The sequence below is a fragment of the Hevea brasiliensis genome, chromosome 17 (genome assembly GCF_030052815.1).
Source record: "Hevea brasiliensis isolate MT/VB/25A 57/8 chromosome 17, ASM3005281v1, whole genome shotgun sequence".
Lineage (NCBI taxonomy): Eukaryota > Viridiplantae > Streptophyta > Magnoliopsida > Malpighiales > Euphorbiaceae > Hevea > Hevea brasiliensis.
The window spans coordinates 3,391,170-3,460,603 of record NC_079509.1 but is presented as its reverse complement, the minus strand read 5'-3'; the positions used below and the strand labels follow the sequence as shown (position 1 = coordinate 3,460,603).

The 69,434-nt window shown below is 34.2% G+C and overlaps 9 protein-coding genes, 1 non-coding gene and 1 pseudogene across 21 annotated transcripts in view; 5 read left to right on the top strand and 6 right to left on the bottom strand.

Moving 5' to 3' along the window:
• Positions 1-3,373, bottom strand: part of LOC110644088 (ABC transporter C family member 10) — a 6,832-nt gene extending 3,459 nt beyond the window's left edge. Inside the window, exons 1-3 of the mRNA XM_021796711.2 lie at positions 3,113-3,373; positions 425-2,523; positions 1-233 (exon numbers count right to left, since the gene is read on the bottom strand). The exon at positions 1-233 is cut by the window's left edge and continues 88 nt beyond it. Coding sequence (XP_021652403.2) covers positions 1-233; positions 425-2,485 — 2,294 coding nt within the window. The 5' untranslated portion in view covers positions 2,486-2,523; positions 3,113-3,373. The remainder of the gene's footprint in view (positions 234-424; positions 2,524-3,112) is intronic.
• Positions 3,374-11,419: 8,046 nt separating this feature from the next.
• Positions 11,420-15,923, top strand: LOC110644098 (hydroxyproline O-galactosyltransferase HPGT1). Its single transcript, XM_021796720.2, has 12 exons — positions 11,420-11,757; positions 11,950-12,013; positions 12,290-12,339; positions 12,427-12,620; positions 13,355-13,418; positions 13,544-13,616; positions 13,927-14,050; positions 14,482-14,569; positions 14,685-14,735; positions 14,964-15,035; positions 15,125-15,237; positions 15,442-15,923. The coding sequence occupies exons 1-12, from the start codon at positions 11,648-11,650 to the stop codon at positions 15,462-15,464; spliced, it is 1,026 nt and encodes a 341-aa protein (XP_021652412.2). The 5' UTR covers positions 11,420-11,647; the 3' UTR covers positions 15,465-15,923.
• Positions 15,924-16,053: 130 nt separating this feature from the next.
• LOC110644105 (uncharacterized) lies at positions 16,054-18,527 on the bottom strand. 2 transcript variants are annotated; one of them, XM_021796726.2, is made up of 5 exons: positions 18,176-18,527; positions 17,750-17,802; positions 16,920-17,084; positions 16,472-16,573; positions 16,054-16,379 (listed from the first exon to the last, which is right to left on the bottom strand). In XM_021796726.2, the coding sequence occupies exons 1-5, from the start codon at positions 18,384-18,386 to the stop codon at positions 16,245-16,247; spliced, it is 666 nt and encodes a 221-aa protein (XP_021652418.2). In that variant the 5' UTR covers positions 18,387-18,527; the 3' UTR covers positions 16,054-16,244. The 2 variants fall into 2 exon arrangements, with proteins under 2 accessions (XP_021652418.2, XP_021652417.2); XM_021796725.2 differs by having other exon boundaries at positions 17,750-17,811; positions 18,176-18,519.
• A 290-nt stretch (positions 18,528-18,817) lies between these two features.
• On the bottom strand, positions 18,818-20,874 carry LOC131175482 (uncharacterized; annotated as a pseudogene).
• Positions 20,875-22,217: 1,343 nt separating this feature from the next.
• On the bottom strand, positions 22,218-22,289 carry TRNAM-CAU (transfer RNA methionine (anticodon CAU)). Its single transcript has one exon. It is a non-coding gene; the product is annotated as a tRNA-Met (tRNA).
• Positions 22,290-23,672: 1,383 nt separating this feature from the next.
• On the top strand, positions 23,673-27,271 carry LOC110637506 (probable inactive receptor kinase At4g23740). 6 transcript variants are annotated; one of them, XM_058139917.1, is made up of 4 exons: positions 23,673-24,375; positions 24,762-25,171; positions 25,244-26,083; positions 26,332-27,271. In XM_058139917.1, the coding sequence occupies exons 2-4, from the start codon at positions 24,853-24,855 to the stop codon at positions 26,988-26,990; spliced, it is 1,818 nt and encodes a 605-aa protein (XP_057995900.1). In that variant the 5' UTR covers positions 23,673-24,375; positions 24,762-24,852; the 3' UTR covers positions 26,991-27,271. The 6 variants fall into 6 exon arrangements, with proteins under 6 accessions (XP_057995900.1, XP_021643328.2, XP_021643329.2 ...); XM_021787636.2 differs by having other exon boundaries at positions 24,762-26,083; XM_021787637.2 differs by having other exon boundaries at positions 23,673-24,379; positions 24,762-26,083.
• Positions 27,272-27,943: 672 nt separating this feature from the next.
• LOC110637507 (uncharacterized) lies at positions 27,944-34,676 on the bottom strand. Of its 5 annotated transcripts, none has more exons than XR_009145677.1 (4): positions 34,250-34,396; positions 29,314-29,405; positions 28,419-28,477; positions 27,944-28,249 (listed from the first exon to the last, which is right to left on the bottom strand). XR_009145677.1 is itself a non-coding variant. In XM_021787640.2 (4 exons), the coding sequence occupies exons 1-4, from the start codon at positions 34,524-34,526 to the stop codon at positions 28,119-28,121; spliced, it is 720 nt and encodes a 239-aa protein (XP_021643332.2). In that variant the 5' UTR covers positions 34,527-34,676; the 3' UTR covers positions 27,944-28,118. The 5 variants fall into 5 exon arrangements, 2 of the variants coding, with proteins under 2 accessions (XP_021643332.2, XP_021643333.2); XR_009145679.1 differs by having other exon boundaries at positions 27,944-28,183; positions 28,419-28,460; XM_021787640.2 differs by lacking the exon at positions 29,314-29,405 and adding an exon at positions 28,995-29,313 and having other exon boundaries at positions 27,944-28,183; positions 34,250-34,676.
• Positions 34,677-39,856: 5,180 nt separating this feature from the next.
• Positions 39,857-42,886, top strand: LOC110637514 (ubiquitin-conjugating enzyme E2 10). 2 transcript variants are annotated; one of them, XM_021787653.2, is made up of 6 exons: positions 39,857-40,021; positions 40,142-40,219; positions 40,769-40,896; positions 41,576-41,680; positions 42,143-42,296; positions 42,582-42,886. In XM_021787653.2, exons 2-5 carry the CDS (start codon positions 40,150-40,152, stop codon positions 42,284-42,286), a joined length of 447 nt encoding a protein of 148 aa, XP_021643345.1. In that variant the 5' UTR covers positions 39,857-40,021; positions 40,142-40,149; the 3' UTR covers positions 42,287-42,296; positions 42,582-42,886. The 2 variants fall into 2 exon arrangements, with proteins under 2 accessions (XP_021643345.1, XP_021643346.1); XM_021787654.2 differs by having other exon boundaries at positions 39,866-40,021; positions 40,139-40,219.
• Positions 42,887-48,148: 5,262 nt separating this feature from the next.
• LOC110637492 (ethylene-responsive transcription factor CRF4) lies at positions 48,149-50,047 on the top strand. The gene has a single exon (XM_021787614.2). It carries the CDS (start codon positions 48,811-48,813, stop codon positions 49,876-49,878), a length of 1,068 nt encoding a protein of 355 aa, XP_021643306.2. The 5' UTR covers positions 48,149-48,810; the 3' UTR covers positions 49,879-50,047.
• Positions 50,048-56,994: 6,947 nt separating this feature from the next.
• Positions 56,995-59,253, bottom strand: LOC110637489 (plastid division protein PDV1). The gene is made up of 2 exons (XM_021787613.2): positions 58,804-59,253; positions 56,995-57,842 (listed from the first exon to the last, which is right to left on the bottom strand). The coding sequence occupies exons 1-2, from the start codon at positions 59,182-59,184 to the stop codon at positions 57,327-57,329; spliced, it is 897 nt and encodes a 298-aa protein (XP_021643305.2). The 5' UTR covers positions 59,185-59,253; the 3' UTR covers positions 56,995-57,326.
• Positions 59,254-59,755: 502 nt separating this feature from the next.
• On the top strand, positions 59,756-61,682 carry LOC110637520 (low affinity inorganic phosphate transporter 4-like). The gene has a single exon (XM_021787660.2). The coding sequence runs from the start codon at positions 59,934-59,936 to the stop codon at positions 61,533-61,535; it is 1,602 nt and encodes a 533-aa protein (XP_021643352.2). The 5' UTR covers positions 59,756-59,933; the 3' UTR covers positions 61,536-61,682.
• The last annotated feature ends 7,752 nt before the right edge of the window (positions 61,683-69,434 follow it).

Here is a 69,434-nt window from a genome sequence, read left to right as displayed (position 1 = left end):
GCAAGTTGAATTCGCTGCTTTTGACCACCACTCAGATTCACTCCTCTTTCCCCTATTTCTGTATGATCACCATATGGAAGCAACTCAAGATCCTTTACCAATGAACATCTCTCAAGTGTGTCTTGGTATCGTTGGCTATCCAAGGCAGAGCCAAATAAAATGTTCTCTTGTATTGTCCCAGTCTGAATCCAAGCTGTTTGAGAAACATAGGCAATCCTCCCACTAACCTGAATCTGTACGTCATGAACATCGGAATAAGATCATTAATCAGTAAAGAACTGTCATTTTAGCTCAACAAAGAGGTGCATTCAGAAAAAATATACGCTTTATAAAGCACAAAATACTAACGATTGGAAGAATATAGCAATATACGTTGAGTTATATTTGGTAATACAGGAGAAAGGAAAAGGCCAGTAATGCTTACAGTTCCCTGAGTTACTGGAACTTCTCCAAGAATTGCTGCTAAAAGTGTTGATTTGCCTGAGCCAACTTCTCCACACACAGCCACCTTTTCACCAGGTCTAATCCCCAGATTTACATATCTGAGTGTGGGCTTTGCTGACTTCTCTTCCCATGAAAAATTGGCTCCCTTAATAGAAATGGCATGGTTCTCCATTGTTCGTTTTTGCTTTTGCCTTTGCCGAACATTTCCACTCTGCAATTCTGGTGCCTCAAGAAATTTAACAATACGTGAAAAGGCTACATTTGCTTGAATGACCACTCCAATAACATCAGGAATTGATCTAATAGGATCTTGAACAAGCCGTAAAGTTGCCACAAAAGTGAAAACATTATTAGCATGTAGAGGAATTTTGAGGAAATAGCAAGCACCAAAGGTAGCAGCAGAGACCAAAACTGGGGAGGACCAAAAGAGAAACCCATTATAAGCTTTTCGCAATTGAACTGCTGACAACCATTTATACTCCACTTTCCTTAGATTTTCTATAACATTCTTGAAATGGGTTTCCCAGGCATATAATTTCAACACCTTCATGTTAACAAGAGACTCGGTACAAGCCCTCAATCTCTCATCTTGTGCCACCATAAGCTTAGACTGAAATTTATGCTGTAACTTAGCAAGTGGAGTGTTGCATAGGACAGTGATTATAATAACCACTAAGGCTGCAATTGTTGCTAGCCCTACTGCATTGAAGAGAATGACAAGAGAAAAGCAGAGTTGGAGGCTTGTAGTCCATGTCTGATGAAACCAAAAGGGGAACTCACCAATTCTATAAGCATCTACGGTAACATAGTTCATTATCTCGCCACCAGAGTGCATCAATCTACCAGCATTCGACAACCTTAACTGCTTCTTATAGACTGCAGCTGTGAGCAAAGACCTTACTTTCAAACCAATAAGCCTGGACCTAAAATACCACTGCCTTTGTGATAAGGACTCCAAGTTCTTTGAAATGAAAAGTGTTAATGCCAATATATAGCCTTCGTATTTAAAACTTGCTTTGCCTTCGGCAACCAAAATGAAGGCATTAAGAAGCAAAGGACCTGCTGACAAAGTAATTATCTTTAGCAAAGCAAAGAACCCAGAGATTAGAATCTCTTTCCAGTGGCATAATATGATTGTCCACAAGAGTGAGGGTTGAGAGAATGGTTCAGCTTGTTTTTGCTTGTTCAATTGCTCCAGGAACAGCAAATAACAGCTTTCTGCTCGATCTGTTTCGCGCAACTTGGGTATATCCTCATCCACAAGAGTTTTCTCTCTACCCTTTTTCATCAGCGGATTCAACCACCAAAATGACATGCTACTGAAGAAACTTGCTTTAGCAAACAGAGTAACTGGGACAACAAAATCAGTTTTACTAATGCCACTAGCCTCATCACCAGTTAAAGGAGCATAAAAGCCAGGTTCACTTTCATCAGTTTCTTCCTCCTTACAGCCCTTGTAAACACAGAACAGCAATAATATTGCTCCTGGAAAGGACAGAACATCTAAAGCTCCCTTGATTGATATTCCTTTGCCTAAAATGGCAGCACACAGGGATAAAGCACATACAATTCCAGCAAACAAGAATGCAAGAACAGATAGTAGCCGCGATGGCGTCCTCGGAAGATGTTTCCCTCGAAGGCTTATGGTTAAACCCACAGAAATCCATGTGATCCCCTGAAACAACACTAGTAACCATCCGTTCAAGGGTAAGGCAGTATAGGTTTTCCTCAACTTCTCTTCTAAAATCCATATGCTCAAACACAAGTACACCAACCCAAGACACCCATTGAAGATGGCAGAGCCAATCTGCAAACGTGAAAATGCTCGAAATCTAGGTAGGATTTGACAAGTTTTGGAGGATAATGATTTTTGTATCAAGTTAAATAAGAGCATGAAAAGAAGCAAGAAATCGAGACAAATGATGAAGATGTGGTTGACACAAGATGGTTGGCTTAAAAACACAAAAAAAGAACCATCTGGCTTTCCACCACTCTCTGAACTTCCAGATTCACCACAAAACATCTTCCATAAGTTCTTCATAATTTTTTTTTCCCTCTATCTTTGCTGCTCATCAAAATCTGAACAAGACAAAACAATTGTTCATAATACAAGAAAGCTCATCCATTACTCTCAAAAGCATCGAACAGACAATTTATCTCAACCTCTGAGAGGTGACCACAAAATACAGCAAAAAAATCCCAGAAAACTGATTGGAAGCATCACAAAGATGACGATAATAATAACAATTGGCACGGGCTAAAGCAAGAAAAAAGATCAATTAAAAAAGTTTGATGATACATATCAAAAAAAGAATAAAAAGGAATAAACCTATCAAAAAAACAAAAAACTAATAAAATGAAAGGTATTAAAATTGCTTTTGAGAAAATATGTTAGAAGAACCTTCCCTGGAATCACAAGAAAGAAGAAAAAGTTGAAGAAAAGTAGACAAATGCAGTTGAAGCAAATAAAAGCTTTCGTGTATATGTAGCGACACGAAATTTGCAAACACAGATAACGAAAAAGTTGATATGAACTTGAAGGTTCATCAAATACCTTATCTGGCCAAAAGTCACTCAGAATGAAACTCAACAAGTAAAACAAATAATCAAGTACAACATATTATTTTAATTTTTAACCCCAAAACAAACGGAGTGAAAGATGACTAACCTGAAAAATGCACGAAACTCGAAATCTTCAGGAACCCAACACGTTGTTGCGGTAACCAATGACTGTCAACGCAAAGCTTGATTTGTATTTTGTTTTGTCATGTGTGAAAATGAATTAAAAGGGTCAATTTCGTTTCTTGATCATTAAAGTTTAGCAAGTTTCCATATTGTATGAGGCTGTGTTGAGACAGCGAAAGATCACGAATCGACGAGGGAGACGACGAAAGGAGAGGGAAAAGCCGAGAGAGAAGGGCAAGGAGGCAAGAAATCATATAAGAGACGTGGCGGGTGTATGGATCTCTTCTCTCTTGCATTGTATGTCGTCATGGCTCACGTATCCTCTCCAAGGTGCCGACGTGTGTTACCACTACATACGTGGATAAACTCTCCTCTACTGCAAAAAATATATAAAAATAATAATAAAAAAAAAATAAAAATAAAAAATAAACGGAGCACCTATTACATCATCGTAAGAATCAAAGTTCCACACTTCTACTTGTTCTTCCACTCTCGAGTGAAAATGATGGTCTGTTTTTTAATTCTCAATAGAATTTAAATTCAAAATTGCACGCTATATTTAAAATATTTTCAATTTTTTTTTATTATGAAAATTTATAAATCTTTACTTATGATACTTTATTATAAAACTTATTAATTATTATTTAATTATTAAATTTTTTATTAAACAAAATATGTATATAAAAAATTTCTAAAATATTTCAGCTGCATTATAATAGTAAATCTAATACTGATAAATTATTATTTACTCGATAAAATATAAAGAGCGTGGTTATATATATATATATATATATATATATATATATATATATATATATATAGGAGGAAAAAAGCATGTGTTTCGGAAATAGTAAATAATTTTTCATATATACATACCTTTTAGCGACTAATTTAATAACCATTCTTAAATTCTCAAAGTTCATTGAAATTCATATTTGAAAGAGTATCATAAAAATTTTATTATTAAATCCTTAATCAATTGTCAATCTGGCAATTGATCTTTTTACATCCCTTAAAAAGTAGGCTCAAATGTTTTTAAAAAAATATAAAATTTTATGAATTTTTTTAAATTATACTATTTTTTTCAATTTTGATATAATTTAAAATTTTAATATTAGTTGTGATCCGAATCCCAAATTAAGTAAAGTTAAAATTGATATAATGAAATTAATATAACGGTTAACGTAGTAAAAATTATTAATGTAATATGAACTTTAATTTATTTTATTATGTTATTATTAGTATAGCAATTGGCATAACCAAAAATATTATCATTTTATATATTGTTATTAAAGTAGCGTAACTTTAATAATAAAAAAAAAGTCAAAATTTTTCTTTTTTTTTTAAATATTATCAATTTCATATGCTTGTTTCATCTATAATTAGTTAATTAATTTTGATCTAATTTAGTAAAAATTAATATTTTATTACTTAATACAATTATAAATATGAATATTTATATTACATAGTATAATAAAGTGAGTGGAGGAATATTTTTAATTTCAAATAAATAAAACTCTCTCTATTTTTATAAATAAAATTTATAAATACCGTTTAAAAATTTTGAAGGGAGAGGGGATTTTTTTTTTCATATACTAGGTAATATAAATATAATAATAAAATATTAATTTTGATCAAATTATATTAAATTTAGTCAATTGACTATAAATGAAATAAACTTATATATCACAACCCGATTGTTAGGCTAAATCCATACTAAGACTTGAGTTAACAAAACTCATAGTAAGGTTAACTGCTTCTAAACCACACATAAAAACCATTAAGGTAGTCCGATTTTAAGAAAATAAATGGACAGAGTTCGATCATAAATTGAATTATTCAATAGGAAGTATTAACTCACCCGACATGTAAACAAATAATATCAATAATATGGGAAGCTCAGCTTAGCCTCACAATCCTCAAATCACATAAATCAACACTTAGGAGCTCAGCTCTCTCCATCATCAATAATGAATATTCATACAATCTCACATAATTAATATTACAACTCCATAACTAAGTTATTATAACCCAAATAAAAATACAACTATTGATCTATGCGAAGTTATCGATTTAAATAAAATACAATAAAAATAAATCAAAATATTTTATGTTTTCAACTTGCGGGGAAAGAAAGCAACTTAATCATAAATAAAGCCACCTGTCACATGAGAAAAAATAGTTGAACGGGGGTAAGCATTCGACTTAGAGAGTAAGATATTGATTTTAAATATAATTTCTATAACTATCTAAATCTAATATATTCATATTTATGAAATGCAACACGTTCATATAGTTCAAACAATTCAATTAATATTCGCACAAAAGATAATTTGGAATACGCAAGCATCCATGTATCACATTAATACATAGATGGGAGCTAATCCCCTATACTTGCTAGCGATGTCAACCAAAATTGGATTTTCGGCTAATAATCCAAGTGTGGGGGCCAGCGAGATCAACTCAAAGCTGTGCTCACGTAAGGATCAAGTCTTAGCGAGTCAAGCTCTAGCCGTGACTACTCGTCCTGCTCATATCTATATTCACACCATACTCACGCCAACATATACACAGAGCTCAAAGTTATCTTAAAACGATATCTACAAACAAATTCAATAACATATGCAGCAAATGAGCGGGCCAAGCATTTAACTATATAATTGAATGCATAAACGTATCTTGAATATAAATTAATAATATTAAAATTACAAATAAAATCAATATCAAACTCACAGATTATCCAAGTGTTACTGGGGTGGCTGAGAAGAAGAGGAAGATTGACTCGGATCACCTAAATAATTATATTCAATAAATTTATTAATAATAAATCAAAACAAAGAACTATATAGTCAAAAATACTCTAAATTTATGCCGAAAATTTAACAGAGTTTCTTCTATACTTAGGATTTACCCAACCTGCAAAACAACTCAACTAACAGTTCTCAATCCAAAAGGCCTCAAGCCACAACACAATAACAACACAATTCCTCTCTTTGGCCTGCAAAACCAGTCAATTCTCACATAAAATAATTATTTAAAAATTTGAGACATTACGTCATAGAATTAGTTATAATTATTAAAAAAATTAAAATGTTTTGTATTTTTTATTATTAAAGTTACGCCAACAATAATATATAAAACATCAATAATTTTGCCACGCTACTACTTATAAAGTATGGAAGGAAATTAAATTTAATTTTGAAGCAGTGAATACTTTGGATAAATAAAACTATAAGAAATTTTAAAAATAACTATAAAAATTACTCACCACTGAATTTTGTTTGTAATTTACCAATGATTTAAATATGTTTTTACTGAAGAAAAAAAGAAATAAAATTTAAACCAAATTATATCGACGAAATTACCGACTAATTACCAACGAACAATTTACTAACGATGCAATTTCGCACATAAAAGTGGCACTTAATATTGGCAACATTAACGATTAATTTGTATTTTATCTGTAATATTAAAAAGAAAATTCAAAAACTTGATAAATTTTAACTACGAAAATTTTTCATTGGTAATTACCAATGAACTCATTTTTTTAGGTAATTTTAAGAAGAAAATAAAAAATAAAATTTTAAAATAAATTACCTATAAAAAATTTTCATCAGTAATTACTAACGAACCGTATTTAGTTGGTAATATTAAGAAAAAATAGAAAAATTTAAAATAAATAATATACAAAAAATTTTCATTGGTAATTACCAATAAATTCATTTTTTATAGGTAATTTTAAGAATAAAATAAAAAATAAAATTTTAAAATTAATTACCTATGAAAATTTTTTATCTGTAATTACCAAAAAACTGCATTTTGTCTGTAATATTAAGAAAAAAAATAAAAAAAAATAAAAATAAATTACCTACAAAAATATTTCGTTGGTAATTGTCCACAAACTTGTTATTTATAATTAATATTAAGAATAAAATAAAAAATAAAATTTTAAAATAAATTACCTATAAAAATTTTTTATCGGTAATTATCAATTAACGCTATTTAATTGGTGATATTAAAAAAATTTAAAAAAAGCTTAATAACTTTTATCGATAATTATTAACAAATCATATTTAGTCAATAATATTAAAAAGAAAAAAAATAAAATAAATTACCTATCAAAATTTTTCATTGGTAATTACCATTAAACTTGTTTTTGGTAGATAATATTAATAAGAAAATAAAATTTTTAAAATAAATTATTTAAAAAATTTTCGTCAATAATTATCAAAGAACTTACTTTTTTAGGTAATATTAAGAAGAAAATAAAAAATAAAATTTTAAATTAAATTACTTACGAAAATTTTTCATCGGCAATTACCAATGAATCTTATTTAATTGGTAATATTAAAAAAATAAAATAAATTACTTATAAAAATTTTTCATTCGTAATTACCAATTAACTTATTTTTAGTCAATAAAAATTTTAAAATAAATTACCTATAAAAAATTTTTATTTGTAATTATCAACGAACCATTTTTAATTAGTAATATTAAGAAGAAAATAGAAAAAAAAATTATAAAGGCTTAAAAAATTTTAACTACGAAAATATTTTATTGATAATTACCAACAAATATTAATTTCGTCGAAAATTTATTAGTAAATCACAAAAAATATAAAATTCTCATGTCGTTTGTGAATAAATAAAAAATGTGTTAGTTTCTTAATAAAAGGAAAGTCACTTCCTAATCTATGGCAATTGTGATATAGATAATATGTGAGGCTTACTTTGAGCCCCATAAGTTATTTTTTTAAAGTTATTTAAATCTTAAAAAAATAAAAAATAATTTTACATTTAAATTAAAATAATTAATGAATAATATTTAATTTAAAAAAAATAATAACAATTTTAAAAAGGAAAAATAAATTTAAAAATAAATTAAATGAAAATTTTAAATTAAATTAAATTTAAAAGTTGAATTAAATTAAAATAAAATAAAATAAAAATATAGAATAAAAATTAGCTGCGAAAAGTTATCATTAATAATTACCTACGACAACTTATTGTCATCGATAATTACCTATGATAATTCATTATCGTCAATAATTGCTAATAAAAAGTATTGTCGGTAAATAGTTAGTAATTTTTCAACGTACAATCCCCTACGAAATTACCTATAAAAAAAAATCATAATTTACCTGGGAAATAATTTATTTTTAAATTTAGCGATAATATTTTTTTCATCAATAAAAATTATCTAAGCTAGAGTTTATGGATTAAAAAATTTAATCGATAATTTATCGATAATCCTAATTATTAACAAAATATAAGCATGTTTAGTAGATAATTTTCGTAACTATTTTTTTAATTTATTGTAATGTAAGGTGAAACCTACTTATTGACATTCATTCACTTAAAAATTAAAATTCATGTCACGTTAATAATATTGATTAAAAATTAAAAATTAAGATTAACACATGTATTGTTATAATATTTATTATTCAATAATAATAATAATAAATTATTATTATTTAAAATAAAAAATAACTTAATTTTAACTTAATTAACTAATTATTAATTATTATAATAATTTTCTTCAATATTATTATATTAATATTTAATTTTGTCTAAAATTCTCATTCTTAAGATACACATATCGTAATCTATGAAATGTCCTAAATTTATTAGGAAATTAAATTAATATAATAAATAAATAAATGTTAAAAAAATCATAAACGTAAACACTTCTTTTTTTACACGTGAATAATATAAATGCAAAATTTCTTGAAATTTAATTCAGAAAATGGCTTAATTGGGCATTACCATTTAAAAAATATTTTTCAAATTTTGTTTGAAATAAAAATATGAATGGCATGTTATTTTAAAATTAGATTTCTAATCTTTAAAATGAGATATGGTTCATAATTCTTGAATTTTATTTAATAGGTTTAATAATTTTTAAATTAAATTAAATGTTTTTATTAGTAATTAAGTCCAATATGCCCCATTTTAAATCTTTAGTTTGAATCACATCCTAAAATAAAAAATAAAAAAAAACTCAATAATCATTTATAACTATTGAGTTGCACTGTAGTCCTTTCAAGACTACATAATTTTCAACTCATTAAATATATTTGATAATTTATGATAAAAAAAATTATAATAATTTAATAATAAAAATTAATTATTTATCAAAATAAATTCAACAGTTAATAAGATTAAACAATTTTTAATTTTAAAATATATCAAAAATCTTAAAAAATAACTTTTTTTACCAAAATAAAAATTAATTACTTCCTTCGTTTAAGAAGACAAGTCATCCTTATTTCGTGAGTGAGAGAATATTAATTTCTCAACTGACATCAAATTTATTAGTGAAATTTTAATATAATACATTAGATCAGAAATAAAAATGAACCACATAATTTTAATAGAATTTTTATTTTTATATAACTTAAATATATGTATTCTTTATAATCAATGTAAAATCTCAAAGAATTAGTCAACTAAGCATGGCCTAGAGCAATCAGAGCACAATTTGTAACCATAGTGATAAAAGTTCCGTCTCCAATGCCAAAACAAATTCTCACTGATTAATTACAAAACTACTTAACGGTGTGCATTTGTAATCCTGCAATAAGGATAGATTTCCCTTTTTTTTTTTTTTTTTAATTAATCACTTGACATCATGATTTGCACCTGTAAATTGGATTAATACACGTTGAGGACCAATTTGACGTTCAGATAAAACCTTTTCATAAAAGATATTAGAAGTTTTTGTTTGGATGCTACTGAAGGAATCAAATTATTGATAATGCACTGATTGATGGTATGGTAATTGTGTGGTTTCCGATCAACGAAGGGTACCGAAAGAAATGACACTGAGATGCTGATGATGATGGTGTAGGAGAAGTGGAGCCCTTCAATTATTTGAATAAATGACAGAGCAGAGTTTGGTTTGGAATTCTCACTTCCAGCATCAGAAACCAGTCGGAAGGTCTTCTGCCCAATACCCATTATTAACTCTTACTTGTGAGTTGCTCATCAGTCATTAGATTTAGATCTACACTCCCATTTCATTTAAATGAATGGAATTTAATTGAATATTAATTATATATATATTATATATTGAATTTTTACTAATTATATTTCACGAATTTAATTTTATATAAAAATGAGTAGAACTAAATGTCTAGACTAAAATGTATAAAATATCACATGTTCTGGAATATAAATAATTAAAATTAAATTTAAAAAATTTGTTGATAATAATATTAAAATAACAATATATATATATATATATATATATATTTTTTTTTGTCTTGATTGTCATTAAAAATAGTAACGGTAAATGTTTGGTGTGTCAAGTGCTGAGTGATGAGCGAATGAGGAATAATTGTAAAACATGTCGGCCACCAAACCAGACAGAGCAGTAGAACATAGAATCAGGTGTCATTTCGGACTAACGAGTGGATGGTAAATAGCTGTATGATGTATTGTTTAATTATTCCTCAATAAGAGCGAGTAGACCTTTTGTCTGCTTCTAAATTGCTGAAAATGACCTTTTACAGCCAATGGGTTCACTAGTCCTGCTAAAAGATTAGCATTTGATATGGTGTCTCCGTACACTTTTCTCCATCATTTTATTTATAATTATTTATTATTTTAAAAATATTAAAATTTACCTTAGCACATCTCATCTCTCTGTTAATTAAATAAAATAAAAAATAATTTAATTAAATTAAAGTAGAAATATATCAAGTATCTTAAATAGTTATAGATGGTAATTAAAATATAAATTTATTTTAATATAAATTTATATAAATAATTAAATTATTTTATATATTAAAATAATTAATTATTTTAATATTATAATCTAATCATTTATATTTTCTCATTGAATTTTATAAATTTTCCAAAGAATTTTCAACTTATTAACTTGGGTTTCTTTCGACCTGGGCCTTGTGTGTGTTTAGGACTAGCTTCTTCTTTGGACCTGTTGTTCTGTAATTGGGCTATTTTGTTGGGTTTGACTCTGTAAGTACTGGACTCATAAATTCAAAAACAATACAATTTATTAATTAAAATTATGTTGGGTTATACAATTTAAAAGGATTTAAAGTTTTAAATTCTCATATTACTTTTTTGGTAATAATTTTATCATACCATTTAAATTATTATTATTATTATTATTATTATTTCTCCTTTAAAACCGTTGATTTTATTTCCCTGTTTGATATAAATGAGTTGGATATTTATTTAAATTTTAAAATTTATTTGATATTATCAACGCAAAAAAGGAAGAAAAAACTATTGAAAAAAAAATACAGAAAAAAAAAGTAATTAATATGGGCGGTGTCGTTTAAGGACGAAGAGCCCAAATAGACCAATACAAGAACTGCATCGACTTTGCAATGCCAGCGACTCACCCACTTCTCTTCTCTATCTGTCTCTGCTCTCTTCAGCCATAAGAATTTTTAATCCAAATCAAAGTCTGGGTTTTGTTTAACCGATTTTGATAGTCCCGTTGAATCCATTGGGAAGGGATTGAAGATCTAGTGGTAAAGAGTTAAAAGATGCATACCAGAGGTAGTCAAGGATCGAATAGCAGAGTGTATGGATCAAGAATATCAACTTTATTGTTCTCAATGTTCGCTACTTTCGCTTCCATTTATGTCGCTGGCAGGTTATTTGCTTCTCTAAGTTATCACATGCTCGCTTTTTTTTTTTATGGGAATTATTTTTCCTCTTCTTTTGGTCCTAAACAATGTTGGATCCGGTCTTTTTTTGCCCCTTTAATCGTGTTGATGGTTTAACTAGTTTGGGATTAAGGCTTAGTTGTTGTTGTAATCGTGTTGATGGTTTGATGTGGGAATAGGTTATGGCAAGATTCGGAGAACAGGGTTTATTTGATTAAAGAGCTCGACAGGATAACTGGACAGGTGGGTGTTCAATTTTTGTTTTTATATATGGCTATGTGGTTTTTCGTTTGAGTTGGAATTTTACTTACCATGTGGGTTTCTTTCTAGTGTTAAATTATAAGGAAAAATCAGTTTATCATGTTCACCTGTGATATAGACTAATACAATTTTGGGTACGATATGGAAAAATACTCAAGCTGGATGCTTAATAATCTCTCATGTTTCGTTGCTTGTTTATTTTGTTTAGCTGAGCTACATTCATAAAAATGACCATGTGAACTGGTTTTTAAATTTTAGGGACAATCCGCTATATCTGTGGATGATACATTGAAAATAATAGCCTGCAGGTAATGTAATTATTGGTATTTTCGCATTAATGAACAATTCCTACCTTTTCTTTTTCATGATTTATTGATGTGATGGCTTCTTCTTAGGGAGCAACAGAAAAAGTTATCAGCCCTTGAGATGGAATTGGCTACAGCTAAACAGGAGGGTTTTACTTCAAACTTCTTGTCACAGAATGATGGGACAAATTCAAAGAAAAGACATCTAGTAGTGATAGGAATACTGACAAGGTTTGGCAGAATGAACAATAGGAATGCAATCCGTAAAGCATGGATGGGAACTGGTAGGGTACCAAATATTCCTATAATTTCATTCTTCTTAGTTCCTTGAATGTCTGTTTGTTTTAGGTTGAAATAACAAATTCATCATTCCATTTACTTGATGACATTATTCTTTGAAGTACCCAGATTGCCATTTACTTGATGACATCATTCTTTAAGTACTCAGATTGCCTAACATATTAAGGTGGATCACTATATGTGCATTATTTTGGAAGCATCTAAATGGTGATAAAAGTAGTCCTTTCCTTGGTATAGTGATTAGGGGTACATTACCGAATACGGATTCTTCCAGAAATGGACCAAATGGTGCACAAAGTTTGAAAAGTACTGCATTTATAGATGATGTGGGCTACATCTGGCAGCAAAAGGGGAAGCTTCAGTAGTGAGAACTTAAAAACTGATTCACAAGGAACTGATAGATGCCCCCATAAGAATTAAAGCTTAGCATACTCTCTGGAAAGTAATTGCTCAGATGCCTTTACTCATAGTAAAAAAACGTGCATTAAATATTGTCATTGAATTATTCAATTGATCTTTGTCTTGTTGAAACTAGTAGTTTCTTTGCTTTGATATACCAACCTGAATGTCATGCATTTGTTGCACTTCATTCTCGTTAATTTAATTTATTTTGTGTGCCTAATTCTTTGTATGGAGCATGCAGTGTTCTAGAAGTAAGCAGTTTTCTCTTTTTGTGTATTGTTTTTGGAGGATCAAAGCCAACCCTTCATCCTTTCAGGTATAACCTTGAAGAAAATGGAGAATGAGAAAGGCATAGTTTCACGTTTTGTCATTGGAAGAAGGTAACTAAGCTTGCTTGTGCACTTGATGCATTATTGTTGTCATTTTGATATGTGCTTCTTCTATTATCATTCTTCTTTTGTGGTTTGTGCTCAAAGTATTGACAGTTGACCTTGTTCTCATGCAGTGCAAATCGTGGGGACAATTTGGACAGGGAAATTGACAATGAAAATAAGCATGCTAATGACTTCTTAATTCTCGTATGTTCATAAATCAGTAATGATTTCGAAAAAAATAACATTAGCTATTTCTATTTTTTGTCCTTGCTAATTTTACAAATCCTATGGATAGTACTTTTGAATTAATGGCAATGATGGAGCATTGAAGGCCTGTTACAGGGTGCCAAATCACACTTGTAGGTGAATTATTAAACAGAGAAAGCGAGATATAAAATATGATTAAAAAAATAAATAAAAGACAGAGAAGCATAAAGTGGAAAGTGGGATGTGGAAGCAACCTTTTATTATAAAAGCTCGATTATGTGCTCATTATAGACCTCTTTGTTAACAGGATAACCATGTGGAGGCAAATGAGGGATTTCCAAATAAGGCTAAACTATTTTTTGCTCATGCTGTGGATAAATGGGATGCTGAGTTCTATGCTAAAGTCAATGACAATATATATGTTAATATTGGTTAGTATCATTGTTGGATTATTTGCAGTCTTCACTGTTGGCAAGCTTGCCAAATTATACTAGTTCTTTTCTTATCGGGTTCATTTGGAATAAGTAACTTGTGAAGAAAAAAATGCAGAAGTATTCTCACACAATCATGCATGAATTCTATTTCTTTTAAAATGATTTTTTTTTTAAATTAAAAAGAATTGAATTCTTTTGGTCCAAACATGAGAATTAGTCAAAAATAAATAAATTGAATTGAATTCTTACAAAGTTCTCCATTCCAAACAAGGGGATTGAGATATTAGGGATTTTAATTAGGGCTCCTGCTTAGCAGTACTAATATATTCTTTAGTCCTTTGGACCTTGTAAATTTAGGAAAACTTTTTTGACATTAATGTGGATGTGAGTATGCCTTCTCATCATTATCGATTTCTTTTTCTTTGCAGATGCTCTTGGAGCTACACTGGCAACTCAATTGGACAAGCCTCGTGTTTATATTGGTTGTATGAAATCAGGCGCAGTTTTCTCTGAACTGTGAGTTTCTCCTATGAAAAATCCTAAAAATAAATTTCTAGGAAGATAGATTTGGATATGAAATTGAATATCTTTTACTTTATTTTTCTCATACTTGTCTGATGGAATTTGGCAGTAGTCATAAATGGTATGAACCAGATTGGTGGAAGTTTGGAGATAAGAAATCGTAAGTTAATAGCAGACCAATTTAATTTTCTACTGATATAATATTATTTGTTTATGTCATGTGTTTTGATAATCATAAATTGCACATGATAAAGCTAAAACATTTAGGAAGACGAAGGTTTTCTGTTCTTTGTTCTTTTTTAGGTTCTAATATTCTTTCCCTCGTGAATCACAATCATCTTTTTAAATGGAAAATTAGTGGTTTTTTTTTTTTTTTTTTACTGAACAGGTACTTTCGCCATGCTTCAGGTGAGATGTATGTCATATCACGAGCTTTAGCTAAATTTGTATCCATAAACAGGTAAATTCTTCACTCATCTGGTGTGTCAGTTTCATAACTTATGATACTTATGTTTTGAAGTTCTAAGTACTGATTTGCGGAGTGTTCAGATCTCTTCTTCGAACCTATGCACATGATGATGTGAGTGCTGGATCCTGGTTTATTGGGCTTGACGTCAAACATGTAGATGAAGGGAGGCTTTGCTGCTCATCTTGGTCATCAGGTTTGTTTCTTTTCTTTTTCTTCTTCTGCACGCATGCAGACTCATTGTTACACACAATGTGGCGTTTCTGAGGTCAGAAGCCCAATAGGATGCATCATGCCTTCAAAGAATTATAGGTGACCGTATTTCAGGATAAATAAAAGCCCATTTATTGAATTTCACTGACCAGTTGATGAGGTAGTTGACCATTTTTCCCCCTTTCAGGAGCTATTTGTGCAGGTGTTTGATTTGATTTGCTTCCAGTTTCTGAGAATCAAATAGAAAATATACTGTGATTACTCTTAAAATGGTGGGAATTTGCTGATGTTTCATCAAAGAATGTGCTACTATCATTTAGAAAATTGGTTAACCACAAAGGAGATTTGAGAATCTACACAAACTGGAGGCAGGCATGTTTTATCAAATCATACATCGACCCGACATGGTGCGACTGTTCATGTGATATAACATATATGTTAATTCTTTCATTTGTGGGAATAGAGCTTGACATCTGATTCTCGAGTGAGTGAGTCCCCTCAGTTGTAAGAGATTATTAATATCCTGTGAAGCAATTATGTGATGGCATCTTACAATTTCTACCTGTTGTGAGTGTACCGCCAAATGTATGTAGATAGGACCTGTTTCTCCCTCTTTGGCATTTCGACTACTGAGATGATCATTTAAGAAGGCATTTGTTTTCTTGTCAAGGGAATTGAATGCTAAACAATGATTTTTTTTTCCCCAGCATTTTGGTAATTGAACCTGTGATGTCGCTAAAGCTAAAATGCAAAATATTGAAAACGAGAGCAGCCCATACAAAGTTGTCCGTATCAACCATTGTTGCACCAAAACAGAAATAACTGATGCATAAATTTTGGGGGGATGTTTACAATTAAAGTAATATTACATGTAAGCAAAATGTAAATGCAAGCCTGTTCCACATAATTTTACAATGAGAATAAAACCAGACTACACTCGTATAGTATATACCACCACTTTGACAATTCAGCCATGCGCTTCCAATATGTTCAGGATGAGGTGTTAAGAAAACGTGCCAATGCCTTTTGTGTGTCATTGTCATACATGAGTAAAGCTTCAACTACATTGCTCGTTTCAAATCCCATTTCTCTTAAAAGGTTGTAGCCATTGACAAATTCTTGAACCTTTAAGTAAAAGGATATAAAGGCATTAATCAATGTGCAGAAACAATAAAGCTTTCTATTGACCTCAAAACAATAAAGCTTAAAGAGAATACCTTAGTTGGATTGTCCCCATAGTTAGCAACAGCATGAGGAACAGCTTCACAGTTGAGTCCTGATGAAATGTATTTTCTCACTACAGGGTCTACAGCTGAACCCTGCATTTGCATTTGGCAAAATATTGTTCATTTCAGAACTCACTGGTTGAAAGATAAGAGTTATGAACTGATCATGCGTAAAGATTTGTTTCCTTAAAAACAAGAAATCAGTCAATAATCAGCTATGGTTATAAAAACATGACAGCAATTACATAAAATCAAGAAGTTCTCGAGTGATTGGTCTCATCACATAACAAAGCACCCAAAGATGCATGCTTGGATGACATGCCATCACCCAAAACCGGAGCCTAAAAATGCTCCCAATGTGTTTCATCCCCAATCCCGATCTTCATCCTCATAGTAACTTTATACAAACCAACCAAATTGAAAAACACAAACAACATACCAATGAGGAAGTTGATTCTGTTGTTTTAGATGGAAGATTTTCCAGCCCAAACTTGCTCCAGTTCAGGCTTTCCTTCTCTGCTTCAGCTAAAATTTTTCGCTCAAGCTCAAAATCAAAATGGAAGCTGCTCCGTGGAATATCTCCCACTTGTGGTGACAACTGAGGCTACAACAAGAGCAATTATAGATAGCTGAAATCAGGTTGGGCAAAATACCATATAACTAAAGACCAAGTGACCCAAAAAAGCCTACTTGACCATGTACTCAGCTATCATAACAACAAAAATATGCGGCCAACAAATCCAACAGAAAATAAGTTCAATTTTATTATTGAAATTGAGTCCCAAAAACGATAAAAAGAATTAGAGAGATTACTATAATATTATCATCCCTATGTATACAAGATGGTAATAGGATCACATCTCAACTTTGTGAAACAGTAAGAGGCAGACGACAGAGGGATCAAAAAAAGCAAAGTAGGGCTAACAAAAGAGGGAACTGCAGCATTGTATGTATGCACTATATATCTGAAAACACAAACGCACAACACATACACAACCATACAACCTTTTTGTTAATTTTCCACCTTGACATCACTCGGACCATAAAAATTAGAAAACTTATGAGAAATAAAAATAAGTAGTGAGGCATGCATAGAGTAGGTTATCTATGCCTAGACCACAATCCACATACCCACAAAAGACTAATGACAAATGGTTGGTGCAAAGCATGACAAATTAATAATCATAACAGCTTAAAGCTAAATGCTCATATTACCAGAAAATTCTTTGAAATTGAAAAAAAATATATATGCAAAGAATCAAATCATACCGGAGGAGTGATCCGATACTCTGGCTTTACAGCAACTCGAATGCCTAATCCTGCTGCAAACGCTATGCACTTAATCACTCATTCGATTTTAGCCAAATTAAAAAGTTAAACAAACATGCCATTGCCAACCATCTTTTGAAAAACAAATAGCCGTAAACCCTCTAGTAATCGCTGTGATCTCAATCAAAGAAAAAGCTAATTAACACATAATTATCCTTTCATCAATCGATGATTTGTTCTTTAAGTTCGGGAAATTTCCTTTTTGAGCATATGTAAGTTGAAAATTCAAACAAAAATTGAAACATAAAATGAAAAAACAAAAAAAACACAGCGTTTAGGTTCGATAATTCAAATGACCAAGGCTGACTCCGAGCATTCTGCAGCAATGTATAGAGAAAATATAAGAACTAGTTTAGATCGACTTACAAGAAGAGTGCGAAGGAGCGGAAGTTTGGTGATATGAGGAGTGGCGGCCAGCAGGAGGCACTGCCGTGTGGCCCTGTTGACCGATTCTCGGATACAGAGACTGTCCGTACATAGGGTGGCTAGACGGCGCCGATGACGAAGAAGAAGCCCTGTAGATAGGAATTTGTTTATCGTACGGTGAGGCCGCCCTGTTCCTAAAATCGTAATCCATAGATTTTGCAATAAGGGAAGAATAGCGAACGGAAAGGAAGGTAGAAAGAAAGGAAACTTGTTCGTGACAGTTTCTGTTTGGGAGAAGAACGCGTTTGGGCTTAACAACAAGGCCAGCGGATTGAATTTTCCTTATCTGGACCAAATTTATATCTCATTCACCAAAAAAAAAATTTTTTTTCTCAAAAAGAAAAAAAAATGCAATATTTATCCAGTATGATTAGTCTTGTTATAGTCCCTTTCTTATCCATCAAGATTCGATCATATCAATCATTATGAGATAATTATTTATTTTAAATATATTAAATAAAAAAAATACACCTTTAAAATATTATAAAATGTAATTTAATTTTAGCGTGCATAAATTAACTTAAAAATACTTTAATGTATATTATTATTATTATTATTATTAATGTTGCAATATTTTAAGTTTTATTTTACACGAACAAAATAATTTTCATAGTGAATTTGCCAAAATGCGTTCCAATGTCTGTCAAAAGTAAAACCGCTGCAAACCTGACTCAGGATTCTGATGGCAACTCGTTGCAACACTGCTGCAGAGTCACCAAATTGTTCCCACCAAAGCCCTACAATATGTCAGCAGTGAGTTTCCAAACCAGCACAAAACTTGATCCATCTCACGCAAGATTTAGGTTATGACATATAAGAACAACAGATCTCTTCCAAGTAGGGGCAGCACAAAACTACTCCGGAAGTGAGGACTATTCACATACAGGGTCATATACAATGCACTTGACTTGATAATTTCAATGATATTCTGAAAGATGACATTTGAAAACAGGCAGCATACTTCATACAAATAGACACACACACGGCAATACACAATCATACACATACCAGGTGCCACTGTGTCTTGTGCCTCCATAGCTAAATTGCAACCAAGCATCCCGCTTGTCCCCGTGAAAATAAAAATCTGATTGGTGATGTCACGTCTCATTTTAGGAGTATGAAGCAGCTTCTCAATAACTTTGCAAAAAAATCTTCTTTTAACAGATACAAGAATTTTTTCTCAGGATTATACTGGACACCCGGGTTCAAAAACGCAGTTGCTGAATGGAGCTGATCTCGTCACCTTTTGTCTACTATGTTTAAAAAAAGTCTTGCATTTGCTCTCATCCATTATGCAACAACTAACAAGTCCTCATTGATTCTTTGGGCCTGCTAATTAACTCATATATAACCCCACAGCAGGTTTACCACCATCTTCCCTCAACACTTTGGGAAACGGCTCAGAGATGGCCATGCTTTCTTGAACTGCTCTCCAGAAATCGACCATCCTGAACAATGGTAATACAAGCCATGTTTTGTGGTTTATTTGCATATGATAAGTTTGTAGGATACTCGTTGCTACTGAATATTAGCTTCAACCTTGATCTTTGCTTCAACATTGATTGCAGTGATCGAAAATTGGATAGAGAATTTGTGATGCGCCAGTCCTGATTAAGTTCTGTCCTCCAGTAAATTTCTTCATCAGGTCAAGCATCGAGGCATTATTGTATATAAATTTTGATAGTGTTTGAGCTTGCAAGATTCATCTGTTGACATCAACTTAAGAGAACTCCTCCAAAATTAAATTCAGACATTGCAAAGCAGGGGGAGACACAAAAATGGTTCCATAGTTCTGCAGTATATGGTTGGCAATACCAGTATAGTTGAAACTACTATGATTACCTGGACAACATTTTCATCACCAAAGTCTTGAATAACAGAATCAAATAAATCAGCAAGGCACTTGGTATTCTTAAAGTATGATGATGCATCTACAGACATGTGAAAAAAGTTCCCGGAGGGCGAGGAAACAAAAAAAGTTAATCAAAGCTCTATTTTGATGTCAGTCACATGTGTCAACAAGGAAAGTTCAGCATGTGGCAGCCCACTCTTTCTCAATATCTTTCAATTGCAAGCTCACTTCAAACTTGATCCTTTCCAACCATGTAGTCTATAATATTTCTGCTAAAGAGCCCATAATCCTGAACCACATTTTCCTATTGAATCAATCATTAGGTGATATGGCAAGGAAGGCACAACACTAAAGTCCAACTTATTCTCAAAAAATAAAAATGTAACACTTCTTTCAGCATTTCCTTGGTTACTTAAGGAGGAAGAGGTCATTGATGTAACAGTTGGATAAAATTTAGCAACTAGAGATACTGCCTCCACACCAGCAAGTGGTTTACTCACAAATATATTTCCAGGAGATTTGGCTTCTGCAGGCTTTTGCTTTTTAGGTTCTTTAATGTCCTTCTTCGATAATATTGTGGTCCTTACCCTGTGAGTGATCATCTGTCACCTTGTTGCGAGGATTTACGCCTTTACTTGGAAGGCGGAACAAAAGAAGTTTCAATCTATACTAACGCCACCATCCAAAACTCTCACACAAAATTTGCACTCACCTTGTTTCCAACTAATTTCTCAGCATATTCCCAACAAACATCTTCTTCTTTAACCACTGAAAATAGATTACCATACAATCAACATATTTATTTGCTAACACTTGCCTTGTTTGCTCTCTTGCTAATCTCACATTAACACACATTACAGAAGATAGTAAACTAAATATTCATAAACAGGAGGTATTAACCTTTTAATAAGGAGAAAAAGATAAAATTTAAATGTTTATTTCATAAAAAATTAAGAAAAGACTTGGAGCAATCAACTGCTGCCAAATCAATAGAGTTGTATATAATGATCTTGTACAAAATTTACATTAAACTATAATATCAAACAAAAAAGGAAAGGGAAAAAAATTAAGCATTAATTATAACACAATAATAAGATTGAACTTACTGACTATCTAGATACTGTTTTGTGGTTTTGCACGTTGACCTATAGGATGGGTAAAATAATACATTAATCAGAAGCTGAACTACTGTAGAAGCATGTGAATGTGTGCTTCTGCCAGTGGAACATTTGTTTATACATATTCCAGAAGTTGACTAATAATCAGTTTGAATATTAGCGGATGAATCCTCACAACCTTACATCTTATTCGTATAGCTTTACAATTTAACAACATTAACTAAGGTTTTAATCCACTCTTTCCATATCACAAATTAGGGTTCGTTCAAGAAGGACAAGCACTAAATTAAATGTCAGTGCATAATTTATCTTAGAAGATCTAGGAATTTGAACAACAACTAAATGGATCGTGCTTAATTTCTACCCACAATTCAAAAAGAAAATGCAAAAGGTTTGCTTATTAAATGCTAAAAATTGTCCTCAAACAGATCACAGTTATGTTTGTTTCATGGGAAAAAATTTTGGAAAATACATTCATATCTAGTCTAGCTTCTGACTTTTCACTCATTTTCTCGGTAAGCAAACAGAGGATTGAGCGATAATCTTCAACACAAGAATGCCACAGCCATTAAACTAAAATTAACTTTGACTTTGAGGTATGAAATGGAAAATAATAATTAATAAATTTTGTTGGAAAAACAAAAAATAAAGAAGAGGGAAAGGAGCAGACAAAAAGAAGAGAAATAGCAAGAAATTTGAAGAACTTAGAGGGAGAGAAGCAAAGTCTTATCAACAGAGAGAAAATTGGAGATCGCACTCGCAGATGTGGGAGATTCTTTTGGTTTTCTTTATTTATCCCGAGATTTTGGATCTTTTAATTTCAGGGTTTTGATTTGTTTCCTACTGTGTCTGAGTCTCCTTCCTTCGGCGACAAATGGCACAAGGGCAGCCCACCCAATAAGGACTCGTGGTTACGAGACGAAGAAGCAAGGCCGCGACGTCGTTTGCGTGCAGTATAAACGGGGGACGAAAAAACAAAGAAAAACAACAGAGTTAGGAAGCCACACTGACATATCAGAGCCTGGTTTCGATCCAGGGACCTGTGGGTTATGGGCCCACCACGCTTCCGCTGCGCCACTCTGATTTGTTGCTTATTAAAAAATGTATCAAAAAATTTGAAACCAAATCAATTCTGAATTGGACCAAAATGAGCCGATTCAATTTAAAAATTAGATTTTATATAATATAAAAAATCAAACCGAAATAAATTTGAAATAGATCCTATTATTTCGATTTCAATCTTTCTAAACCTTAATTAATAAAATAACTGATTACAATTCAAAACTGGGTGACTACCCCTACTTCAAACCAAAAAAATGCATAAATCTTAGGCTACCAGCTGCCTAAAGAAAATTAAACTCTAGTTAAATTTAATATTATTTAAAAAAAATTGAATTTTAATTAAAATTCAAAATCAAAATTTCCATGAAAATAATTTTAATATTACAATTCATTTATACAAATAGAATCTTACGCTTTAAAAAGAAAAATGATTAATTAACATGAACAGAACTTTTTTTATTATGCAATTTCTGAGATTGAAAATTAATGTTAGCGTTTATATTTTTCCTTGGGGAGGTTCAATTCATCAGATGTGACGTTTAAAAGCATGCCATACGAAAAAAGGAGAATAAATAATTGTTAGTTTATTAACTGTAATATAATAATATTACTGCTTCGAAATCTAATTTATATTTAATCAAGCGGTAAATAATTAAAATATTCTAAGGGTGGTCGGCGAGGTAGCAGCCATGGCGCCTCGCTCTTGGCTATGTTTATTTATTATTTTCATGTGGCATTTCATCATTAGAAACGTAGATGGACGAGTGTGTCACGCAATGAATTAATTTAATGACATTCTTTAAATTATTTGTCAATTAAAACAATTACAAATGACATTTCAATATAAAAGAAAATTATTTATAAGCTTTTATTTATTGAGTAAAATTTTGAATGCTTTATATAAGCTTTTTGCCTTTATATATATATAACTTGCATTAGGCAGAAACGTCATCAGCCAAAACTGGACAAACTCATAAATTCCATGGGCATGAGAAGCCATCAGGTGTGCGACTCGGTTGCTTTCTGTTCTTTGCTTAAGGTTTGAAACGTCAAGAAAATCAATTTATCCATCTAATCTTGATGAGCACATTCATAGATACCAGCCCAAAATTACATAATTTAATAATGCTACCCAACTTTGCTAACAAATTAATGCCTTCTTAAAATAAACATAATCAACTTTGCTAACCAATTTATTATTATGTTCCACAGTGAATGAACGCCAACCATCGATAATTTTCATTATTATTATAATTAAAATTTTCGTAAGAAAATGAAAATTGCAGGCGATGTGAAGTGAATATTGTAGGCAATAAGTGGCGTCATGTAATCCATTGATCTCTGTAAAAATAATAATAATAATAATTTTCCTGTGAGTGATGCAATTCCCACCGTCCATTTAATTATTGCAGTTTGGATGGTCAGCACCGATTATAAAACATAAATCAATAATAACAGTTTCTTCTAGGAAGACGCAACAGCATATATCCATGGCGGAAACAGAGCTGATCACGTACGCTAGCTATGGTCCACACTTTGGCTAGGGTAAGCTATATATATTTATAATACTATAGTAGCAGCAGCATCAGCAGTAGTTGGTTGTGGCTTCTAATATCTCTGCTTCTCTTTTAATGAATTGTCTCGCTCGCACTTTGTCTCCACATGCAACCCTCCTGTTCTTGCGCTATGATAATCTTCTTTCTTTATTGAATAAAGAAATGATGCACGGCTATTTATTTGATATTCAATGATGATCTAATTGTTTCTTGCATGTGATGCTGCTCTCGCAAGCAAAAACAGCTCATATCAATCATCATTTATAATCATCTTTTACATTGTCAAGAAAGATCCCTCCGTTCTTCTACTATTTCTTTTTTAGTTTCTTTCTTTTTTGGTCTCTCAAGAACGTAACATACCGGCTGCTTCTGTCTTCTTTCTCCTTCTGCTTCTCCATCAACTTTATTATCTGTTTCTCTTTTTTTTTTTTTTTTTTACTTGGAAATGCATAGTTGAATTTCTCAACAGTTTTGGTTTATGGGGGAGAGAGAGATTCAGCGATCGATGACTTCTTGTGGGTCTTTTGCAAATCCTGATGCAATCTGCATTTGGTACGTAAGTGGATTTTTTGTACACAACTCTTTACGTGCTGCTTTTTATGTTTGGTTTCTGAGAAAATGAAAGAAAATGATTGATGACTCATGCATAGGATTAGGACTAGCAATTTTGGATTATTCTCTAATCTATCGTTTAGGTAGAATGGTGCTCCGAAAGTCAAACAAGTAACTAACAGTCACTAGTTTTCTAATCATGGTTAAGTTGATAATTTTGACCAGGGTAGCCTAACAAAGTCATACGAATCATTCTTTTTTAGAAAAGTATCAAGAAATGTCTCTGCTACTTCAAATCACAATCAACATTCAACCTTACTGTAATCTTTCTCTTTTTTTTTTTTTCTGTTCCTAATCTGATCCATCTTTTACCCATATTCATGCAGATGCAACCAGGTTTTGCATTAGATACTCGGCTTTTCAATCTCAATTTTTCTTCCACTGTTGGTTTTTCAACTTGCTGAGAGGAAAACAAGCATGAAAATGAACCTCCTGTTCATTTTCTCTGCGATTCTATTCTTAGGAGCAGTTTCTTTACCAGCCATTGCAGAGCCAGTTGAGGATAAACAAGCTTTACTAGATTTCCTTGGCAACATTCATCACTCCCATTCTCTCAATTGGAAGCAGAACTCTTCTGTATGCAGTGAGTGGACAGGTGTGACCTGCAACGGTGATCAGTCTAGAGTTGTGGCCCTCAGGTTGCCTGGAGAAGGAATTCAAGGCCCAGTCCCACCAAACACTCTCAGTCGTCTCTCGGCAGTTCAGATCCTGAGCCTCAGATCGAATGGCATATCAGGTACTTTCCCTTTAGATTTCTCCAAACTCGAAAACTTAACCGGGCTTTATCTTCAATTCAACAACTTCTCAGGTCCACTGCCTTCAGATTTCTCAATGTGGGAGAATCTTTCAATTCTTGATCTCTCAAATAATGGGTTTAATGGTAGCATTCCAACTGCAATGTCAAATTTGACACACCTTACCTCTTTGAACCTCGCTAACAACTCGCTTTCGGGTGTTATTCCTGATATCAATGTTCCTAGTTTACAATCTCTAAATTTAGCCAACAATAATCTCACTGGAAGCGTGCCTCGGTCTCTTTTAAGGTTTCCAAGTTGGGCATTTTCTGGTAACGAACTTTCATCAGAAACTGTCCTTCCTCCAGCCCTTCCATTTCAGCCACCAAGTCCTCAACCACCAAGGAAATCCAAGAAACTGAGTGAACCTGCAATATTGGGGATTGTACTAGGCGGCTGCGTTCTTGGGTTTGTAATCATTGCTCTGTTGATGGTTTGCTGCTACTCGAAGAAAGACCAGAAAGGTGGTTTACCAACAAAGTCGCAAAAGAAGGAGGGGTCTTTGAAGAAAAATACTTCAGAAGGCCATGACAAGAATAATAGGCTTGTGTTCTTTGAGGGTTGTAATCTTGCATTTGACTTGGAGGACTTATTGAGAGCATCTGCTGAAGTGCTTGGGAAGGGAACTTTTGGTACAACTTACAAGGCTGCTCTTGAGGATGCAAACACTGTAATGGTGAAGAGATTGAAGGAAGTGCCTGTGTCTAAGAAAGAGTTTGAGCAGCAGATGGAAGTGATTGGAAGTATTCGGCACCGAAATGTATCTGCACTGAGGGCATATTACTATTCAAAGGATGAGAAACTGACAGTGAGTGATTACCATGAGCAGGGGAGTGTTTCTGCAATGCTACATGGTATGTCAAAAGCCTTTTTCCTTTTTTTTTTTTTTTCAATCTTTATCTCCTTTGGTTTGCCATTTATCTTTTCCTTATAATCTTACTTACACTGAACTCATTTGCAGACTTTAAATTCTAGAATTGATGTTGCTTCATGTCCATTATGTGGTTGCTAATCCTCCTAATGTATAAGATTGCTAACTTAAGAAATTACTCAGCTGTAGTTTGCAGAAACGTTACTGATAGAAAATGCATATCAAAATTAGCAGGTAAAAGAGGGGAAGGCAGGATTTCTTTGGACTGGGAAACGAGGCTGAAAATTGCAATTGGTGCAGCAAGGGGCATTGCACATATCCACACACAGAATGGTGGCAAACTTGTCCATGGAAACATCAAAGGCTCAAACATTTTCCTCAATTCTGAGGGATATGGCTGCATATCCGATATCGGTTTGGCTGCATTGATGAGTCCAATGCCCCCGGCAGCAATAAGGGCTGCAGGGTACCGTGCCCCTGAAGTAACAGACTCTAGGAAAGCAACTCACGCATCTGATGTCTACAGTTTTGGGGTCTTGCTGCTTGAGCTTCTGACTGGAAAATCCCCCATGCATTCCACAGGTGGTGATGAGGTTGTTCACTTGGTGAGGTGGGTGCATTCTGTGGTAAGGGAGGAATGGACTGCTGAAGTATTTGATGTTGAACTTTTAAGATACCCTAATATTGAGGAGGAAATGGTAGAGATGTTACAAATAGGAATGAATTGTGTGGTGAGGATGCCAGAACAGAGACCGATAATGCCTGATGTAGTTAAAATGGTGGAGGACATTCGAAGAGGGAGTACCGAAAACCCACCATCCACCGAAGTTTCAACACCGACACCACAGTCTGCAGATGTGGCTTTCACTTCTGCTCCACCTCCCCAGTGAGATTCTTTTGCCTGCCATTAGCTGTCTTGACATATATATTTTTTTTCATAATTTCAATTAATTTAAATTCAGCAATTGGTTATAATTGGTTGAGCTGTTTGCGTATCTTTATATTTCTGAGACTCAAAACTAGTTAGCTACCGTACTGCCTAACCCAATTCAAGTCAAAAGGCAAGTTGGGTCCTTGGCTGTTGTATCATTTAGTTAGGACTTGATTGTTAAGCATGTGGAGTTTACTGGTTTTGCTACCTAATGCAACCAAATTAAAATATTTATTTGTCCGTTTGTGCCTTGGGTACACTTGCATGTGAAGAATGTACAGGTTTCCAGTACCATGACTCCCTGCCCAAATCTACCCAATCAATGATTGTAAACCATGAAAACAGCCCCTTTCCATTTGATTTAGAAGGACCTCACAGCTACCATGTTCCTGGACTGGTTATATATCAAAGATATTTGCTCATGAACTAAACTTAGCAATGACCACCATAATGTGCACAGCTGCAACAGCTTTCCGCTGTGCAACCTTCTGACATGGGAGCTCTTGGAAGATTCAACAGTTTCTAAATATACACGAGCAAAACCAACCTTTTTTAATCTTATGTAATTTGTATTGTAATTGTGACTTAAATTGTACAGAGTATATACATGCACACATCTTCAGAAGCTAGAGAGAAAAAAAAATGCACAAGCATTAGCATGGACTTCAGGATCAGGTTACTGATAAGCAATTTGTATAGTTTCAAGTCCAAGTTGCAACCGTCGGATCAGGCCTAGATATGAACTCTTCCATTAGGATCATAGTTTCTGTTTCCATGTATGCCAGTATCTTTTACACTGACGATACCTTCCCTTCTCCACCTTATTTCCCTTATAAAACATAATAAAAGACTAAAGCAAATGGTTGCCAGCCTCAAGCAATTTGTAGGACTAAACTGAAATACCCAAGAATCAGCATAGAAAAAAACTTCTATATTACTTATTCTCATTTCATACATTCGAATGGAGTCTGTTTCGTATTGAACAACTATTGTTCTTTTACTATAAAAATTACACACAAAAAAAAATACACTGAAGGAATGAAAAAGCTAAATTTCATTGGCATTGGCCTTGATGCTGAGTTGTAACTCACAATGTAATGAATCTTAATGATCTTGTGTCTTTACAATGAAAAATGCTGATTCCCACATAGTCTACAAACATATGAAGGCATGTATAAGCTGCAACTCACTTCCTGACAATTCTAGTTTTAACACCAACTGAAATCAGAGAGAGAGAGAGATGACGAAAAAAGGCTTTACAAGTAGAAACAACCCATACAACCCAGAATTAAGACATGATAAACTAATAGCACAAGTCGTCTTGTAGCTATAGTCTTCTTGTAATGGCTGGAGAAAGGAGAAATTTTCATAGCATAGCATCACTAACCTTCTACTTCCTCAAATTTAACTTCTTTCACCAATTCAGCAGCTGCATGATACTCGAAACTGTAAAGATAAGTGGCATTATCAATTAACAAAGAAAATCCAACATAACAAATGTTGACAGCAACTCTTCCAACAATGATGTTCTTAAGCAATAACATTCATAGATATCTCATACTATTGCTTGTGCTTTTAGGCCAAAGAATTATTCTCTCCAATACCAAAATTATTCACTCCCTCTTATCTAAGAAGACCTCTCTATCCCTTTCTGATCATAACTAATTCCCCAGGTCTGCACATGCTCATAAATACATGTAACAGACTGGCTACAAAGTCAATGGCAGAGGTAAACAGCTCATACCAAATATTCCTATTCTACAAGGCAACTACTGTAAGGCAAGTGTATCAAGCACTGCAAACAAAAAATAATGAACGAATGTGCTCTTAAGGATCAATACTATTAAACCTAGCATGCCCTTGTATAAAGCATCTATTGAGTAGTCCCTCATGAAAACCTTAAGAAGTAACACATTTAATAACATAATAAGATTGACAACTGACACCAACAGATTTCTTCTACCTATTGGAGAAAACCGCCTCAAGTTCGTAGTCAGATGCACTCTTTGTAGCTTCAACTAACACGGTGACAGTTTCTGTCTTTCGCGTGCTAGCCATAGGTATATCATACTCTGTTGGAATGATGATTGCAAAGAAATTATCACGTAATTCACTCAAAAATATCTTTTCCACAGATCCTAATGCTATGCGCCGTTTAAGTGCATCATTCTCCGGGTCAACAATATAAATGGCAAAGTCTATTATTAATAATATACGTCGTTTCACCTTCCCTGAACTAGTGAATTTCAATACTTTATCAGAAAAGAGAACTTGGTTGTCACCTGCAAAAATCAAATGGAGCACAACTTGGGAAAACGTCAGATTGTCCCTGAAATATACTTCCTCACAAAGGGGTGAAATCTTCTATTAAGCACTGCCACAGATCCATTAGATCATCAGAGAGAAAAACTTTTTTTTTTTTTAATGTGCACACTCATTTTAATTTGGCATGACTGTGTTTAAATTTGTGTGTTTTGAAAGTAAGGTAGGGTAGGTGCATTAAAGGGGACGTTAGAGCACACTAGCATTCTTTCGCAGATGAGGCTTTACAATGATATTTCTACAAAAATGTTAAGATAAAACACTATTTAACACTTTCAGGATTCATAATTCATTTACCTTGCAGCAATAATTTTATCTTGTAACAATGATTAACTAGAAAGCCACAACACCTAGGCCAAATAAATAAGAATGAACTGATTTTTGAAGCACATGCATCAGTTACTACAATCCATGACGGTTTTGCATGAAACTGAGAAGCATGCAGTATCTGATGCACCATGTGAGAAGAACTTAAGGACCAAAGGTCATGCACCTATGCAGTAACTAATGACAACCATTAAACCCAAAATTTCATAGTTCATACTTCCTTGTGAGGTTTAACAAGAAACAAAACAGAAACCAGAACAATTGGATTTGAACGTGATATTTATTGAAGTAAATGCTAGGCTTTATATAGCCTTTACTACAAACAGAAAAACGAAATATCTGCTAAAACATGCTAAATATAGCAGTAAGAGTATATACTAACTAAAAATAGCTCTGTCCCAGAATAGGACTTATTGACTCATTCAAACTACCAACAATCCTCCCTTGAACTCATTCCTCAATTAGTTCAACAGCATACACCAAGTTCTTGACGCAATGAAAGCTTCTAACTTGAGTGGTTTCGTCATCACATCTGCAAGTTGTTCTTTGGTGCCACAGAACTGTAATTCAACAATACCTTCTTTAACTAAATCTCTGAGAAAATGGAACCTCACCCTTATGTGCTTGGATCGTCCATGTAAAACAGGATTTTTAGATAACTTGATGGTTGAAGTATTATTACACATCAAAGCAGTCCCTTCTTCCTATGAATGACCAATTTCTTCTAGTATTCTTCTCATCCAAATGGCTTGACAAGCACAAGCTGAATTCGTTGACAAGGTAACAATGGGTTGCGAAGACCACGCCTCCTCCACTAAATGCATAGAGGTGCATCTATGTCGCCATAACCAACCAACCTCTGCCACCTCTTAAAAGTCCATACCTTTAAATACCTTAGCACCCTTTTTATTGCAGCAAAGTGAAGCTTTGTAGGGTTGGCCATGAACCGACTAATGAATCTCACAACGAACATAAGATCGGGTCGTGAAGCTGTGAGGTACATCAAGCTTCCCACCATTTGTTTGAATTGCGTTGCATCAACTCATCTCTCGCTCAACTTTTGACCAGAACAATCGGATTACTGATTATAGTTCTCCATCCCAAATCGTTGTAGAACTTCGCTAGCATACTTCCTTTGGCAAATAAAAATTCCAAAGTTGAATTATCTCAATGCCAAGAAAAACCTCATTGGTCCCAAGTCTGTCAAATTTTTCCATGGAATGTTTAAAATCAAGCAATTTATCATCATCACTATAACGGATCATCTACATATACACTCACAATTAAAATTTTCTCTCCTTCTTCTTGACAAACAAGGTTTGTTCATTGGGCCGCTTCAAAACCTTCTTTGATAAAATAAGACTCAATCCTTAAACCGTAGAGGGCTTTTCTCAACTTGTACACCATTTTCTCACTTAACCTTTCGGTTGTTCGATGTACACATCTTCCTCCAGTTCTCCATGCAAGAAGGCTGACTTGACATCCAACTGATACAATTTCCTCCCACAGATTATGAGGAAGCAGTAAAAAGCAAAAATGGAGGATGGCCATGGATGATGAGATAAAATCCATTGAGAAGAATCACACCTGGTACTTGATGGATTTACCAGCTGGAGCCAAGAAGGTTGGCGTGAAGTGGATTTATAAGACAAAATTCAATGAGCATGGAGAGGTTGACAAATACAAAGCAAGGCTAGTCGTAAAGGGTACACCAATAGATTACAGGTTTTCGCACTGTGGCTCGAATGGAATGATTATTGCACAAAGAAAATTGTATCGGATGTCAAGTCAGCCTTCTTGCATGGAGAATCGAGGAAGATGTGTACATCGAACAACCGAAAGGTTAAGTGAGAAAATGGTGTACAAGTTGAGAAAAGCACTACGGTTTAAAATGAGTCTTATAAATCCACTTCACGCCAACCTTCTTGGCTCCAAATCCATCAAGTACTGTGTGATTCTTCTCAATGGATTTTATCTCATCATCCATGGCCATCCTCCATTTTTGCTTTTCTTCCTCATAACTGTGGGATCGGAGATCACAAGGTGGGCCATCATGTTTGTTTCATCTTCATCGACAAGCCCTCACCAAACAAAATCGCCTTGCTCCCAAATCTCTTTCGAGATCGGAAGTGCCCTCTGTTGGTAAAATAACATTTTGCCAGTGTTCTTCTTCGCCGATGTCATTACCCCATTCTAATTCAAGTAATTGTTTCTCTTGAGAGTCTGCTCCAATCCCAAGCCCGATTCTCTTGAACACCACATCGCCAATTTTTTTGCAATCGGATCATACATCCTGTATCCTTTGGATTCTTGGCTAAATCCAAAGAATCTCTTTACTTCAAGTTTTGTTCTTTTTTATGTGTACATGGAATAATCCATCAAGGTTTCTCCCACTCCAAGCTTCCTCGAGTCTTGTCTTTTACCGCTAGTGTGGGTGATCTGCTTAAAATATGAAACGAAAACTTTAGGTATTTGTTTTTGGTTAAAATTGCCCTCACTAGATTCATCACGGTTTGATTCTTCCGTGTTGTGGAGTATAGGCCATGGTCGGTTGTCGCTTTACTGAACTCGAGTTGAACTCCCTCCTCTATCTCAAGCATTTAATTGGAAACCCAATTTCTTTTTCCACAAGCACTTTAAAGCATTTAAAATGGTAGAATGTTTTCAACAAGAAAATAACACCAGGCTTTCCTTGAAAAATCATCTATAAAACATAACAAGTACCTCTTATGGCATATATCATGAACAAGGCCCGCTTGTTCTGCTCTCCAATTGCTCCTTTTGGGATTGGGTTCCGATGTTGCTTGCCCTTTACACATGCTTCACATGGGGACGTTGGTGTTGAGATTTTAGGCAATCCAAAACCATGTTCTTAGGTATGTAAGCCTTTGTAAGATGCCCATATCGATTGTGCCACAAAATCGATTCATCCCAACTTGAAAACAATTTTCATTAACCACCGTAGTAGGTGTTTCACCAAGCGAATAAACATGCGGTTTGCACTCATCACCGATTCGCCATCTTTCCTTTCGGATGATAGACTTTAAACAAAATTGCGACACCCTTTTCTTGTAATTGACCTACACTCAGTTATTTTTCAGTCAAGGACACATCACTTACAAGATAGCATATTATAACCCCTTTTCCAAGAACCTTCATTCTTGTGTTATTTCCAAGCTTGACCGAATGGGTGAAATCGGTGTCTAAGCTTGAAAACATCTTCGAGTTACCACACATATGATTCAACAACCCGAATCTCATCACTCCTGTCTCATGGAGTTCGACATACGCCATTAGAAGCAACTCATCTTCTTCCTCCAATTCGCATAATTGGCTTCCTTGCTTGAATTGCACTCATATTGGAAATGCCCTAAATCATGGCATTTGTAACATTCAACGGTAGCTTTGTTAAACATCTACCTCGCTCTATAGGAGCCTCTTCCTCTGTCGAGTTTGAGCTTTTGTTCGTGAACCACCAAGGTGCTGGAGTTCATCACATGGTTTCAATATCTTTTGACTCTTCAATGGATAATAAGTGAATTTATAAATTTTCTCAACAATTTTGGTATCCGTCATTTCTTCTCCATTACTTCTCATTTTGTTTGCTACCACCATTACCCTTGCAAAATATTCGGTGATAGTCTCATCTTCATTTCAAGAACCTCAAATTGTTAAGAAGAGATTTCTTCACTTTCAAATTTCCACCAAACTTCTTCTTCAATGAATCCTATTTTTATCCGTTCAAAGACTATCCTATCTATTGCTTGAAATAGATAATGCTTCACTTGATGATCCTTGGTTTTCGGCTTTGGTTCTTCAAAACCATTCTCTATCAAGCTCCAAAGACCTTTAGCTCTAAGGAGATTCTCCATCAGCTCACTCCAATGATCGTAGTGACCATCAAAGTGAGGAATTTTGGTCAAGGTCTTATCGTCACTCATCCTCGCGGTGTTTGATCACTCAACTATTGTTGCTTTCACGTGAGGTTTAACAAGAAACAAAACGAAGCGTAACAATTGGATTTGAACGTGATATTTATTGAAGTAAATGCTAGGCTTTATATAGCCTTTACTACAAACAGAAAAACGAAATATCTGCTAAAACATGCTAAATATAGCAGTAAGAGTATATACTAACTAACAGAAAATAGCTCCTGTAGAATAGGACTTATTGACTCATTCAAACTACCAACATTCCTTCACACAACAATCCAAAATGCTTCAACTTCGTGACTGTCGAAACTATCGAAGTTTTAATTTTGATACTCATTTATGAAGTAAAAGCAATGAAATTATCCTATTTCCACGAACTCAAATATCCTATATCAGTTCAATTCATATGGAGTTTGATGGTAAGAAAAATTTCTATGATGTAATAAAATGCCATCATTTGTAGCCTAAAATCCTTGAAAGATAAGGAACTTGGACAAGCGGCTGAATCTTAATAGAAAATCTAGAACCAACTCAAAAGAACTAACAGACAAACGAAGCCACAATCAATCATCAATTGAAAAAAAAAAAAAGAAGAAAAAAAGCCAAATCATCATCAAATCTCGCAATTCAATCTAACCTTGTTTTTGCAAAATCTTCATCAAATAAGGATGCGACGGAACGTCGAGGTAGTCCCCTTTTATATCTCTATGAAGAGATGCTTTTCTTCGAACCTTGATGCCCATGAAGGGCTCATGATCTTTGCTCACATTGCTCCTCGATGGTTTCAATCGCAATCTACTCTCATCTTCCTCATCGTAATTTCCATCTACGGCGAAGCCGTCATCTACATCGTCATACTTGGGCAACTGAGACTCATCGATTTGTACTCGCCGGTTAGACTTGTACTTCCTCATTATTGGATAATAGGGCGGCCTCCGGATCGGTGAGGCTAAGCGAGTTGAATTTTTGGGAAAGTGAGATGATGGTTTTGCGGAGTCTAACTTGCTCCGAGGTGCTTGTTACGCAACATGTGCTCTCGCACCAGCCACCTCAAATTATTGGGTCGCACATTTGGGTTGGCATGTTGTCGAAAGGCCACGTAGACATGAGATTTTTTTATCAACTTTTATTTATTTCAAGAATTCTCCAACTTGACTGTTAAAATTACCGTAAAAATTTATTTTTTAAATATATTACTAAATTTAACTCAATTCAAATAAATTTTTATCCAAAAAATTTGAGGTCGACTATATGAATTCACTTTCTGCACTCTAAACGATTTTGGGTTAAATTCTCAGAAATCTATAATGTTTCTAAGTTATATTGTACTAGTCTCCTCCAAGTTAATTTAGGTTTACCAATTTTTTTTCTTTCTATTCTCTAATATAATGTGCTCTACTTGTCTAACTGGAGCTTCATATGTCTACGCTTCACATGACTAAACCATCTTAATCTCCCTTCTCTCAACTTATCCTCAATTGGCATTACTCCTACCTTTTCTTTAATACTCTCATTACGGACTTTATCTAGTCTAGTATGACCACTCATCCACCTTAACATTCTCATCTCCGCAACTCTTATCTTAGACGCATAGTACTCCTTCAGTGCCCAAGACTCACTACCATATAACATAGCCGGTCGTATGACTGTACGATAAAATTTTCCTTTCAACTTATTGGGAATCTTGCGATCACATAAAACTCTCGTGGTATGTCTCCACTTCAACCATCCGGCTTTAATCCTATGACTAACAACCTCCTCACATCCCTCATCTACTTGAATGACTGAACCGAGATATTTAAAGTGATTACTTTGGGACAGTACCACTCTATTCAAACTAACTCATTCCCTATCACCAGTTTGGCCTTCACTGAACTTGCAATGCATGTATTCTGTCTTCGTTCTACTTAACTTAAAGCCCTTTGACTCTAGAGTACTTTTTCAAAGCTCTAGCTTTCTATTGACTCCTTCTCACGTCTCATCTATCAGAACAATATCATCCGTAAATATCATACACCAAGGAATACTCTTTTGTATATGTTTCGTCAATTCATCTAAAAGTAATGTAAAATGTAAAAAAGTAAGGGCTTATAGCTGATCCTTAGTGTAATCCAATTGAGATCGAAAAATCTCTTGTGTCCCCTCCCACTGTACGCATGATAGTAGTTGCTCTTTCATACATATCTTTCAACACTTGTATGTACCTAATAGATACCCTTTTTTGTTCTAACACACTCCATAAGACATCTCTTGGAACACTGTCATAAGCCTTCTCCAAATAAAAAAAAACCATGTGTAGATCTTTCTTCACATCTCTATATTTCTCCATCAAGCTTCTAATGAGAAAGATCTCTTTCATAGTTGAATGACCAGGCATGAAGCCAAATTGATTGAGAGAGATAGAAGTATCATGACGTAGTCGATTTTCCACAACTCTCTCGTACAACTTCATAGTATGGCTCATGAGTTTAATTCTCCTATAGTTTGAACAACTCTGTATGTCTCCCTTATTTTTAAAAATAGGTATTAAAATACTCCTCCTCCATTCATCAGGTATTTTCTTTAAGTTCAGAATCTTATTAAATAATTTAATTAACCATGCCACTCACATATCTTCCAAACACTTTCACACTTCAACTGGTATTCCATCGGGTTCACAGGCTTTGCCCACTTTCATTCTCTTAAGTGCTTCCTTTACTTATAAAGATCTAATCCTTCTAGTATAATTCACATTCTTTTCTATTGTTCTATAGTCTATATTCACGCTATTACCATTTTGACTATTATTAAAGAGATTATTAAAATAATTTCTCTATCTTTCTTTAATGTCCTCATCTTTCACCAATACTTTTCCTTCTTTATCCTTAATGCACTTAACTTGATTGAGATCTTAACATTTCCTTTCTCTCCTCCTTACTAATCTATAAATATCTTTCTCTCATTCTTTAGTTCCAAGTTTCTAATATAACTTTTCAAATGTCTGTGCTTTTGCTTAACTAACTTCCTTTTTTCCCTCTATCTTTGCTATATTGTACTGTTCATATGCCTCATTATTATCACATTTAGGTAATTTCTTATACTATTCCCTTTTTTTCTTCACTGCCTTTTGTACTTCTTCATTTCACTACCATCTCTCTTTTGAGGGTGGTCCATGTCATTTAGACTCTCCGAGTACTTTTCTAGCTACTTCTCTAATCTTTGATGCCATTTGTATCCACATATCATTGGCCTCCATATCTAGCTTCCATGCTTCAGACTCGAGAAACTCATTTTTGAACTTCACTTGCATTACTCTTTTGAACTCCAACCACTTTGTTCGAGCTACACTATTTCTTCTGACCTTACTTGAATTGTTCTTAAACTGGACATCCAATACCACTAACCGATGTTGACTTGTTAAAGCCTCTCCTGGAACGACCTTGCAATCCTTGTATAGAGCTCTATTTGTCTTCCTAGTTAAAAGGAAGTTAATTTGGCTTCTATGTTGCCCACTTTTGAAAGTCACTAAATGTGACTCTCTTTTTATAAAGTAGGTATTTGCTAGTATTAGGTCGTATGTCATATCAAAATCTATGATATTTTTCCCCTCCTCATTTCGACTGCCAAAACCAAAACCTCCATGAACATTCTCATAACCTTGATTATCACTTCCTACATGCTCATTCAAATCTCCACCAATGAAAACATTCTCTTCATTCGGTATGCTTTGCATTAAATCATCCATATCTTCCCAAAACTTTTGTTTACTCTCACTATCTAGTCCTATTTGTGGAGCGTAAATACTAACTACATTTATTGTTTCTCCTTCTACTACTATTTTTATTAGTATAATTCTATCTTCTACTCTTTTCACAACTATTACAGCGTCTTTCAATGTCTTATTTATGATTATACCCACTTCGTTCTTGTTTCTCTCCTTTCCGGTAAACCACAGTTTGTACCATAAATTACCAACTTCCTTGCTTTTCTCTCATACCCATTTATTCTCATGAATGCAAGCAATATTCACCATTCTCCTTTCAAAGGTATCCACAAACTTCATTAATTTTCCTGTAAGTGATCAAATATTCCAAGTACCAACTCTGATCCTCCTCCTATCCTGTTCATTCCTAATTAGTCTCATTCTATAATATCTTCTATTATTTTCTATGTCTATTTTATGTTCTATTTCACTGTCTGTTTACTATTTGTCCTATGGACTAACTTATTTACCCACACCCGTCCATGATGTGGGAACCTTTGCTCACTTAACACCACACTCGGGCGCCAATATGGCGCGTCGCTTTTGGTAAACATCCTATACCCTTGCATATTTCTCACTACACCTAGACTCCGATATAGTGTGTCGTTAGTAGAAAACGCCCCAACGTTTATATCATTTGAATCCATATCATAAGGTGTGAAGAAATTTTTACTCTAGTTGTCACTTATCGCAATCCTCTTCCTTTATTCGGACTTTAGACCGACTAAGCGCAATCTTTTAAACTAATAAAAAAATTATTTTTTAATAATATTTAAAATAATAATTTTTTCAATCTTTTAAATGGAATGTAGAACAGGTACATATTTCTTTAACTTAATTTTTTTAGTTTACCAATTTTTTTAATTTTTTTAGTTTACCAATTTTTTTTTCTTCACTTTTTATTTACATCGTACGCGTTTAAGCCGAATTAAATCGTTGGTTTTTTTTTTTATTTTTTGGTTAATTCGTTGGTCAAATATGTTTGAGAATAAAGAAACAGTCAAATGACGACATTTTTCTGACCAGTAGACCCATTTTAACGATTTCTCCTCCACAGCGATCTGACCAATTCACGAAAGAACAAAGACCGGAATCGAACCAGCGCCAGCCGGCCAACACCATATATATTAAAATCATGTACCCTAAGCTACCGTTCATGACAACAGTAACTTATAGTAAGATTTTTCTTTTTATTATATAATAAATTTAAGAGTTTTTTATTATAAAATATTTTATTTTAGGTAAGATTTTTTTTCAACTATTATATTATATCATATTAGATTTAAAGAGTTTTTAATTATAAAAAAAATTATTCATGAAACAGAGCTAAAGTTTTTCTTTTAAAATTTTTCTTTTAAATATTAAATTATTTAATTTTATATTTTTAATTATTTTGTATTATTAAATAATTACATTTTTCTCAATTATTAGTATAATTATAATGCATATGAAAATTGACACAAAATTTTTTTATGAAAAAAGTTGGCTCTAATGGTTTAGATATCAAATTATGTCAATTAATTAATAATATTATAAAATTTCAATAACAATAAAATTACATCCGTAACATCATACGGGCAAACATTCGATATTTTGGCATCGTAGTTTTTTAATTATTTTTTTTTAAATATCTTTTAAAAATTAATTTGAAAATATTTATTTTAAATATTTTTGTTATTACTTTTTCTTATAAAGTAAAACTAATTTTTTTAATAATTATATGAAATTATTAAAGTTTAATTTAATGATTAAATAAATAAAATAAAATTTTTAAAACAAAATAAATAAAATAAATTAAAAATAAAGCAACCTTAAAAAATCTAAATAACAAAGTCTAACGAATTTGATTTGTATATGCAAGCGCCAAAATATGACATTCGGTTTAAATCTATCATGGTTTGACTTGAAAATGAAATTGGATTAGTCTAATTGAGAATTATAAATAATATTGAAACAATCAAATTTATATTGATCAAAATTTACCTCAGACAAGATTAGAACTAATCAATTTTATTTAAAATAATTACATTTTTATTTAAAAATTAAAAATTTTAATCATTAAATTTAATTAAAATTAAATTGAGATTGGATTGAAGCCTTTAATTCAATCCCATTAATTCTAATTCTCGAATTAAAATCTATAGTTTCGTCTCAGATCGAACGGTCGAGGAGGTTTAATTCGCTTCAAGATCCCCTATTACAACGGTCCATGGACGATTCTAATTCATTTTCAATTTCCAACACCAAAGATAATAAGACAAAAAAATATATAATAAATAATATATTCATAATTTTATTTTCCATTTTCCATTTTCCATTTTCAAACTACCAAAAATAAATTAAAAAAAAAAAGTATTTGATTCGACGGCCGCTTTCGGCGAAAATTTGGGTTTTACGTGCAGAAAACGCCAAGTTGGGACCACCAATTACAGGAGAGAATATAACCAAATCGCAAACCGACGGTTGAAACCATCGAACAAAAAAGCAGTCCCAGGCATTTATAAAAAGTCATTACCTCACCCAATCCCAAATTCCTCCACCATTTCTTTTTCTATTTTTTTCTTTCTTTTGCTGATTGTCTGTCCGGGTCCTTTCAAATCATAACAAATCCTACCGCCGCCCACCAAGAAGCTACGCAAGGGAGGATCAATAATCTCTTCGTCTCAGGTATCTTCCCCTGGATTTTCTCTCTCTATATATGTATATATAGGCCATCATAGCTTCGTATTTTTGCTCGCGTTTTTCTTTTGATCTTTGATCTGAGGGGATCTAAGCTTTGAATCGCAGATTTTGAGATGGCTTCGAAGCGGATCTTGAAGGAACTCAAGGATTTACAGAAGGATCCTCCTACATCATGCAGCGCTGGTATTGCATTATTATTTATTTTTCTTGACTTGATCCCTCTTTTGTTTTACCAGATTCGATTTTCAAGGTCTATGCTTGGTTCTTTGTATTTCTTTTTTTACAATTTCTTTTTAGCTGTTTTAATTGAATTATCATTGTGCGTGTTTCTCTTCATTTGTCGGTAATTAGACCTGGGTGGTGTCCGTGATTCCTCGAGCGTGTATTCAGTTGAATTATGTTTAGTGATTGTTAACCATGGTTGAGATATTAGTTGTTTCTTATAGAAATTTTAATAATTGCTTGGATTGGGGTGGATATGACATATTGAAAAGGTATTGAAAGCGAACTTTTCAACCAAATCTTAGGAGTTTATTTGAAATTACATGTACTTTATGCATATTCCAATATCATTTTCAAGCACACGTAAAATGTTCTTCTTTATTTCTGAATATAATCCAGAAAAAAATTTTGAATTTCACATGTTTAGGGCCTTAAATCTTTGTGTGTAAGATCTTTATCTTTTGGTGCTGTTCAACCGTTTTGTTTTCCTTATTTCTGGAAATGTTTCAGGTCCTGTAGCTGAAGACATGTTTCATTGGCAAGCAACAATCATGGGTCCTCCAGACAGTCCATATGCTGGAGGTGTTTTCCTAGTTACTATTCATTTCCCCCCGGATTATCCATTTAAGCCTCCAAAGGTATCTTCTTTGCACTTGACTTTCAATGTAACTGTCTCAGCATGTTTAAATAGCTGGAATTTTCTTCATTCGCTTGTAATTGTAAATTTGCAGTGCTAGATTTCTCATTTAATCAACATATTTCTTTGTACTTTGAATTAGATATGTTAACCCCATATACAATGTGAGCAGAGAGAAATTTTTGTCACAATGAAGTTTGTGCATATTATATACTGTAGCTCAACTATGATAATACTATTATTCTTTCTAACGATGAAAGAAGAATACTTACCATGTTTTAAAGGCTTGAAGAAATTCCATTGGTTATACAGTTAGGTTTTAGTGGTGTCTTTGTTAGAAGATGAAGATCAAAATGGGAAAGTTTGAAAGATGCAGGTCATATCGTTGAAAATTTTGAAGATTATAAAATAATTTGCTTTACAGCTTATTTTCTCTTAGCTTAAAATTAAGACTCAGTTTGAGTTGCTCTTTGGTCATTATACCGTGAGAAAGTTGGTCAATAGGATTTGCAGCTTTTGTCTGCTGAGAAAGTTAGCAACTGTGGCACTTCCATGTAAATGCCTCTCTTGTAAATAGTTTATTGCTATTCTGCATTTGTAGCATTTCTGGTGTTATTTTTTGCACTCGTTTATTGTTGTGTGAACACTTGGTCATTAATTTCATATGATGTATCTAACAGGTGGCGTTCAGAACAAAGGTATTTCACCCAAATATAAATAGCAATGGAAGCATTTGTTTGGATATTTTGAAGGAGCAATGGAGCCCTGCGCTAACCATATCCAAGGTTCTTATTCTATAACTCTGAAAGCTTTGATCTTGAACTCAGAAGAAGACATTATTCTTTACTTATAGAGGATCTTTCTACAGAATGTGGAACTAGTGATTTAATCAGCTTATTAACTTTGAAGTTTTTAAGTAAATCATATTGTCCATTGCAAAATATAGAACTGATAGAGTTCTAGATCCCATTTCATTAATATTATTCACTACAATGTTTATTGAAACGTAAGCTAACAAAAGATACTTCCCTTTAAAGAGTAATTTACCCTTTGAAAGGAAAGGATGACAGCTACTGTAACAATGATATTTTGCATCTTTTAGCCATCACATTAACTGTTCTATTTTCACCATTCAAAATCCAGTTAATTTCAACTTTCTTAATGTGGATGTTGGTTTCCCTGTTGTCATCTGGTTGATATCTAAATTGTTAGGTTTCAATTTGTAAAGATTTGTTTTCATTTTGCAGGTGTTGCTTTCAATCTGTTCTTTGTTGACGGATCCTAATCCTGATGATCCTTTGGTGCCAGAGATTGCTCATATGTATAAGACAGACAGAAATAAGTATGAGACAACTGCGAGAAGCTGGACCCAGAAGTATGCCATGGGCTAAATAATTTCTGGTGCGTGTTAGGAAAAGGCCTTTTTCTATTCATTTTAATTTTTATCTCTCTGTTGTGTATCAATGTTTGTCTTGTCCTCTATCTATATGGGCCAAAGAGGTCCGTAACTACACCCTAGTTAAAATAGAAACATATATGTTGCTTTCAATTGATGTATGGATAATGCTATGGTCGAACTGTGCAAATATGTCCATTGAATGTCAGCTTATGCATGCTGGAATTGTTCAAATGTGCTCCAAATTCAACTTCGCTTATGTTGCTTATAATCTATGTTCTGCGATACAGTTTTTCTGGTTGTTTTGTGCCTGGGTTATTTGTCGTTGGCTTACTGGCCGTGTCCTGCTGCAAGACCAAATCTCCAAAACCAGGCGCCGCACACATTTTCGATGTCAATAAGCTATTATAACTGTATCGGTTGCGAGATAATGGGCCTCTGGTTGTTTGAGATAATGGGCCTGTGGGCCGTAAGATATACTTTTGCTTGAAACCACCATAAGAAATTTAAAACTTTATTGTTTGTTGTTAATTTTAGTCTTAATTGTATCATGAATTTAATTTTGTTATTAGTGTCAATTGTAGCTCATTTCTTATATTGCCTCATTTTTATTTAAAAAAAATGAAAAATATTAATACTTTCAACAAATTTCGACAGGACATTTATTTTTTTTATAAAATTTTAGACATTTGCATTTGCCCTAACACTGTTGAGATTCAACAAATTACCCCTTTCATAACTATTATGTAAATCTTGAGATTTGGGCTATGTAATGATGAAAATTTTATCATAAAGGCCATTTTTTTTTCCTTTTCAAAGTTAAACTTAGTAGCGTGCAGGATTGAGGGGCATCGCCTATTTTAAATGCCACCTACTCTCTACTGCCACTCCAAAAATGCTCACCCACTCCACTACCTTCGCACGACACACCAAATTAGCCTATTTTAAATAATTGTCTTATGACTTTCCCATTTTGTTTAACGTTTTTAAGCTTTTTAATTTTTCTTTTTTAAAAAATAAAAACCTAAATAAACTTTAATAGAGTTCGAAATCCATTTTAATTTATATATTTGATGGGTCACGTGATAGGGATAATTTTTTTTTGTTTTCTGAAATCAGTAATTGGAGACAATTAAATATTTTAAGATTTAAATTTGATAACTCGTACTAAAAAAAAGGCGAGGGACCTAAATTATTAATGATAAATTGTATTATTATCAGTAATTAAATTATTATTTAATTTTTAATATTTTATAAAACTAATAATTATTGTATTTTTCAATTTTTTTTATAAATGTTAGACAATTTTTTTAAGTAGCGTTTTTTATTGTTGGATTCGTTATTTTGATCATTATTTGGAGGTGAAATTGAGATAGATAAAAATAAATTGATGGTATTTTAATTTTAATTAATCTTTTTCTATAATTATTGTGGTTCTTAGGAGAAAAAGCTAAGAAAATGAAGAGTCAATAGAGATAGAAAGCATAGAGACAGAATGGCACATTTATAATTTTTGACAAATTTCAAGGAACAAATTGCATGTTACATAGAACCGACTTGCATGTTATGGGTAGCGCCCAAAACTTCAACCTCCCTAATAGAAGCAACTCCATTTTTCTTAACACTGAAATGTCATCTTCCATGGTGGAGCTGCATAAGAATAAGAAAAGAAGCACACAGGGAGACTCATTAGAAACAAGGAAAAGACATGCACTCCTTCCAAACCCGTCACAACGCCTTCCTTCCTAAGGTATAGGGAACAGGCGAGCTTAGAAGCAAAGCTCAAGTAAAACCAAGGCTGGCAACTAGTGTCGCGGACTTGATCAGAACAAGACTTGGCATGAGACAGACATCTCATTCTTGTATAATCCTAATAAAGATGAAGATGACAACTACCATCACTGCCATAGATGCCAGTCAACGAGAGAAAACCTCAAGGAACAGATATTGAACTAGTTTAGCCGGTCTATCCCAATACCCTTTCGTTGACGCACAAATATGGTGAACCAACAAACTACCCAAACCAAAAGCATACACAACCAACCAAAAAGAGGTGAATGTAGATCCACCCTTCGGTTGGATTGAGGGGCCTTCCCCTACTCTTTGGGTAGAGATGATAATAGGTTAAATTTTTGCCAGGACTCAATTCGATCAAATTCTAATAAAATGGGTTTTGGATTAAATATAACCGGGTTTTGGACAAATTCAGTTTTGAAAAATGATACTTATAACAAATTTGTGTTGAATTTGAGTTTTACATGTTTATTATCCATTACAAGAATCCGTTTGTATATATACTTAATTAAATATAAAATATTTTTTTAAATAATGTTTATAACTTTTTATATTTTTTATTTTAAATATTTTATGGAATTTTTAAAATATAAATTATTAATAAAAAATAATTTTTTATATAGATTATTATTTAAAATATATAAAATTAAATAGATTTGAGTATTTTTTGGGTGATAATAATAATAGAGTTTAAAATAAATTCAAATAATTAATAATAAATTTTAATTAAATTTGAGACCAATTCAGATAATTGAGAATAAATTTTAATTAAATTTTAGATGAGTTTGAATTTTGATAATATTAATCAAATTTAAATTCAAGTGATTTTTACAGGTATTCCATCCTAGCATTGGTTACTAAACAAACAAATGCCAGATGAAACTTTCAGAGAGGATAGTCTCTCATTAAAAGGAGAGAAAATTTCTCACTTAAATGGGATAGATCGTTTACTTTGTGATAATTATGGACTCAGTAAATTTAACGCATAACTAAATTTTTTTAATACTAAATCTGGATATAGTTACATGGTTTTAGTCATCACTCGAGGTTTTATCATGTTGTGAAATCAAAATTAATTACTATAATGTACGTTTAAATAAAATAATTAAAAAAAAAATTTACAGTAGCATATCTAGACTAAACCCATATGTGATATGTCATATTGAAGTTAAGAGCAAATTCCAGAAGGCAAGAACTGAGAGAAGCCATATGCTTAGCCCATAGGAATTCAAACTCCAATTTATTAAGGGAAAAAAAAAAACTTTAGGTATTTTGCTTAATTATAATTAATTAAATACCACAGGACATGGTGACCGATGTGGTTTATATTAATATACTAGTGTTAGAAGGAGACTAATATTATTAATTACACTTGTTAAGTCTTCACCTAGGTAGAAATCTAAGCCCAAGAGATTAAAATAATTCCCTAGCTTCCCCTGCAAATGGGTAGTGGCCACGAGTGGAGAAAGCATGGTCCCTGAAAATCTGCTTCATTAATTAAATCTAAACCAAACCCCTTTAACCTAATCTCAGTTTCAAGGGACATATCCCCAACAAGTCAAATGCTATCTCAGTTTTCTTGTATTTGGGAGATTTATTTTTTGTAATGAAGACAATGCACCAATCTAAAAATCACAATCTAAAATCCACTAAGCAGCTTTTTGGGAAGAATTATTTGAAAAAATTATAATTTTACAAGAAAAAGAAGAATAAAACATGTCCTCTGTTTCAAATCCCTCATTTTGAGGCTCAAATAATTGCATTTCACAAACTCCTATTAATCTCTCGCTCAAATAAAATAAAGAATACAAAAAGTCTAAAACAATCTCTGTCTCTCTCTCTGTATATATATATATATGCACACAGAGAAGTTTTGATCAAGTCCCTAATTCCAACTTAAGCCACATCACCCCACATGGAGAAGTACACGTGCCTCTCTTCTTTCTCCGAGACAGGGAGTAAACGGCGCCGGTCACCGGCAGTTCAACAGTGAAGCACTGTCGGTGGGACGCAATCGAGGGGAGGCTAGTCAGTAGCTAACTATGGTCATCAGCTCTCAGATAAGAATACTATAAAATAACCAATAAAATTAATGAAAAATGCTATTAGGTAGTATATTTTGCAAGCCTTTTCCTAAATTTTTTTGCCATATATATGTTCAATCGCAATTTACATATATTAAAAAATAAAGAAAGCTGAACTGCTAAAACCGAATAAAGAAGAAATTCTTTCGTCAATTCTTGAAGATAAGGTGCAGGAAAGGTGACTATACATGAACAGGTTTTGTTTGTTATTGTTATTAATAATTAATTTTTTAAAGCTTTTTTTAATAATATTTACCTTAATACTGAACTGGGTATACTACAATATATATATATATATACCCATTAGATTAATTTTGTGCACTGAAGGTAGAAAAACAAGTTGAGAGAGTTGTGTGCAGGTTGCTTCTTTCTTTGCCTATAAAATGTTTTTTTTTTTTTTTTGTTAAAATATCTTTGTTTTTTTAATTATTTTTTTTCGGCCATAAAGTTGGACGTTAAAGATATTTAGTATTTTTAGTTCTTATCTCCATCGGTGGCAGAGCTTATCTTTCTGAAACTTCACGCCATCTTTTATATTTTTTTTCATTTATTTATTTATTATTATTATTTTTGAAAAATAACCATCAAATGAGAGTTGAGAATTTGAAATCTTTAATTTGTCCATCATATGCGAATTGAATAAATAATAAAACGAATAAAGTTAATGATTGATCATAGTAGGAAAGCGGCAATTGTAGTAGGAGTTTTAGATGGAGCCATGGATTGACAAACATCTCTTGCTTCAAATGGAAGATCGTGAATTGCTTTCTGACAAATACAAACAAGACAGACATGGTAATTAATAAAAGCTTTAACGTTGTATGGGAATGGGAGGTGGCCCTTCCTTTTAGATCTCGTACCTCTTCATTTTATTTTTTATTTTGAGATTATTATATTTTTTTAATTTATTTATAATTTATAAAAAATTAATCTCTTTAAAATTTATAATTATCCTTCTCAATAATATGTTTTCTTAAAATTAACTAATTACTCTAACATTGAGATTAATATTTCAAGCCAGTAAGTGTGAAGTGCCACCTTCTTCTCAGCTGTTAAACAACAAGACAGAATATATATACCTCAATGATAAGACAAAAGAAAATAATTGATTTGGTGAATGACATATTTCAATTTTTTTTTTCTAGGAAAATGAAAATTTTTTTATTTAAATTCTTAATTTTTCATATTTTTTTTAATTTGTTAATAAAAATAAAGAGAAAATTAATTTGTGTTGTCAATTAAACGCTTAGGAAAAGAAAATATATTAGAAATGAGTAGTAGCGCGATGCAATAGGGAAAGTAACATAAGCATGTATCGGTTGTGGGGATAGGGAGAGCAGAGAAAAAGCCCAGACAAGTACAAAACCAAATTGTTAAAGGCGGCGAATTCTAGGTTGCCGGCCACGTTAGTTCTTGCGTTTAAAAAATATATTCAACTCGAAACTTTCAAAACTCAGAAACATTAATTAATTAATTAAAATTAATTATTAACCCACTAGGCAGTGGCCACTCTTAAGCCAGCACAAAATAAATTGTATTACACAAATCATATTCCGAAATTACCCTCTCTTAGCTTCACCCAATAATCAAACCTCTAACAAGTAATAAGGGTAATTAAAGGATCAAAATCTTAATTTACAGATATATTACGCGATTTAACTAGTGATCTTTTGTGTTCGGTGTTCCTAATTCTGATTAACTGACCAGCGAATTTAAACGGACCCGGGTATCTTGGGCCTCACGTGACATGAATCACACCACCCGAGATGCTGGTGCTGTCCAATTGGACCAGAAATTTTCATGGGTCCTATGCTATTCGGTGTCAACTTTCTAATCCTTAGGCGAAGGTGCGTATAGTGTAGTCTCAGCCGTGGCCGGAATCTCCTACTCAACGCACCGGCACTAATTACCGATTAAATAGACAGCAAATATATTATATTATTTATAATTTATTAAAAAAAGGAAATTAAATGTGAAAGGAAAGATTAATTAAGGGCGTTTTATTTGGGCTGTTGGGATCCTATAAAACAGCGATTTCAGCGCTCTGGCATCGGCTGCTTCTTCTCTCCTTAGGACTCGAGATTTTTCCCGCACTTCACTTCCCATTCTCTTCCCATTCTTCTCTTCGTTTCCATCTTTAAGCGAAGATTCTTGGGCTTTTTTCGCTAGATATTTATTGCGATCTCTACTAAATCAACTTCCAATATAGGAAAAACCGGTGAAGGATCGAAGACTGAGGTTTATACAATTAGGAAGAATCTAGTATTTTATTCCTCTTCCTATTTTGCTTATTTTCTTTCTGCTCCTTTTTTTAAGTCTTCGTCTTCCTCTTTAAGCCTCTTGCATTCTTGTTTCTTCAGAGTTCTTTCTTCATACACCATAAATTGAGCTTGCTTTGTCGAAAGGGTTTTGTTCAAATCCTGCGAGGTGCAATATTTTTTCAATTCAATTTATCCTTTTACGCCTTTTAGGCAGGTTTATGAATCAGCTTTCTCTTTCGTTATCTCCGAGTATTAGTCTTATTCGTCTTCTTCTTCTTCACGGCTCTTTGCCTTTTTCTTTTCTGTGTTATCTTTTTTTCTCTTTCTTTTGATGAGAATAAAGAATCAGGGAAGTTAAGAAAACACTTCCACAAGAGGAGATGATGGACCACAGTATCCTATGTCCTATGAAATATACAGAACACAGAATAGTTACTAAGAAATTCACAAAACCCTCCTTAAAGTCCAAAAAGGTCTCTGATGAAAGGAGTAGATTAGAGCACAACCCACCACGACTTGTACGGATATCAGTCACAGACCCAGACGCTACCGACTCCTCCAGCGACGAAGAAGGTGAGTTCTTTGCCCGCAAACGAGTGAAGCGGAATGTGAACGAGATTAGCATCGAAGCTAGCTGCAAAGACACTGCTGCTGCCGTTTCCAATGGGCGAAAAAGACCTGCTAGTGTGCTTCCAGCATCCCACCGGCCAATCAAACTCAATACAGCAAATACCAATGGCAGAAAGTTCCGTGGAGTCCGACAACGGCCGTGGGGTAAATGGGCTGCTGAGATTCGAGATCCTGCGAGGCGTGTGCGGCTATGGCTAGGCACCTATAACACTGCTGAAGAAGCTGCTATGGTTTATGACAATGCTGCAATCAAGCTTCGAGGACCTGATGCTTTAACCAACTTCATTACGCCTCCAGGCAGAGAAAAACAACAGGAAAAAGCTGAAGCAGAACAAGTAGAAGACAAGCCAAAAATTAATGTGACCTCAGCTTCTAGCAATGAGTCTGGCGATGAGTCTCACAATCTCTCATCTCCAACTTCTGTGCTGAACTTCAGAGCTCACTGCAGTGAAGAATCTGAACTGCAAAAGCTGGTTGTACCGGTAGAAAAATCAAACATAAAAAGTGAAACGGTTAAAGAAGAGTGTGAACAGAAAACAAACGTATCCGATGAATCAGCAGAGTATCTATTACCGCTGGACTTGCCATTCTTGGACGATTTCTTCAATTTTTCAAGCACAGGACCTTCACTCTTCGATGACGCGATAACAACAAAAACAAACACCGTTTCAAGTGAAGATTTCAGCGACATATCCCTGGACACACCCCAAGAATTCGGATCATCTTCATCATCATCCATGTGCCAAGACGGCGACTTTTCCCAAGACATCGGAGATTTCTTTTTCTCGGAACCACTAGTTGCTCTTTCAAATGTCTAGTAGTGACCAGTTGCCGCCGTTTTGCTTGCCGATTTCACGGCAAATTTTGTACTGGTGGCAATTTTTTTACCTCTAGTTTTTTGTTCTTAACATAATATTAGTATATATTTATTTGTTAAGAATATATCCGTTCTAAAGACTGGACGGATAATCGAGTGAGCTTTGCTAAGATTTTGTGTTGTACTTGATATCATCTAATAATAACAATAATAATTAGTGATGCTAATGAGAGCGTATAATTTGCAATTATTTTTGTAATCACTGTTCTTTAATTATAAATATTGGATATATTTTATAATTTTAGAGTGACACGTGGCATAAATTTGTCCCACACGAGTAGGCTTAATTTGCGGTGGTGGCCGCTGGATCGAGTCAAGTCGGTAAGAATCGGTGCGTGTGAAATGGAGGCTTCCAATTTTAATTTTCTATTTCTCAATGTCTCCACTGTATGTGCCCGCCAATAAATTAGCGTTTCAGTGTAAACTGTGTGTAGCCTCAAAGTTGAAAAGAAGGTCTAAAAAGCCTAAAAAATAAAAGAAAAAAAATTATAATTAAGGGGATTTAAACATGATTAATTTTGAATTATACTTTGTTAGCTATTCTACTATATGTGCACATTAGGGTGTAATTAAGATGGAATGTGGACCAAATCAATGCCCCAAAAAGTCAATGATATATTTTATGTAGATATTAACTTGCCACCTTTGGATTTGAGGCATATTTGATTCATTATTTGGTTGGATTTGGAGCCAATTAAGTTAGGTTTCATTATTGGGTTGGATTTTTTTTTTTTCTTTTCTGGAGGATTAGTTGGATTTTGATTGATTTGGCTCAAGAGTTTCCATGTTAGGTCCAAGGTCAATTCACTTTTTCTTTTTAAGGATTGGCCACTAAAATCGCAACCCTAAAATTCCATTGATTCATAATCTGAAAGGAAAACAAGTGTCAAAGAAAAATAGCTTAAGAAAAAAAGATATTACATGAGTCTTCAATCATCATTTCCCTTTTTGTTTTTTTTGTTTATAGCTAAAAACAACAAAGGAAAAGTATAATGAAGCATGTTTCAGGGTCCCTCAGTCATATGCTGTGCCCAGATTGCCTCTTGCTTATACATTACTCAAAGAAAGGAGTAGCATTAAAATCATACAATTATTTCCAAAACCCACATGATGAAATAAAATGTTAAGGATTAGTGAAGAGAATAATGGAACCCACAAGGCCAATGTAGCTATGGTGCAGAGAATTTTGTCATCAGAGGACTTGCAAGCTTGTTGCTTCACTGTTAATCAAGGAAACATAAAAAACATGGGTATGAAAAAGTCCTCATAATTATGTCTCACTCCATATTATAATTAAAAAATATTTCATTCTTATTATTAGAATTATTAATATATATACAATGAAAAGAAAATTAACCTTAGAATTATAGCTAATTCCCAATTGTTGCATGTACAGTTTATAGTTGAAAATTTTTGCACAGCCACATGTAATTTGATCTTGAAATGTAGCCATAGTCAATGATGTATGTGAAGACGCTCTGTAAAGGCAAGCAATGAAGAGAAAAAGCAAAGATTTTAGAGCCATTTGTGGTTGTGGAGGGAGCTTCATATATCTAATTATCTGAGATATGGTTGCTCCTTCTCAGCAGTGACGGAGGGGTCCTCCGATGGTGGTTGAACGTTGGTGAAAGAAAATTGGCAATGAGGCAATACTGCGGCCAAACACGGGACGTGTTTCTATCTGTGAGTTGTGTCCCATGCCCACTTGCATGCGACCTACGGAATGCTGTTTTTTTTTTTTTAAACCACCGACATACATTAATTAATATATTATTTATTTTTAATATATGAAGTTGATGTGAAAAATGGAGTTTAATCATTGACAGGCGTTAATAATTAATAGAAAAAGGAGACAATTAATAGAATATTTAAAAATTAGTAATTTTATAATATGGGGATCAAATTAATTTCATTACTTTGATGAGTGGAGAAATTCGAATTTCGAAACTCTCCATGTAAAAACATGGTGCTGTTCTTCTGATAAAAAAAAAAAAAAATGGTGCTGTTCTTTGGCCTTATCAGTTTTCTCACGTGTTGTCAATTTTTGGCAGGAAACGAGGGCGATGTTGATGTCCAGGTGGAAAATGCCTGGACTGTATTAGCTTTGAATTTTGACTATTCATTATAAAAGTCAGATATATTTAATTATATAAATATTAATTTATTCATAATCACTTATATATATATATATATAATTTTTTTATATATTTAATATAAAATCAAAATAAAAAGTCCCCCATATGTTCACACTTGCACATTGGAGTTTAAATTTTTTTTGCCACATAAAGTGCGTTTGTATGAAAAAAAAAAAGAAGAAAAATATTAAAAAAAATTAAAATTACTAAAATTAGTCTAATCAATAAAAATGAAAAGCTTTTTTTATTTTTTTTTTATCGACTATGGGATGTTTCTCTATTATTTTAGAGTCTGATTTGCTAATTCTTATTTCAGCTCTTCATGGTAGTAATCAGATTTGGGAAATTCAAGCTTCTGTTAATGCTGTCGTTCATCCGGCTTCTCAATTTTCAGTGGTGGAGTTCTTTCACGTCAGTAAGAGGTCAATGGAGCTGCTCATTGTTTAGCAAAACTAAAGTTCACAAACCAGCTTCCTTGTAACTGGCTAACTGCCACCACTGATCAGCTTTGGCGTGTTTGTTCTTTTGATATGCTTTTTACCAATTAAAAAAAGAAAGAAAGAAATATTCAACAATGGCGGCGCCAATATCAGGAAAAAAAGCCTCCATTAATAAATGCCTGACTTTGATTGCAGATCCACCTTAGTTACTAATGATAGATCACTGTGTCACAGAAGCCCTTTCCCTTGTCGTTTTAGTTGATTCCAGTTCCCTGCGTCAACTTTCCACTTGATATTCTCTTCGCCTATCATTTATCAAATAAAATGGACTACTTAAACTAATATATATATATATATATAATTTTTTTTGTAAATAGTTTCTATCACAAATAAATTTTTACCTTTGATTGTTATTGAGCAAATATCAATAGTTGTATTAAGGATTAATTCAATAATTAAATTAAAGTTTAATTATTGACGAGATGAGCTAAAGTAATTAACCTTTGAATTTGTGGATAATTGCATTTGATTTGTTTGAAGAAATGTTAAAACAGTCCAAAATTAGAAGGGGTGAAAGATCAATAATGACACAAAGAGTTGATCATGAAATTGTCTGAGCAAAGAGTCAAAGTGAAAAGCAAAATTAACCACTCGCGCCTGTGGAAGTAAACTCAATACAGACTGGCAATGCTCTGCACTTACAGACGGGCTTTTTTTATCAAAGAAAGGGATGCAATAAAAATAAAAATATATAAAAAAAGAATAAATTTAAAATTAATTATTAAAATAAAATGAATTATATTGATGTGATGTGAAAAAAAAATAATTAGTTGATTATAGTAATATTTTGAGCTTTGAATATTAGTGTTTAAATTTTAAAAATAAAAAAAATTAGACACTGTTTATAGTAGTGTTTAACTTTTATTTTAATTTTTTTAATATTTTATTTTATATAAAATATAAATTTCATTTTAATTAATATTATAATAATTTAAAATTAAATTTTAATTAAATAAAAAATTAAAATATAAAATATTATTATAATAAAATAATTAAAAATAAATAAATAAAAAGCTAGACACTACTAAGCACCGTTTAGCTTTTTATTTAATATTTTAATTATTTTATTTAATATTTTAAATAAAATATAAATATTATTTTAATAAATAATATTATAATAATTAATATTATAATATTTTTATTATAAAAAATTATTTTTTAATTGAAAAGTAAATTAAATTTTAATTAAATAAAAATTAATATTTTAAAATATTATTATAATAAAATAATTAAAAATTAAAATAAAAAAGTTGAATGTTACTTAGTAAATTTTTTATTTAATTTTTTAATTATTTTATTTTTATATTTTAAATAAAATATAAATATTATTTTAATAAATAATTTTATAATAATTAATATGATATATTATACTTTTTTATAATATATAATATTAATTATTAAAATAATATTTATATTTTATTTAAAATATAAAAATAAAATAATTAAAAAATAAAAAATAAAATCTAAACGCTATTATAAAAATTGTTTAAATTTTTTATTTTAATTTTTAATTATTTTATTATAATAATATTTTAAAATATTAATTTTTTATTTAATTAAAATTTAATTTAATTTTAAATTAAAAAATATTTTTTTATAATAAAAATATTATAATATAATATTAATTATTATAATATTATTTATTAAAATAATATTTATATTTTATTTAAAATATAAAATAAAATATTTAAAAAAATTATAACAAAAGCTTGACACTATTAAGTAAGGTCCAACTTTTTTTTATTTTTAAAATTTAGACGTTATTTATAATAACATCTAAAGCTTAAACTCTCGTCCTTTTTTTTATATAATTTATTTTATTTTAATAATTAGTACTAAATTTATTTTTTTTATATATATTTTTATTTTTATTACACCCCTTTAATAAAAAAAACCCCTTACAGACATGGCAGGACAAAAGGATCGCAAAATCATCACACGATGATTGTAAATGGAGTTCAGAAATATATATATATATATATATATGGGTCTTCTTTCATCTTCATTAATTACCTCTCTACTGTCCCAGCAGTTTCATAATGCTTTCCTTCGTTTACAATTTATAAATTTTTGCAATATCCAATCTGTCATTTTCTTAACACCTTCATAAATGAGCAAAAGTCTCACAAAAAAGGTCAAGAAATGTTCATTATTTTTGGATGATGCATATAGCATAACAAGATCAGCCACTCAAAACCGAAAAGAGATCAAAAGAGGGAAAATACAAAAGCAAATGTGTTCATTGTATTTAGGAGAAAGGCTTTTAATAAATACTTGCAACAAAGTAACTGGATGTAGCTAGATCGGAGAAGATACGTGAGATTGCAGAGGTTGGTTTAACATAATAGGGAAAAGATAGCAGACAAGTGAGCTCATAATCAGAGGCAAGTTGATGAGCAAAATTAATGAACACCAACAACACCTGAACCCCTTCCTTATATTTTTCATCACTTGTCTTGCTAATCTCTCCTTTTTCTTTGTATTCTCCAAAGCTTTTTTGGTCCCCACTATCTCTATCACCTCCTCTTCTTCACTTTCCTATGATTTTACCTTTTTCTTGTTTTCTTTTTTATACTATATTTTTATTAAAAATAGAAAACCCGAATATTCTCACATGCACTTGCTTTTATTAAAAAAATTTTTCAAAGATAAAAATTCATCAGAAGGCTTAGAGAGGCTGAGAAATACATGCTTGAGAAAGTTCCAAGTCCCCCAAAAATTAAGGCAGTCACACGAATGGTTTTCGGACACGTGGGAGTTTGGTTGGGCCGAATAAGAAATTTGATAATCTTCTCAACCAAAAGACATTAAGTAGTCAGCGTTATTCAAAGATCTTTGACTAATCAAGTTGTAGGGGGGGGGGGGTCGTCATCCACGTGGCTCTGAACGAGGACCATTTATTCTTGACCCTTGGGCCCCATAAAATCAAAGTTTCCAGAGCCTTACGCTCACGCACATGCGAATCAGACTTTTGGACATTGAGGTGGGGCGTGGCCCAACAAGTCGTGTATAAAAGAAGAAGACAAACCGGGTGGTGTGGCACGTGAACTCTGATGGGAATACCGCACCTGTTAACAGTCAATTTTTCTGTATCCACGTGGCTATGATGATCAAGGGCTAATCATGCACACGTGGCTATGACCAATCTCATGAAGATGGAGGTGGGGTTACTGTGCGTGTCTCTTACAGCTTTACCATTCAATTTATTATTGACAAAAGTGTGGGTCCTATAGAACTGTGAAAATCATTCCCTACAGAATGCGAATATAGAAAAGTTGCAACGTCCATCCCTTTCCAGCGAAAGAATTTGAGAAACCTCTGTCGCCCCACTGCGGAGCTTAATCCACAAAGGTTAGCGTTTCATGCATTGCTCTGCTTTACTTGGAAGCAAGAAAACTATAAAACACACCCATCATGTTTAATTCACCATTGAGGTAATGTAAATTCATTATAAAAGCTTTCATTGAGCCCATTAATAATAGCTAATTAGCTCCAATTAGTTATGAAAAGTTTACCTGTAAGTTGGCCACCGAAAACGCGAAATGGCATGTCCCACCATGGATTACAGAAAGATCATAAAGAGGAAAAAATGTAGGGGCAAAATAAAGAAGAATGTTTCTTCTTGTCATCTCAAATTTGAAATCTGCTTTTGTTCATCTCATGCTCTCAATTCCAATTGCAAGACAAAGAAAGTGTTCTAAATTGTACGTCTAATTATGTGTTTAAGCTAACTTTTTGAGTTTTGCCTCCTAATTATTATTATTATTATTATTATTATTATTATTATTATTATTATTATCATTCATTTTTGCTACTACTACGATTCCGCAGTTTGCCATTTTCTTCCTTTGTTACGTGCTTGGCTTAAACATTATTTGCATTATATGTGGAGGTGATAAGATAAGATAAGATACTTGCAATTCCTTAATTTTAATTGAGATTTGAATTAAATACCTTATATTCTTAAAAATAACTATAATATCACTCAATTACAAGAAGAACGCGCAAAGATATCATTTCACTGATGCAAGAACTCAATTTGGGCCTTAGAGGCATTTTCTTAAGGCTAACGGTAGCTTTTAGAATCCAAACCAATTTGTTTTGACCCATTTCACGTTTGTCTGGATAAAGGTCCATGACTGGAAAACCATTTTCTATATTTTATTCCCTTCAGACTTCCAGTCCATTTTCTATATTTTATTCGGTTCAGAATCGTTTTGATATGTTCCAAAGTTTGGAGTTTGTCGTTTGCAATACATGAGAAGAATTTGATGCCTCAGTCTGAAATTGCACCAACCCTGTTTTCCCTTCCCTTTCTTGTTCAGAGAACCATATTTGCATGCAAAGGCAGAATATGATAGCAAGTTAGCATTCGTTAATTGTTATTTTCCGAAGTAGATTCATCATGCATCTTGCTGCCTGTTTTAAAGATTTGCTGCTGCATACACGAGTGTCTTTCTCATTTCAGCTCAGTTATAAGTTGGGGAGTACATAATGAATTTCTTAGGGAAAAGAAAGCTTATCAACAACCACAAGCCGAATATTGCCATTGGCACCTCAAATTCATTCCTACTCAACAAGAATCTGCGTGGCAATCTAAAATTGGTATCAAATCATGCTAAGTTGCTAAGAATCTTGCAAGCTCTAAGAATTTCGTGAGAAGAAATCAAAAAATAACCAAACTTCTAGATTAACAAGAACATCATGGCTTCCCATTTTTAGCAAACAACTGAAAATTTTCAAGCTCGTAAATTTCAACCCCTGGCCATCATCACATCCAAGTGATCCAATTTAACACTGGATGAAGATCTTTCAACCTGAGGAGCTTTCCTCAAATTTCTATTGTTGTAGATGAGTTCTTCTTGCTTATATGGGTGCTTCTTGTAAGCTACTGGATGCAGATAGAGCAATGCAATCATGCTAACTGCAAATAAAGCAGCATTGCCCAGCAACCCACCCATATGATCCAATTTAAGGGATTTCCTCACAAAATCAAAACTTGAAATGAGAACTTTGATTGCAATGTTAGACCCCTTCTCTTCATGCCCGACAAGATACTCACCAGATGGACATTGAGACGCACCATAAATATTTTCAGGAGAAACAAAGCGACTTGCATCATCTACATCCCTAACAAAAGCTAGAGCTTCTTCAATGACTTTGTACTTCTTACCATGGTGCCCAGTTAATCTCATTGCAAAAACAATCCTGCTTTGTTCTAACCGAGCAATTGCAGCATCTCTCTCAGCCCGCTGTTGTATTTGTACAGTCTGCAAAACAGAACAAATGACGTGAATATCTCCTATTAACCAAAGAGATTCATATACATAAACTGCAGCATCAAAAGCAGAAACTACTATATAATTGTTCATCGATACAGGCACCTAGAACAACTCAAGAAAGCCCTACAACCATATACACCTAAGTTTGAAAATTAATCATGACCGACTTGAAGGACAAGAACTTCATTTAACCAAATATAGTGCGTAACCACTGCAACTAAATGCAAATGTTCTTTCCAACATGACCAAATTTCTTCCAATCAATCAACTGATGCAACTTCTAATGTTAGAAAAAATCATAATAATATTTAATCAGCAAAATCTAATCCATTCTAATAAACATTAATGACAGAATTTGTTTTAAGTATGTTACTTTAGAAATCATACAATGATTCCTTTAATGAACTGAAGTCAGCTTCTAAAAGCCTTGATAACAACTTGGCCCTGCACACATGTTTCGTTTCCATAAGTAACCCATTCTTTCTAGAACCAACACCTAAATTCAATCCCATAAGATTGAATATTCTCCCTATAAACTGCCACAATTTAGTCTCCAATTTGACCTATAAAAAGTCAAGAACTTAAGCCAGTTTTCTGGGCAAAAGCTGAGAGCAGACCAGGGATTTCTTACCTGGGCTCCATAATTATATGTGCAGCGTCCAATTCATTTCCTAAATGTTTGTTTTTCACTGAATACAAAAGGGTTTCAGCGATTTCCACCTGAACAATTTGTAGAATCACTTAAAGTTTCAAGTCGATCTTTAAATGAATATTAACAAATTCACTTTCACCAACCATGCCACATTATCTGTAATCGATAAGAGATAATATCTTCCTGTTTTCCTTCGTCTCGTAAATTTTATCAAGGTCCAAACAGAATCCAACAACATACATACACACATCACAAATAACTAAATAAAAAAAGAAAACCTTAAGAAATTGGACTTACATGGAAGAACTCCAACTGATCCTCGAGGTTCTCTAGAGCAGTCCTGATAGCATTGAGACTCTTAGCTTCTTGAATCGCGGAGTCATTATCATAGACACGAAAGTCCTTGACGAAGACAAACCCAGACCGATTCTCTTCAACGACGTCGTTGCAGGGTTTCTTCTTATCCGACTTCCTTAGTTTTCTGACGGAGTTGAGGAAGTGGGTGCGGGAAATTGAGTGAATGGCGTCGCTCAATTTGTCGTGAAGGTCCCAGATTTTCTCGAGAACAGCTTCTATTTCTTCAATCTCCATATCCCAATTCATGTGTGAAAGCCAATGAATTTTGTGCGCGGAAAGTTTCGTTTGAGCTGCAGTGAGCTTTTCGAGGAAGAAAGACATCTGTCGGCCTGTCACCGACGGTAAATTTTTCACTTCCCCGTTTTCAGTTTCTACATTTTACTTTCCTTTTTTTTTTATCGAAAATTACTTTTTTTTTTATTTCTTAATATAAACACCTCATCAATAAAAAAAAAAAATGATCTCCATGTATTTTTAATTAAGATTCACTATAATTTTAATTAAAATAATAATTATTGATAAGTTAAATATATACACACTTAAGTATAGATAATAATTTCTTATTTTTTATTAATAACTGGCTCGTGATTTTTATGCAAATTATAGGAATTCATCTTCTCTCATTTCTTTAAAAAAAGAGCAGGAGAAAAAATTGTTGAGTACATGAATTATAAACTTTTGAACAAAATCAATTAAATTTATCATGACATGTTAATACTCAAAATTAACCATTAATTAACTTGTTCATAAGTTTGAAGGCGTACGTGAACCATGTAATTAAGCTTAATTAGGAATTGGCTAAGCTAGGCGATTAATCCTACAAAAGCAAGCAACATTATATTAAACTAGAAATTCGTTTATGTTTCCATAGGCCATAAGAGGCATATGCCTCTTCTTCCTTGACCTGTAATATCCACTGTCCAGTATATTCTATTCCTGATTTTCTTGTTCTTCCCTCACAGCCTAGTGATCAACGTTGCATATATATTAAGTTTTGATTTATCATTTGTTTCCAATGCCCATTATAAGACTACGAAATCGAAGCCTGCAGCCAAGAGGGTAGTTGCAAAATGGCCTCATCAAATGATAATCTCGCAGTGATCAATGCACTAGATACAGCCCGTACCCAGTGGTACCATATCACCGCCATTGTTATTGCCGGAATGGGCTTTTTCACCGATGCATACGATCTCTTCTGCATCTCCACCGTCTCCAAACTCCTAGGCCGCCTTTACTACTTCGACCCAACCACGGGGAAAACAGGGCAGCTCCCAACCATCGTCAACAACATGGTGGTTGGTGTAGCCCTAGTTGGAACCCTAAGTGGCCAACTAGTCTTTGGTTGGCTTGGAGACAAGCTCGGTCGCAAAAAAGTTTATGGGATCACTCTAATTCTCATGGTCACTTGTGCTATTTTTTCGGGTATATCCTTTGGATCCACTGCGAAATCTGTGATCGGCTGTCTTTGTTTCTTCAGATTTTGGCTAGGATTTGGCATTGGTGGGGATTATCCTCTCTCTGCTACCATCATGTGCGAGTATGCAAATAAGAAAACCCGTGGGGCTTTTATAGCAGCTGTTTTTGCTATGCAAGGTGTAGGGATTATTTTTGCCGGACTGGTTTCAATGATTCTTTCTAAGATCTTTCTCGGTAGATTTCCAGCCAAGTCATTCGATGAAGAGCCAATCCTCTCTACGCCGCCCCAGGCAGATTTTCTTTGGCGAATCGTGCTAATGGTGGGTGCATTTCCTGCGGCTTTAACGTATCACTGGCGAATGAAGATGCCTGAAACTGGCCGGTACACAGCTCTTGTCCAAGGGAATGCAAAACAAGCAGCCATGGACATGGGACGAGTTCTTGAAATCGAAATCGAAGAAGAACAGGACAAGGTATTGCAGTTTAAGGCTGCTAATGAATACCCATTACTATCTAATGAGTTTTACAAGCGTCATGGGGTACATTTGATTGGTACCATGAGCACTTGGTTCCTGCTGGACATAGCCTTCTACAGCCAAAACCTAACCCAGAAGGATATATACCCAGCAATGGGATTAGTAAAACAGGCTAACGAAGTTAATGCTATAGAGGAAGTCTTTGAAAACTCGCGCGCCATGTTCATCGTTGCATTGTTTGGCACTTTCCCCGGTTACTGGTTCACCGTGGTTTTCATTGAAAATCTCGGCCGATTCACTATCCAGCTTCTTGGGTTCTTCATGATGTCGGTGTTCATGTTAGTTATGGGCATCAAATATGAGTATCTCAAAGATCACAAGTGGCTCTTTGCACTTCTGTATGGACTAACGTTCTTCTTTGCAAACTTTGGCCCAAATAGCACAACATTCGTTTTTCCAGCTGAATTATTTCCGACTAGGGTGAGGTCCACGTGTCACGCATTGAGCGCGGCGGCAGGTAAGGCTGGAGCCATGATTGGAGCATTTGTGGTTCAATCGTATACTTTGGATGAAAGGGTGCCGAAGATAAAGCATGCTTTGATGGTTTTGGCCTTCACGAACATGCTAGGGTTTTGTTGCACGTTCTTGCTTCCTGAGACCAAAGGGCGGTCTTTGGAGGAGATTTCTGGTGAAGATGGTGGCCAAGATGAGAGATATGTGACCGTTAAACCGCCTGCTCTCGTCAAAGAAATCGCAAGGAAGAAAATGCGTAGAGGTTAGTGTGCCTAGTACATTAATTGAAGAATGTGACTACGTTTAATAAAATGAGCAAACGCATACTTCAAATGATCAGAGTGCCAACATTATAACTTCAATGTAGCTTTATGAAGAAAATTTAAACATAATTATATGATTATACATTATATGCCAGAGTATTTGATTAAACATTAATATAAAAAAAGTTGTTGTCTCTATTTCTTGTTGTTTTTATGCGTGCGTAATCCAATAATTAATGGAGCTTTTTTTTTTTTGTTATAATTAGAGATATTTTCAAATTAATTTGCACTTATTGAATTTTTTTTTTAGATAATTATAAAAATTTACTTTTCGCATAGGATTCAGGAATTTTATATAATTTTAGTATGCTCTTTAATAAAATCAAACTTAATTATTAAAAAAAATAATTCTTGTGTTTATTAAATAGTTTAATTTTATTAAGTTAATAATAAAATTTTTTACACAATGATTAAGAAAATAATTAAATTATCTAAATTAATTTGATTAAATTACTCATTTATCTCACCTAATTAAGAGAGAGAAAAGTATTAAGATAGAATTTAAAAAATTATATAAATAGCTATTAAATTTAATAAAGATAAAATTAAAAATAAATAATTAATATTTTTTTAATTTTTTCAAAATAACAATAATTATAAATAAAATAATTTCCTAAAAAAAAAAGTAACAGATAAAGAGTAAATGTTAAAGGTTAAATTAATTATTGTATCATGAAGTTTAATGCATTAATCCCACATTTTGAAATATTTTAGTATGGAGGGTTGGAACATGGAAACAAAGTTAATCAAACAAACACTATGAATCATCCGCGAAAAGGTTAAAAAAAATTTGCTTTTTTCGTACACTTTTATTTTCCCTTTAAATTACCTAAACAGGAAGAGAGGGAATTGATAATGTCACGACCCAACCTATGGGCCGGACCGGCACTAGGACCTGGGCCAGCCTAAAGCCCCCGAGGCCCGTAGTAAGCCTAACTGTTCATTAACCCAACTCTAAGGCCCATTTGGGCCCAATATCAAGAAAACAAACGGACAGAGTCCGGCCATAAAATGGACTTACCAACGGGGAGTTTTCGACTCACCCGACCTGTAAACACAATATATAGTCAATTGGGGAGCTCAGCTCACCCTCCACATACTCATCAACATAATAATAAATGGGAGCTCAGCTCCCTCCTCCAATCCATCAAACAGACTTAAAATATTAAGTTTACAGGTCCAACATGAATATAATATTTCTGACCTTTTTCAAATATTTACTGCTCACACATGCTGAAAGTCTTGGAGTAATTAAAATTACACAAGATTGATAAACAACCTGAGAGGTAAAAATGCAGGTTAACCCAGAACAATATATCCTCCTGTGGACTGTAAAAATTTTTGATCAGGAGTGAGCGTTCGACTCAGATAGTAAAATATCAATCTTAACTATAATCTATATAACTATCTCAAACTAATGCAACTTTGTAGAGTGAAATGCAACATACACAACATTTTCACATCATAACATCAAAAGGTAATTTGGAGCACTCACACACCTGTAGTATCAATCATAACATATGGGAGTGATCCCTATCTGACTCTCTTAAATCCAACACAGTGCGGCCAATTACTCAAGCTCGGACTTCCACTTAATAACCAAATCGAGGTCCCGGTGAATTACTCAAGCCGTGACTACCCTCGAAGGAACGGGTCCCGAATTACTCAAGCCGTGACTACCCGTCCTATCCATAGTCCACACCACATCACCACGCATGCGCCATACGCTGCTTGCTCCAAATTACTACAACAACATCCATGGTACATCATGATTATGAATGCAACATAAATCGTGCCTAGAGTTTAACTACATAAATATATGCATATAAGTGATGCATGGGCATCTTGAACATATAATAATATCGAAATTATAATTAAAATTAATATTTTACTCACGGACTTGACGACAAATTCTTGTGGCGGTGGGCGGAGGAAGAAAGGCTGTCGGCTCACGACAATCATATTACATTTATTTAATACAATCGACTCAATACAAATAAAGAAAAAGACCAATTACGTCCTAAGTCGTGCGAAAATCCGTGAGTCTCCCTATACCTAGGACCTACCCAACTTTGCAAAGGGATAAAAAAGCACTTCTATACTCACAATCCATACATCAACTGTTCAATCATATCACACACCCCCTACTGGGACCATCAAATCAATCATCCATCACAATACTCAAAATTTCAATTTAGTCCTTATTATTGATCATTTTTGCAAAAGCGCCCAAACAAGCTCTAAAAATTATAAAACTTTGCCGCGGTCCTTAGCAATATTACTAAGCTATTGCAAAAGAATCGTAATTTTCTAAGCTACCACGAATATTTTATGGATTTTTAATCCTATTTAAGCACTAGAAAATTACGTAAAAACTAGGTTGGGTTTACCTTTGCGATTCCGACTTGAGGGAGCGCTCGGGGCGTCGACAATGGGGCTAGCCAAAACCTCGGCTCAATTCGGAGACTTTTTCGGTCCGCAGTGCATGCGGCGAAATTTGCGGAACCGGTCAATTGTCGAATTTCCGAATCGAGGATACCTACGAAGCCCATAACACGGGGTTAGCACATAAATTTTTCAGAATTTTCTAAGCTCATTTAATGCTCGAAATTACAACTGCGAAGTTCCGTGGGACCCAGAAAAAGCGGTGTCGGAAAAATTCGAAATTTATGTCGTTTGCGAAGCTCTCGGCGAATGGAGCGTCTTTGGTGGCCTCGGTTTCCTCGTGGGATTCACGGTTTTAGAAATCTAGCCCAAAAGTCGAAATGGGCTAAAATCTTCCCGAGCAAAAATCGGACAAACCGCTCGATGGATTTGGCGTTCTTGGTGTCTATGGAAAGCTCTCGCCGAGTAGATGATTTTAGACACAAGACCCGGTCAATCGGTGGCCGGATCGGCGGATTTGGCGGAGCGGAAGCGGCAGCGCGCGAGAGGAGGAGGAGAGAAAGAAAGAGAAAAGAGAGGGCGGCGGGAGAAGAAAAAGGAAAGGGAGCGGTTCGATTCGACTGGTCGATCCGATCCGGTTCGATTCGGCGGTTCGATTCGAAATACAAAATTTTGAATTTTTACTGCGCCTCGGAATAAGCGAGGTCCAAAAATTCGAAAAAATTAGTAAAACTCGAGAAAAATACGTAGACTCCAAATATATTTTTAGTTTTGCCACGTGGTCTTTAAATTAATTTTTAAAAATCATCAAAGTTTATATTTCGGAAAATCGAAAACGATTTTTAAAATCAGAAAAATCTCAAAAAATTCATAAAATTTAAATAAAATTAAAATATCAAAAATACTCATAAATAATAAAATTTGGGGTGTTACATTCTTCCCCCTTACAGAAAATTCGTCCTCGAATTTTTACACAAGCGAGAATAAAACACATGATTATGCATTGAACAAGTAAGGGTACTTACTCGCATATCCGCTCGACTCCAGTGCACTCTTCCAGCAGTGACTCCTCCACAAAACCTTAACCATAGGGATCTGTTTGGATCTCATTTGTCTCACTTGGTAGTCCACTATGGCTCTGTTTGCTCCTCAAATGTCAAGTTCTCTTTTAGCTCTATCACATCCATTGCGATACATGAGAAGGATCGGGAATGTATTTCTGAGCATGGAGATGTGAAACACGGGATGAGCGTGAGAAAGGTTGGGTGGTAGCTCCAGCGGTGAGCAAGCTGCTCGACTCTATCGGTAACCTCAAAGGTCAGATATACCGAGGTGCCAACTTGCCCTTCTTTCCAAATCTCATGACTCCCTTCATTGGAGAAACCTTGAGAATACATAGTCGCCTTTGCAAACTCCACATCCCTCCGTCAGGGTGCATAACTCTTACGCCTCTTGAAAAGTGTCCTCGATCGTTCCACGATTAAAGGAACTACCTGCAAGTGTCTTGCACTAGGTCTACATCATGCACTTTCGCTTCCCCATTTCTGTCCAACACGGAGAGACCTACACTTTCTTCCATATAATGCCTCATAGGGTGCCAACCCTATCTTTGGAGTGATAAGCTGTTGTTGTAGGCAAACTCCACGAGCTAGTGCTCATCCCATGACCTCAAAATCCAAGACACTCATGCGAAGCATGTCTTCGATGTTTGGATCGTCCTTTCAATTTGTCCGTCTGTACGAGGGTGGAAGGCATCTTGAAGTTCAGCGTGTGCCAAGTGCCTCCTGCAACTTTCTCCAAAGCAGAAGTGAGCGGGGCCCTCTGTCGGATATTATGGGCCGGAACTCCATGCAATCGACTATTTCTCGAATGTAGAGCCGGGCATCTTGTGCCCGAGTATGTAGTCTTCTGAGTAAGAAGTGAGCAAATTTGGTCAAGCGGTCTACAATTACCCATAACGAATCATATCCTCGCGTTGTACGAGGCAATCCAGTCACAAAATCCATAGTAATCATTTCCCACTTCCATTCTGGGATAGGGAGCTCTTGCAGCTTCACTGACGGTCTCTGTTATTCAAACTTCACCTTATGACAAGTTAAGCACTTGGACACAAAGTCTGCTATGTCTCTCTTCATGCCATTCCACGGTAGCTATCTTTCACATCATGGTACATCTTGGTGGAACACAGGTGAATCTTGTCAGATGTATAGTGTGCCTCTTGCATGATTTCATTCTGAGGTTGTCCACATCGGGCACACATATCCTAGAACCTTGCACTAGGGCGCCATCATTGGCAAATCCAAACTCACCACCTTCACCTTCTTTGTACTCTTTCTATGATCTTCATCAATTGTTGGTCTGTCTTTGGGAAACTCTAACTCTGTCCCTCAAGTCTGGCCTCACTGAAAAGTGAGCCAATAATACCCCTCATCTGAAAGATCTAGGATTAAACTTTGATCCATCAACTCATGTACCTCCTGAATCAATGGTCTCTTCTCTACTGAAATGTGCGCCAAAGCGCGGAAGATTTTACGCTCAAGGCATCTGCCACAACATTGGCCTTTCGGGGTGAGTGCTGGATGGTGCAATCATAGTCTTTCGAAGCTCCATCCATCTCCTCTGTCTCAAGTTTAAATCCCTCTGTTGGAAGATGTACTTCAAGCTCTTGTGGTCGGTGTATATCTCGCACACTTCACCATACGAGATAGTGTCTCAGATCTTTAGTGCAAAGATTACAGTAGCCATTTCCAAATCATGGGTGGGGTAGTTACTGCTCATGCCTCTTGGTGCCTTGAAGCATAAGCCACTACCTTTCCATTCTGCATCAAAACACACCCTAGGCCAACTCTGGGCGTCACGATTACACGGCGTATCCTTCACCACTCACGGGTAGTGTCAACACGAGCGGTGGTTAGACACTCCTTGAGCTTACGGAAACTCACCTCACGATCATCTGTCCAAATGAATGGAACATTCTTCTGGTCAACTTAGTTAGGGGGCGCTATCTGGAGAAATCTTGCACAAAGCGCTGTAGTAGCCACTAAACCAGAAAACTTCGCACCTCGGTGGTATTTGTAGGCCTAAGCCAATCGATTCTGACTTCAATTTTCTTGGGATCCACTTGAATACCGTCACTTGAAACCACGTGTCCCAAGAATGAGATGCTTTCTAGCCAAAATTCACATTTGAAAATTTGGCGTATAGCTGGTGCTCCCTCAAAGTCTGCAACACCATCCTCAAGTGCCACACGTGTTCTTCCTCGGTCTGAGAGTATACCAGAATGTCATCTATGAATACGATGACAAAACGGTCCAAAAATGACTTGAACACCCTGTTCATCAAGTCCATGAAATTTCTTTGGTGCATTAGTGAGTCCAAAAGACATCACCAAGAACTCATAATGACCATATCTTGTCACGAAGCCGTTTTGGACACGTCCTCATTCACTGATTCTCAATTGATGGTAGCTTGACCGCGAGTCTATCTTGGAAAGAATCTAGCTCCTTGGGTGATCAAACAAATCATCGATCAGGAAGTGGATACTTGTTCTTCACGATCACCTTGTTCGGTATGCGTAGTCGATACACAACCTCAATGACCCATCCTTCTTTCTCACAAATAGAGCAGAGCACCCCAGGGTGAAGTGCTCGGACGTATGAAACCCTTGTCCAAAAGCTCCTGTAGTTTCTCCTTCAGCTCTTTCAATTCTGCTGGTGCCATCCTGTAAGGTGGCATCGATATGGGGTTTATACCCGGAATAACATCAATGCGAACTCTATTCCCCTTTACGGTGGCAACCAGAAGCTCTTCGGGAAGACATCCATGAATTCTCGACAACAGGAACATTTTCCATCTTGACACCTTCTACGGATGTATCTCTCACCAATGCCAAATACCCTTGGCATCCACGCCTCAACATTTTTACGGCACTAATTGCGACACCAAATTATATGGAGCCACGCTCTGTCACCATCAAAGCTAAACTCTTCCACACGGTATGTGGAAGTATACCTTTGTTCCTGCGGTCTAAGGTGGCATAATGAGTTGCCAACGATCCATCCCGAGTTACATGAAATCCATTCTTGGTAGAGGAACCAAGTCTGCTGGGAGGATCTTTCCATCCACAACCACTGTGCTACCCGGAAAAACCATAAATACAACTATGTAGTCACTAATTGGGGTAGCTACCGACAAAGTGCATTCTAAGGTATTAGGGTTTCTACCCAACCTCATGGCAAACACGGGGAGACAAATGAGTGCGTAGCACCGGATCTATCAAAACACGAGCCTCATAAGCAGACGGAAGAATACACGCCTGGCGCATTTGAAGCTTGAGCATCTGGTGGGTCGGGGTGAAAACCGAGCTTGACCCCTACTGAGTGGCGAGAACCCTGATACTGACTTCTACCTCCTGATTTGCCTCCAAATCCACGTCCCCCTTGTCCTCGGCCCTGTTGGCCACTGAACTGACTGCCTGCCATGTTGGAAGCACCCGGATACAACTGTCGAGGAACATTCGCAATAGAACCCTGTGACCCCATCTGTGGCTCACTGAAAACGGGGCATTCTCTAGCAAAGTGACCCGGTTGGCCACACCTGAAGCATACTCTGATCCCATCAAACAAGGTCTGAATGTCCTCTTCCACAGTGTGCACACGGTGCCAAGGAGGATCTGAACCGGACCGGAACTCTTGTACTGGCTGTTACCCGCTGCTTTGGATCCGTACCAGTGCGAATCCTGCGTGGTGTCTAAAACCACTTCTCTTGCTCCTACCCTTTCCTCTGTAATTACCCGGGCCACCACTGTCCGGAGTACCCATGGAAGGGACACCTGAGGAACCCCCTGCTCTGTTTTTCTTTGCTCTTCAACTGTCATCCGCAGCATAGCTAATCTCAATCATGCAGCTCGATCAACCACCACATCAAAGGCGATCCGACATCATGGCCGGTTCGCATACCTCTGTCAAGCCCCTTTAGGAATCTTTTCACCTTCATAGTCTCTGTAGATCTGCTTTGTAGGGGCATATCTGCTCAATTCGAAAGTGCATAGCATATTCATCTCTGGACACTGCCATTCTGTCTTAAGGCCTCAAAGGCCCACTTTGATCTCTGAAACTTTACGCACAAACCGATTGATAAAAGTTCCACAAGCCAGGCCCATGTCAAACCCTCCATCAGGGTAACACGTAGTCATTCATCCATTGCCTAGGCATGGGCCCCATGACGTCTTTGCATACACTCTATCAATCTTCTATCGATCAAGCTGTAATTACATTTCTGCTGTCTGCGAGAATCCAAAAACCGATATGCGTCGTCGACACATCATAAGTACGGGCACCAACTTCTTGAAGTTTATGATCATTTGTAAGATTCCTCTCTTGGTGCGGTGGGTCTTGCTGCTGTGGAGGGTGGACCATATCTTTGCGCCATCATGTCGATGGTTCTCTGCGAGACCGGC

What these genes read in the sequence shown, in the direction of transcription:
- LOC110644098 (XM_021796720.2), top strand. Translation starts at nt 11,648, where the DNA reads ATGCATACCAGAGGTAGTCAAGGATCGAATAGCAGAGTGTATGGATCA. An exon ending in CTAATGACTTCTTAATTCTC is followed by an intron (nt 13,617 to 13,926) that starts GTATGTTCATAA and finishes CTTTGTTAACAG; the next exon opens with GATAACCATGTGGAGGCAAA. An exon ending in GGCGCAGTTTTCTCTGAACT is followed by an intron (nt 14,570 to 14,684) that starts GTGAGTTTCTCC and finishes GGAATTTGGCAG; the next exon opens with TAGTCATAAATGGTATGAAC.
- LOC110644105 (XM_021796725.2), bottom strand. Translation starts at nt 18,386, where the DNA reads ATGGATTACGATTTTAGGAACAGGGCGGCCTCACCGTACGATAAACAA. An exon ending in CGCTCCTTCGCACTCTTCTT is followed by an intron (nt 17,812 to 18,175) that starts GTAAGTCGATCT and finishes TTAAGTGCATAG; the next exon opens with CGTTTGCAGCAGGATTAGGC. An exon ending in ATGGGGACAATCCAACTAAG is followed by an intron (nt 16,380 to 16,471) that starts GTATTCTCTTTA and finishes TTTTACTTAAAG; the next exon opens with GTTCAAGAATTTGTCAATGG.
- LOC110637506 (XM_021787636.2), top strand. Translation starts at nt 24,853, where the DNA reads ATGAAAATGAACCTCCTGTTCATTTTCTCTGCGATTCTATTCTTAGGA. An exon ending in TGTTTCTGCAATGCTACATG is followed by an intron (nt 26,084 to 26,331) that starts GTATGTCAAAAG and finishes TATCAAAATTAG; the next exon opens with CAGGTAAAAGAGGGGAAGGC.
- LOC110637507 (XM_021787640.2), bottom strand. Translation starts at nt 34,526, where the DNA reads ATGAGGAAGTACAAGTCTAACCGGCGAGTACAAATCGATGAGTCTCAG. An exon ending in GAGGCGGTTTTCTCCAATAG is followed by an intron (nt 28,478 to 28,994) that starts GTAGAAGAAATC and finishes TTATCTTTACAG; the next exon opens with TTTCGAGTATCATGCAGCTG. An exon ending in TAAATTTGAGGAAGTAGAAG is followed by an intron (nt 28,184 to 28,418) that starts GTTAGTGATGCT and finishes ATATGTTTGTAG; the next exon opens with ACTATGTGGGAATCAGCATT.
- LOC110637514 (XM_021787653.2), top strand. Translation starts at nt 40,150, where the DNA reads ATGGCTTCGAAGCGGATCTTGAAGGAACTCAAGGATTTACAGAAGGAT. An exon ending in TCCTACATCATGCAGCGCTG is followed by an intron (nt 40,220 to 40,768) that starts GTATTGCATTAT and finishes GAAATGTTTCAG; the next exon opens with GTCCTGTAGCTGAAGACATG. An exon ending in ATCCATTTAAGCCTCCAAAG is followed by an intron (nt 40,897 to 41,575) that starts GTATCTTCTTTG and finishes TGTATCTAACAG; the next exon opens with GTGGCGTTCAGAACAAAGGT.
- LOC110637492 (XM_021787614.2), top strand. Translation starts at nt 48,811, where the DNA reads ATGATGGACCACAGTATCCTATGTCCTATGAAATATACAGAACACAGA.
- LOC110637489 (XM_021787613.2), bottom strand. Translation starts at nt 59,184, where the DNA reads ATGTCTTTCTTCCTCGAAAAGCTCACTGCAGCTCAAACGAAACTTTCC. An exon ending in ATCAGTTGGAGTTCTTCCAT is followed by an intron (nt 57,843 to 58,803) that starts GTAAGTCCAATT and finishes TCTGTTTTGCAG; the next exon opens with ACTGTACAAATACAACAGCG.
- LOC110637520 (XM_021787660.2), top strand. Translation starts at nt 59,934, where the DNA reads ATGGCCTCATCAAATGATAATCTCGCAGTGATCAATGCACTAGATACA.